The following is a 71,750-nucleotide window of genomic DNA, read 5'->3' as shown; positions in this document are numbered from 1 at the left end:
CAGACGGGGGTGAGATGGAGATGGGGGGAGTGGGGCGTGGGAGGGGAGGGAGTGGACTGGTTGGGGGGGGTGAGGGGATGGGTGGGAGGCGGGTGGGGGGTAGGGTGGGTTTAGAGCAGCTTTGGTGGGACCTTTTCTTTTGTCTTTCCCATTAAAAGCTCTTTCTCCAGAACCGCTCCGTGCCTGTGTGGGACGGGGAGGGAGCGCGGGGGGCACCGGGAAACAGCCCCCAAGAGGTGCAAAAGACCCGCCGAGCCCCAGATCCGAGCCAGCAAGCCCCGAGGGGAACCCAGCCACCCCCAGGCCTGAGTCACCACCAGCGCGGCAGGCGATGGTGGGGGGGGGACGGGAACGGGAACAACTCCCCTCTCCCCTTCTCCAGGGGAAGAAGCCCTTTGGTGGGGAAGCCAGGACAGACAGGTCCCTGCAGGACTCACGGACACGGCCCCACGCAGAAAGCAGCACAGAGCCCCTGCGACAATGACAGACCTTGGGGGCCGGGGGGGGAAACGGGCACACACGACAGCAAGGCCTGCAAGGCATTCGTCTTGAACACCACCAGCGTCCCCTCCAGCGGGAACAGGGCTCGCTGCAAAGCCCTTCAAAGCCTCAAGACCATCACAGCCTTCCTCGGGTCCCAGCGCACTCAGCCCCCGAGAGCCCAGCTCTGCCTCACTGACACAGCAAAATAACCCTAAATCACCCCAAGAATGGCAAGGGAGGGAGCTGCAGGCCAGGCATGGACCCTCCTCCGCTTGTCTGGCTGCACCTTGGGCAGCTGCAAGACCGGGAAATTTCGGGGGGGGCGGGAGGGGGGCGCGGAAATCAGAAGGAAAAAAACCCAACCAATCCCCAAAAAAATCCCAAATCACTGCACAGGCCAGAAAGTGCCTGGAAACTTTAGCCCTCTTTATTGCCCAGTTCCCATGCGAGCTCCACGACCTGGGAGCAACGCAGCCAACGGCACCTTCGAGAAGCAGCCTCACCTTTCCGTGTCTGGCTTTCAGAAGGTGCAGGGTGAGGTCCCTGTCGGGGCGGTCTCCCAGCAAGCCCCAAACTCAAACGTAAAGGAGCCTCAGCGCTGGAGGACGAGCTCTCCTCTCTCAAAGCAGCCTGGGGGAACCACGGGCAGAAGAGGCGAACCCAGCCCTGGGCTTGGGGTTTGAGGACTGCTCACCGCTTCCCCAGCCACCCTCCCTGGGTGGAGAACTGCTGCAGCACGTTGAAGGCAGAGAGCAGGACCCAGCTCTGCACCACCAGCGCTTTGCTGGGACACAGGCGGCCTGAGCAGAGCCTGGACCTCCCCGTACACCTCACCGCAGACAGCCAGAGCACACCCAGACACCCAGGCATCCTCCACGTGGAGGCCACTTCCCACCTCGGCTGGCCAACGCAACGCGCTGCCTACCTTCTTCAAGGACGGCAGCAGTTTGATGCTGACGAAGCCCATCTTGTTCTTCTGGACATGTTTCAGGACGAAAGCATCCTTGGCCAGGTTCTCGTCAGAGAGGTGGAATTCCACCTGGGACACAACCCTCCTGGCCAGCTGCCGGTCAGGGATGGAGTAGCTGCAGTCCAAGAGATCAGCCCCCAGAACATAGCTTGCATCGCAGAAGCTCCCGGCAAAGCAGCAGGGACACGGGTGTGACTTGGTGGCCTTTGGGATGAGCAGCACTGCCCGGTTCCAGCCACAGCGGTCGGTGCAGATGGCAGAGTCTTGAGGAGCAGGGTGGCTCAGCTGCGCTCTGAAATGAAACGGAGTTTTATGCTTTTAGAAGCACGCTTGCCTTCACGCCCCCAGCATCGGTCCCTGCCACAAGTTACGCAGCACATGGCCTTGCACAATCTTGCAGCCAGAGGTGCCTCACGAACAGAGCGCAATCTCTTTGATTACCAGGATACAGGCCAGGAGAGATCTTTGGCCTCCGGTTCACGGCAGTTGTCCCGACTCCCCCAGGCCACACACTGTTCACACAGCGGGAGCGAGAGGCCTGTGTCCTTGGTACCCTTGGGGTGTCCTTGCTAGCGCCGAATCCTCCAAGCACGAGGAGGGGATGTACTAACCCCATCCCTGGGATCCCGTAGAGCGCAAACAGCCCCAGCGCCCCGACACTGGACGTTGGGCAGAATCCAGTCCTTTTCTGGGAGCACGCGGCGGCGGGTACCGTCACCTCCGGGGTGTCACGCACCCAGGGAAAGGGTCGCCGCCTTCCAGGGGATCCAGAGCTGCTGCTTTTCCCAGCAGGAGATTTAAAGACCTGACAGCACTACTGGAGCGAGGGCTGGGGGAAAGCGTGCCACCGAGCGACACCGCGTGACCTTCCTTCGTGCCCTCGACGTCCTTTTTCCTATTTCTGCCTCGCTCCGGTCAACGCAACGAACAGAAGCGTGGGCAACGGTCACAAACGCATTTGCCATCTGGCGCAAGGAGGCTGCGGCTGCAGCTTGGTCCCCGCTTGGCTCGGCTGAATCAACTTGTTCTTCTTCCCCCACCGGAAAAATACTGTTGAAAGCCAAGAGCATTTGCACCCGCAGACCCCGAGAGCCGCCTGTAGGCCCCGGGGGCACCCCAGCCTTCCTTAACCCTTTCCCTCCCCAGGAGGAGCTGGGGAGGCTCTTGGGGGTGGGGTGGAACACAGGGAGCCCCCGCATTCCTTCTGGAGAGACGCCAAAGAGTCCTTGGCAGCCAACAGCCAGAAGGGACCATGGCGCGGCCACCAACGCAGCTCCCACTGCCTGGGCCCTGGGGCCCCCCGGCGCCCCAGCTTTTCCAGCCATTCGTGCTCCCCAAAACCTTCTACCCTCGAGGTAGGGACCAACCCCAACCCCTGCAGCCCAGGGACGCTCTTGGGGGGCAAGAGCAGAGGTGACCGCCAGCCATCGCTCCTGTCTCATTCTCTTAGGCTCAGCCAACCCGTGCCGCCTGCCCACGCGGGAGCAGCCCTTCCCTGCAGCCCGGGCACCCCGGGCCCCCCAGGCACCACCAGCAAGTATGGCATCCCAGTCTGCTCGGGCACCTTCGCCATCCCCATCACACCCGTTCCCCCGGCACTTTTCGCATGGGGGTTCAGCAAGCCCCGGTGAGCATCCTTGCCCTCGCCCGGGCGGCGCGTGCCCAGTAAAGCCCATCTGCAGAGAATTCCCCAAATATTTGGGGCCACCTCTCCCCTTTCACCTCCTAGATGTGAGTCTCCTCCCCGATTTGCAACCCCGTCCCACCAGCACAGCGGCTCACCCCGTGGGGATCACCCTGGCCACAAGCTCCCCACGCCCCTGGCCCAGAGCTGGGGGATGTCGGCCATCGGGGCCGGCTCAGCGGGTGCCCCTGGACAGTCCCCCCGGCCCAGCACGGCTCCCCCTCACCCACACAGGTCTGCAGAGGGCTCCATGTGGCTGCCTCTTCGACCCCCGGGTCTTCCGCATCCAGTGGACAACCACCGACCTGCCTCCACCGGCCACCGCCACGCTTGGCCAAGGCGCCACTTCTCTGCCGGGTGCTGCCCTGTGGGGTCCCGGGGGCTGCGGGGCCCCCCTGGCCTGGGCAGCCACAAGGACCCCCCAGGGCCAACCACGATACCTCGCACCCTACAAAAATCAGAGGAGTGGGGTGGCCCCAGCCCCTCCGTTGCTGCTGACAGCCATCCCCAGCTACCAGCACATCGAGGGGCACCTGGCGAAGATCAACATCTCCAGCGCGGCCACCCCTGCGGGGGCACCCCCAGGCAGCGACGTCCCCCCCAGCCAAGCCCTTGGAGATGCCCTTGCCGTGGCTGAGAAAGTGGCTCTCCAAGAGGCCCTAATGCTCTTTGATTGCTCCCTGGGCGGGCTGGCAATCAGCCAGCATGCTCCCAGCAGCAGCCCCAAGCCTGGGGACGCTGGTGGCACCGGCGCAGACAGCCCCGACTGCGACTTCAGCTCGCTCTTGCTGCCTGAGGAGATGCTCACCCCTGACTACTGCATCCCCGAGCTCAGCGACGCCATGCTGAGCCTCAAAATAGTCAACGGCGGCGGGATGGAGCCCCAGGAGCCGTGGCAGGATGCGGGGATGGACCTGCCACCGTCCCCACCTGCCACGGCAGGCAAGCTGAGGAAGAGGCAGGCGCAGAGCTCCTTGCCAATGGCACCCAGCAAGCGCAGGGCTCTTGCAGCCAACGTGAGGGTGTGAGGGGGGGGGTGGGGATTAGACAGGGGTGAGAGGGATGGAGATGGGGGGAGTGGGGGGTGGGAGTGGAGGGGGGGGTATTTGTCGAAGGGGGGGCCGGGAAGGGGGGTAGGGAGGGGTTAGACGAGCTTGGATGGGACCTTTTCTCTTGTCTTTTCAATTAAAAGCTCCTTCTCCAGAACCGCTCCGTGCCTGTGTGGGACGGGGAAGGAGAGCAGGGGGCACCAAGAAACAGCACCCAAGAGGTGCAAAAGCCCCGCTGAGCCTCAGATCCGAGCCGGGGAAAGCCCCGAGGGGAACCGAGCCACCCCCAGGGCCCAGTCACCACCAGCGCGGCAGGCGATGGTGGGGGGGGACGTGGACGACTCCCCTGTCCCCTTCCCCAGGGGAAGCAGCCCTTTGGTGGGGAAGCCAGGACAGACAGGTCCCTGCAGGACTCACGGACATGGCCCCACGCAGAAAGCAGCACAGAGCCCCTGCGACAACGACAGAACTTGGGGGCCGGGGGGGACACGGACACGCATGACAGCAAGGCCTGCAAGGCCTTCGTCTTGAACACCACCAGCGTCCCCTCCAGCGGGGACAGGGCTCAGTGCACAGCCCTTCAAAGCCTCAAGACCATCACGGCCTTCCTCGGGTCCCAGCGCACTCAGCCCCGGAGAGCCCAGCTTTGCCTCACTGACACAGCAAAATAACCCCAAATCACCCCAAGAATGGCGAGGGAGGGAGCTGCAGGCCAGGCATGGACCCTCCTCCACTTCTCTGGCTGCACCTTGGGCAGCTGTAAGACCAGCAAGGAGGGAGAAAAAATCAGAAAGAAAAAAAAAACAACAAATCACTGTACCAGCCAGAAAGTGCCTGGAAACTTTATCAAATGGTACATTTCAGCTTGGGGGCTTGAAGATTTACACCCATGTACCAGTAAAGCTCTCCATGCATGCTACAATTTGGTGGGAGCAAGATTTGTGGGTATGTCTGCATCCAAAACGCAGCAGTAAGTGGCATCCTTTAACTGCTGTTCTTCCCAAGCCCATTTACCTTTGCAGAAAAAGGGATTGTCATCCTGCACATGGCACAAAGCAAGACACATGCAGCCTATGGTGGCTGAGAGGGTTATTAGGGAATAAATGCATTGAGCTGGTAAATTCAGCCACCAGCACTTGAAATCAGACACTGAGTCCCAACTCAAGAAGCGCTCGCTCTCCTCCCTGCCATCACGCCTCACCATCGAGCTATTAAAGCCGTCCCATTGTACCAGCTGTCCCAAGGCTGGCCCACAGCATCTGCCCAGCTTCAGCAGGCACCAAGGCCAACCCTTACGCTTCCCCCTGCCTGACCCTCCGACTCAGCTCCAGCCCTTCTGGGGCAGCCCCTGCAATTTGCCATGAGCTGCTGTTAACACTCATGGGCCCAGTGACAGTACTGGATTTACTCCAGTTTATGTCAGGAACAGTGAGCTCAGCCAGGACATTCGGATTCTTCCCATCCTCCCACCAACCTTATTCATAAACAGGGGTTTGTTTGGGGTTTTTTTAAACGCCATATTTTAGGTAGATGTAATTACTGTGAAATGCAGCAAGAGGTCAGCAGACTACATCATCACACAGACGGTCCAGGAGATGAGACGCCATGAGCCGGGACGACAGTCAGCCCCTTCCACTGTTCAGCCCCTGGAAACATTTTGAGAAAACCAGAGGGTCGGGCTGCTCCAATACAGCTCTCACACTCCTGGCTCTGGAGCCTTCATCTCACATTCCCCACATCCCTTCGGCCTTTCTAATCACAGGCTTTAAGGTCACGACATACATCGGTGAGCAAATATTGATTTGCCTGCACTGCCTACAGATCATAATCTAACTCCACGCACCTTAAAGAAGCTCAGCACACACTCCACGTTCTTACAGCTGCTTTGACTGCAATTCAGTCTCTAGTGCATTACCCTTATTTATAATGCCAGGGCTTCAGCGTGGTGCCTCAGGCACTCTAAAATTATTACAGGGCCCTTTTGACTTTCAATTCCCTTCTATTCAATTCCATTTTTATTTGTCAGCAGAGACTCCCATTGACCAGCGGTGGAAGCCAACCGTGCGCAGGCAGACGGCACTACTGCATGTTAAGCCAATCCTATAGAAATTACTTGCACGTGGCTCAACACGACGGGTCATCTCAGTTTGAATGAGAAACGCCGCGTCTGGAAGAGCAGGTGGCAGAGCGCTCCTGGGTGCAGCTGCCTTGGAGAGATGAGTCATCCAGGCTTGGAGCAGCACCGGGGGTGCTCAGCTGCAGCCCCTCGACAGTGCCATCTGTCCGGCTGATGCAGCCATCATTTTAAAAAACGGCGAAGGAAAGCGACTTTAAGAATCAGAGCTCTGGTGAAATCAAACTTCAATTATTTACCAAATCTCCCTTTTACAGTCACCTAGCAGCAAACCAGTTTCCACAGCTGGTACAAAATATTAAAACCATCAAAATATTTAGACATACCATACAGAATGTATGGAAATATGCTATCAATTCCCCCCTTCCTGTTTGAGGCTACTAATTCTTTTAGTAGTCTCACCTGAACGTAGCTTGTGTCACAGTTGCGCACAGCATTCTTTATCTCCTTCCGTTCATTTATGCTAACATTAACAGGCTGTATTTAAGAGAAATGCTACTAACTTAGACAAATCTTTAAGTTGACAGCTTACTTAGCTGTATTTAGGAATACATGAACTAATCTACAACCATGCTCTTTTAGAAGAAGGTACCTTTCATATGCCTGGGTAAAAAAAAACATCACATATGAAGACATTCTATGTACATTTTATTTGATGGATATATCCTTTCAGCAGTTTTTTTTTAAATATAATTACACCATTTCTTCAGCTAGAGAAAACAGTGAATTGCAGAACTACAAGAAATGGATTCCTGAGGATGACAGGGAGGTAAGTATTTTGTTAGCGAGTTATTGATGGTTTTATTTGCTTCTTTCTTATTTAATCTAGTGATGACTTTCCCCTTTGCCTGTTCTCCGCCAGGATTCACTCTAACAGCTGGTGACCAGGCAATCACACTCACTCGGTAAGTTATCAAATACCAGAGGCCTTCGTTTGCATAGCCATGTTAATCTGGTGTTCACAGCACATCCTTTGGTTCACTTTTAATAAATAAATCCCATTTATTTAATAAAGAAAGAAAGAAAGAAAATAGCAGAGGGGAAGGAAGGTTGCTGTGCTGCTTTACAAAGCAAGCAGTAGCTCAAGCAGCCTCAGAAGGGACGGTTCTGCCCCCTCTACTGAACAGAACAGCATCCTCCTCCGTGAGCACTACTGCTGCTTTCACAAATAGGCCCTCTGAAATCAGGTGCTCAGTGTAAGGGTGAAGAAATCGAGCCCCACATCAGTTTACTGCTGGGCCAGTTCCTGGCTTTGCATTTCCCACGACAGTCAAAAGGAAAATGCATTCCTGCACTCCAGAGACAACATTTTTGATTTTCAGGCAAACTTTTTTCTCCTGTACCGCCAGACCCTGGAGCCTGATGCACGGTTAGACTTTTTCTAACCTTGACACATCACTGCTATTGCAAAAGTTCCAACAAATTCCTTTTGCTCTCTGTTCAAGGAAAGTTTCACCAATCTCCAGGAGAAAACAGCAGCCCCAGTTTAAATCCAGCCTGCGCTTTCTCTGTGCAGACAGTATGAAAGAAAAAACAAGAGGTGAAATGTAAGCTAAAGTACTGCCGGTTTCCTAACCGACTAAAGGCATGAAGACCCCATCCTTGAAACAACACCGTAAATGACCCTGTGACAACAAGCACAATCCCACAGAGGTCACCAGATGCAGAAACACATCCTTCTTTCTCCAGCACCTTTTCCCTTGGCCCCCTCCAAATGCTGCCCTTGCGGGCTCCAGCTGCCTCCTACCTCTGAAGCACCTCCTGCCACAGCAGCAATGTTCTTCTGCAGAGTTCGACACCTCTGTCACCCCAACCTCAATCACAGGATAAATAAAGGGCCTGACAAAGTCTACAATGGGTCCATCTTTCTCAGCCTTGTCCTCCTTTTTAAGCTGCAGGGCTCTTTTCTGAACGACATTTTTCTAAGTACAGCTGGGAGATGAGTGTTGGAAATCGGTGCCAGGAGCTGGGGCTGGAAGAGAAGACAGGAGTTTTGAGCTGGAAGGCGCGGGAGCCTGGGAGGGGGCAGAAGAGGGGCTCTGCAGCAGGGCGAGGGGCTCTGCAGTGAGGGGCTGCCAAACAGGGCGAGGAGCAAAGACGCCTGCGATGACGACTCACTGGGCAAGTCTGTATTAGCGACTATAGTCTCTGTTATCACTCCCCTTCCACCTTCTGGAAGGAGCGGGGCGGCAAGATTCTCCCTGTGGGAAGCAGTCTGGGACAGGACGTGGGGGACACGTGGGGTTTGCAGAAGGGCTCTGAGCGAGCAGCAGAGGCTGCCGGGGCAGTGGTGCATCAGGAGCTCGGGGCAACCAGGGCAAGGCCTTTCCCTCTGTGCTGTGCCCCGACACTTACATCTGGACACCTGTGGCCTGGGCTACACTTGGGGCTGGAGTACGCAGGCAGGAGCCCTGCTGCCAGCTCACCCCCTGCTTACACACCTACCCCACGCACAGCACTGCTGCCTCCTTCTCTTACCAAGGAAGCAACAGCCATAAGCTACCTCTCCAGCACGTGCAAGCAGGGCAGTACACTTTGAAACGCGTTTCCTCTAAAAACATCCCAGACAAAACAGATGCCAAGAGCGACAGTGTAGTTCTCTGCCTCCAAAGAAGCGGGGTACTGCTGAGACTGTCCACTGCACACACAGAGAGCGCTTTCCACCAGCCGTACCAACACACCCTCACCCAGGTATTACCTGTTCATTAATTACTTGCACTAGCAGATCTTCCCCACCTCGACTTTCGGAATGTTGGGCCATTATGGGACTTGGATTCCTCCCAGTACGAGGCAACAGCATCTTTTTAAAGAAATAAAAATAGCACTGCTACATGGGTACAACTACCTCTTATATTACTAGAGTTAACACAGAACACATCGTTGGTAGAATTCCACTCAGTCTGGTTGACTTACCCTCTCGATAATTTTTTCAGCCCTTACATCTTACCAGTTTACTGAAAAGGCACTTTTTTTTTTGGACAAAAGCCCAAATAAAATACTTCGCAGTCCATGTAATTCTCGGCCTTCCTATGTTCCTGTATGTCTCCTTCTCTAAAGCGGATAAATAAATCATGCATTTGGTTTTCAAGTAATGCAATCAAATGCCAGACAGACATCATCTAACCCAAGAACCCATTAACTGACCCAAGCTTTGCTCCCCACGAGACCAAATGTTCTAACAGACTCAAGATTTAAATGCATTTTATCAAAACTCTAACATACATACCTATGTATATATCTCATCCCTTCTGCTCTGAACAGGACCAGGGAAAAACTGAAAAAAGTTAATTCCAATAATTTACTCCAGAGCTGTCTTGTAGCTCAACAGGCTGATTCACAGGTCAAAGAAACTCGCAACAAAATAGCACCAGAGCTATTTTCATTCTCCGTTTCCCAAGAAAGAGTATTGCAGTTATGTTTGCCAATATTCACCGTTTACACCAATTAACCAAATTCCCTATTATTTATAACTTCTTGGGGTACAATTTCATCGCTTTTACACATATGCCCCTCTGCCTCGCACTAGAACCATGGATCCTACTTGAGGTTGCTCACCGAGTACAGTACGATTTCGCCTTGGTACACTTAGAAATATCTTTGTGAATGGTATTTCACAGCATGCTCTTGCACGTCCCCTTCAGTTAGCAAAACATCATTGATACGCGCTACGTATCTGTACTCCTAAAGTTGTCCTCTTCATGTAAAACTGATTTTAAGTCAAGCTGTTATGCAGCTGTTCCGTAATCAAATTGCATACCATAAAAGCTGATGTAGAAAGAATTACCACGTTGCAGAAGGTAAATAGTCATAGATTAAGCTTGTTCTCCTTAGCTTGAAAAACTAGGCAAGTTAGAGATCAGGACTTCTAAAATTAATCAAAACCTTGGCAGATGTATTAACAAAAACAAAGCTCAGTGTTTTAAAGAAAATAAAAGGAGTCTGCTTTCGTTCAAGCTCTGCTAAAATTACCTGATGGATAGGTGCCTAACGTGCATCCTGTGCCAGACGCTTTGTATGCAGAGACCTTTCTTATACACTTTCTTAATTACCTGCACTGCTTATCAGTATTCATTCCTTCATATACGCATACTCATTTCAAGCAACTTATCTTAGTAGGGCTATTTTCATCACAGCTTGCTTTGAATACCATCTCATTGGCAACATCAGCTGGTCAACCCTTAGGTATACATAGGATTCCCACAGGTACCCGCACCTACAGAATCTGGCATTTGTGAGACAATGCCTGTGCAAAGGCTAACGAGGTGGCTAAAACAGTCTCATTTGGTGCATCCAGGGTGGGTGCTGCATCCTCTATCCACAGCGCAGACAAACACAGGACTAAGATGCACGTGATACAGTGAATTTACTGGGTGAGAAGGGAGAAAGCGGAAGAGGATTTGCCTTCTGAAACGGGACAGTACTCTTCTCAAGAGCAAGAGCTGCTGCTTTTATTAACTGTTTTTCAAAAATCTGCAGCTAAGAGGACTCCTTTGAGCTGAGTACTTAACAGTCCTTCTCCACTTGTACATACTTGACAAATACAAGGGTATTGCCCCTTGGGGTGTGTTTTGGCTTGATGGGGGTTTTGTTTGGTTCTCCAGAAGAAATTGCCAGGAAGTAGTAAATGTCAGCAGCTCTTCAAATATGCTGGTGTGTTTCTGCATGGTTTGTAGCCCTGCCTCCAAAGGAAAAACACATGCACACAGTTTCGCATTGAAAATACTTCACACTGTACTGATGGCTTTTTTTCTTCTGAATCTCAGTTCGTAATTGTTGGAAGCAAGTTTTCTAGTGTCCTGGTTTCAGCTGGGATAGAGCTAACTGTCTTCCTAGTAGCTGGTACAGTGCTATGTTTTGAGTTCAGCATGCGAAGAATGTTGATAACACTGATGTTTTCAGTTGTTGCTCAGCATTGTTTAGACTATAGTCAAGGATTTTTCAGCTTCTCATGGCCAGCCAGGGCACAAGAAGTTGGCACAGGACACAACCAAGGCACCTGACTCAAACTGGCCAATGGTGTATTCCATACCATGTGACGCACCATTTAGTTTAGGAACTGGGAAGTGGGGGGAGGCAGGGAATCGCTGCTCGGGGACTGGCGGGGTGTCGGTCGGCGGCTGGTGAGCTATTGCCCTGTGCATCATTTGTACATTCCAATCCTTTTATTACTACTGTTGTCATTTTATTAGTGTTATCATTATAATTATAGTTTTTTGTTTTCTGCTCTATTAAACCGTTCTTATCTCAAACCAGAAGTTTTAACCTTTTTCCCGATTTCCTCCCCCATCCCACTGGATGGGGGAAGTGAGTGAGCGGCTGCGTGGTGCTTAGTTGCTGGCTGGAGTTAAACCACGACATCTAGTCATAAAGTTAACTGAGCTATTGGAAAAACCTGCTGTATATTATCTTTACACTGCTATCCACCAGCATGGAACTTCCTGTCCTGTAAATACATACCTCAGATTATAAAATACATATGCATGTGTTCATTTCAAATGATCAGTTATTCATTTCATAGCTGAAGAAACATATCTCAACATGAGAAAACAGGTATACACCTACTCACTTAACTGCAAGTTGTAAGCTTCACTGCAACACACCTTATAGTTTTAGTTTCTTTCCAGAGGTGAAGATGACAACAGAAAGGCTAGAGTCCAAGGCTGTTTTCACCTACCCTGAATGTTATTTCAAGTTATTGCTCTGTGATTAATACAAAGATTACACAGTGATATGGCTTGAAAGGCTGACCATCTTTCACACACTCTGCAGTGTGAGGTTTTGTACATGGATCATAGAGAAATGGGAATCAGCACAGGTAGATCAATGATTTGTCTGTCACACGTACAACAAAGTGTTAAGAGGTTAACTTGCAATTTGTTTCATTTTTATCCTTACATCTCCACCACTGGTAAGCCAGTTGGGTGAGACCCTTCATTTCTGTAATTCCAACTGGTTTACACTGTACTCAATATTTCCATCTCTAAACATGGGCCCACTCAAAACAAACAACTGATTTCAGGTTTTAAAAACACTTTTTGAGTTTTAAAACATCTCTAAGTTTTACAGCAGTCCAGTTGTATGTGCAACTCCAAAACATCCCTCGCCTGTAAATCCACCAGTCAGATGCTCATTTACATCATAGGTCTTTCACCGAGCGCAATGTTCCTGAGGCGGGCACAATGCGATATGTGCCAGTGTAGACTCTTTTCCATTACCAGGGAAGGTAAAAAGATGCTTTAATATCACTGAAAATTCAGGCTGGATGGAAAAACACACAAGTAGAAAAAGCTGATTTCAAAAATGCCAAGGCATATCCTTTCATTGCCCACACGGAAAAAAACATAGACCAGGTATGGCTATGGAGATCTCTTCCTCCACCCCACTACTGCCTAAAAGGACAACGGGCAGATTTTTCACACTGCTTGGGACCCACAAAGATCTATAATTTGCTATTATGTTTCTGCATGCAGCCCTCTGCATCATGCGGGAGCAAAGACATGCTCCTGCTGCCTTGCAGCCCTGCCACTCCACAACTCCCAGGACACCTCAGAGCTCTGCACATCCACATCGGTTCTCCTTGGGTGGACATTCCCAGAGGAATTATGCTGCTGTGAGCACGCAAAGCCGCGTAATCCAAGCCACCTGAAGGAGACACAAAACAATTGTACATTTTCTCCTTAATAAACAGTCCCTCTGGACACAGAAGTCACAGGCTGTCTCTGCTCGGCAGCACGTGGGCTAACGGCGCATCAGTCACATCCTACATGTTCTCCGTGTTGTTTCTTTCTTTTGCAGCACTTGCAGGTATCCACTGGGGAATATGGTAATCCCAAAACACTGCTGCCTCCATGCTACACGGTTTCACCATTCATCAACATTAGCTGTGTTCATGCATGATAAAGTACTGGCTTATTTGTACCGGAAGGAAAGACAAATTAGGAAGTTTGTGTACTAACATTTTATCTGCCCTGGCTTTGACACACCACACCCTGCCCTCTTCTAGAACCACGGTACCAAAAAAAAGCTATGCAAAAATGACACGTACTCTCTGCTTCTAGTCTGCTTTCTTTTCCCCACCATCAAATCCCTTCTCAGAGACATGAGAAGACAAGCAATGTAGAAAGCAGCTGGAAGGTTACCTTACTGCTTTTCCAGCAAATTATATGGCTGCCCGCCTCTGGAAAACGTTTGGGGAGCTGCATCAACATGCAAGGAACCTCAAAAGGAGGAGGGAATTTTTGACTGCTCTAATTGTCACTCTGTCCTGAAAGTGAGACCTCCAGCACAGCAAAGACCTCTGACACCAAACAGAATCAGCAATGAACAACAACCAAGATGGTTTCCCACACAAACCTCAGTCCTGCCCTTGGCAAACTGCAGGCAATTTGCTTAGAGAAGAAATTTTCTTAAGCTGTCAACTGGGCAACAAAATTGCCATCAAGGAAAAAACAAATGCAACAGTATCTCCATGCAGATGCCAAAAAGAGAGCACTAGGTTCTTCTTCCAGGAGAAGAACCAAGAGAGACGCTATAGACTAGGTTCATTCAGTAAAACCAGCTAACAGCATCTGAATTCTCCTTTATCACTCTGATACGCACCTACTTACTCCTAACTTACAATGGACAGAGTAAATATGGTTTAAGAATTACTTGTTCTCAAATTTCACTTATATTCTTAAAAGTACAGGACTTCGGGCATAAATCTGCCACACAGGACACGCCTGTTTCCCATCTATATTCAATCTAAAAGCAGCCGTTCTTGAAATGATCATAAATTACACATTGACACTTGGCAGCCTTTGTTAAAAACAGAAACCTACCACAGCCTCATCACAGCTCTCTATTGCCATCTCCCCACTTCTGTGGCTAAACACACCCAGTGTGACAAAGCAGCTGCGTCATTTACTGTTCATTAAGAGGTAGACATGATGCAGCAGGTGCATGTCAGGCTTTGCCCATTACTTCACAATTACTTGTTCTGAATATTTAATCCACATTTTGGGAGGTGGAATGAGAACCATTTATCTAAATCAGAATGATTCACCTGAGGAATATTTCCCCCCCCTGCACCTCTTTTATACCCCCCACCTCCCCCAACCTCATAAACTATTACATTCTCCTGGATCACCTTATTAGTACTCAGCTATTAATAGCAGACTCCACAAACTCCTCACTCCTCAATTAATGTTGCTCAGCCAAACAGCCCATGCTTGAAAGGGCTCAGGATGACTACGGAAACCTCTCTGTTGCAGGAACTAACAACCTTGAAAGATACCTTAACGAGGCCAAGAAGATCTCCTCAAGTTTATTAAAAAAAAAAAATATGCGCTAACTCGTCTCAATGCTTGCATGAATTTGGACCAGTTTCTGTCAAACTTCCCCTTGTTCTTGTTTGCCTAGGAGTCACTCTTAGATTTTAACCCAGCCACCTTTGCACACAGGATTTGTCCAGAATTGTAAGTTTCCATTAAAATGCAGAGAAACCTTGAAAGCTAGAGTTATTTCCATTTTCTATACAGAGTGGTACGCTTGGAGAAAAAGCTCCACTGTCCAGAAGGCTGTTGACCACAGCCTTCGTTTGCAGCTTGAACTACAGCCAATCCAGATCACTGAAGGTGAGGACAAACACTCTGAATTTGACTCACAACATCATAAGAAGTCAGGGTAGCAAGTCAAGCACATGCCAAATAATTTACTTTTTACATATATGACTTCATTCTCCACAAGGATGAAGCAGCTCAGCAGCAATCTCATACTAGTGGCAAAATACAAGACTAACACATAGCAGTAGGTATCTTGCAAGTGCCACCAAAATGTGAAACACAAATATAGGCAACTTGCTGTATACAACTGATCACAAACTCGGGCATCTGAATAACAGGAAGGTGAGCTGGAAGATCTATGTGTTACACCACCTGCACAATTCTCCCACCAACAGGGCTCCTCTCTTGCCTGAGAACAGTAAATTCACACTGGGCTACTGCAAAACTATTGCCAACAATTGAAATGAGAAAAGGTTGAGGTATTTAATTAGGAATTTTTAAAAATGCCATCCGTTAAATATAAACTGTCAGGACTTCATTCTTTCTGCCTCAGTGTTGTTCATTGAGCCCTTCTTTGCTTTCTTGAATAATAGCCATGAATTTTGGGAAGGGTGCAGAGAGGATTACTTGAAGTATAGCGAGGGCTGTGTCCCGTGCCGGAAGCTTTAAAAAAAAAAAGAAAGAAAAAGAAAAAGAAAAAAAGAAAAGAGAACTGTGGCAAATGGAAAGAATGACAACTTCAAATCCGCAAGCGCACAAGTGATCAACAAATGCTGGTTGATAGCCTAACGTGGTGAGTAAAGCAATCACAGTACGCCTGCTTCTGCCCTGACAAGGGCCAAATGAGAGAACAACCATCAGCCAGGGGTCATGGGCAAGCCATCACTTCTGCACAAAATTAAAGTACAATGGAAACAGGCTGAAGAAAGAGAAATACACAGAATGACAGTGTGGAAAGATGCCCCTCTGCCTTACTTCAGATGTTCATCTAGAGGAAGCGAAGGAAGAAAACAACAGCTATTCTATTCATCATTTCCTGCTGCTGCAGGAGTGCCTGAACTGGCATGATAACATCTTCTTCCACCCAGGTGTGCTAGAAAGGGAATGCTGCACACATCAGTTACTGAATTCAATGAAATAGATGCAAGTAATAAGTTCATAAACTGATCTCTAAATCACTGCTATTTTGTGGATAGACAAGGTCAGAGTCTCCATCCCTGTATTTCGTTTCATCTACAGGCTTGCACTCCATTTGACTCTCACTTAAAAGCTATTCCTGATTTCACTCTTGAACTGAACAGCAGGGAAATAAAAACGGACTTCTTGCATCCCTAGCCCCATGGTTACTTGCAACGAATCCTAAAAGGATGGTCACAGTGCACGTTTTTAGGGTTTTATCTGCCATTGGACAACACTTCCAGCTACCCACTGGTCAGATAAACACTAACATTAGACACTGTGTAGAGGTCTGGCTTACCAGAGCTATCGCTCCTCTGTCATTGGGTCTTCTTGTCCACAGCTTTTGTAGAGCCCCAGCAAAACAGCCCTCTTCTCTCCCGTTGCATATACATAATGGGCAGCTACACTCATCAGCTAGTCACAGACCTGTGGCACATGAAAGAGGAGCTGGGCATGACCTTCAGCATCAAAATCACCCGCCTCCACGCTCAGAGCAGTGTGGCAGCCTGTGTGCCCTCAGTGAGGAGCGAGGCTCTGCAAGCCAACACAGAGAGAGGGGAATGCGCTGCCTCCTATCATGGACGCTACCCTCACACCCTCATCAGTGTTAATTGTGATTCTCCTGTAGCAGCATGAACTACTCCTATCAAAGAGGTAATGACAACAACAAAACATTTGAAACCAACTTCCTGTATTCTACATGAGAGTGAAAAATACGTGCTTTCCTCCAAACGATGCTGCTTGGTCTTTTCTTCCTCCTCCTTTTTTCCCCCTTTCTGCTTAGTATTCAGCTGTGGGTTTTGCATCTCCTCAGAGATGAGCACAACATGGCCGGTTCCTCACTGGACCTGTTCATGACAAACTTCACTGCCAGTTTCTAATGCTTCTTCTAGCAGCTAAGTTTTGTCCCTCAGTATGGTTTCAGGCTTCCCTCCTGGCTGAGTTGTTGCAGTGTGTTCATAGGTCTCAACCTACGATATTGCCCTGGAAGGAGCAAAATTCCCACTTGCTGACACTAGAGAGGAAACTTGCAGTCTGAGACAGGCCACAAATCCTCCTCTCCTATCAGGGTAAAAAAAAAAGCAGGTACTTGGTACCACACGCCCTGCTTTTCCAACATATGCCACCTTTTTCAGGCTTCTCACAGACAGAGCACTTGAAGAACAAAGACAATCCGGGGCTGAGTTATCCTGCAGGACCACCAGCATCTCTCAGCAGGATCCTGGCCTGACATTCAGGAAATGGTCCAGGGCTCTCCCTACCTACCACATGCACACACACAGAAAACCATCCATCTCCTCTCATTCCTCATTTTCCTTTCCATGGCATTCCCATTTTTGCTGTCACAAACTAGGTATCCCAAGGAGAGTGTTGCAAGGAAGGTCCTTGGCAAAGCTGGTTCCTTACACGACTGTTTGGTAAGGACTAGGACAAACCACTAAACAAGCATGTAAAAACCACAAAGCACATGATTCTGAACATCATGCATTGCCATTTTTCTATGCATTTTTTTCATGCTGCTTTGCAGTGTACATTTTCATATTGTGTTTTAACAGTGAGATTGATTTAACTGGCAATTGTTTATCTAAGATTGCTAGTCTCCTACGTTATTACTATTTTTACAGGCATCAAAAAATTCTGATGAAAATGTTTTAAAGTTGAAAGAACACCCACAAGAGAAGAAAGTTCCAAAATCACCTGAGAAATTTCCAAGGTTTACTTTCTTCCTCAGAAATACAACAAAATAATAATGATTTGCATTGCAATTTCATTTAACTGAAGTCTGTCTTCTACCTTGTGAAATGGGAAATAAGTACCATTATTCTCTGTGTTAACATACTACTTCCAATTAGCTGTACCTTTACATTAAGTTTAGCTACGAGACATTTACTTGCATGCTTCTAAATATACTGTCGGGTTATTTCATTTTATAATCCATGCTGCCTGGAAACTACAGAGCCAGAAGTTTGGTTTTTTCCCTGTAAAGAAGAGTTTCATTTTAAGAATATATGACCAAGAAGAATAAAGCTGAGAAGAAGAAATTTCAGGAAACAGGTATAAAATGAACTCAGCGATCCTCTCTCAACTCTCCATTGCTTCTATTGAGACGATCTTCTCAAAGCCGCTTTGCAGGCTAAGTTGGCCATATGTCCACACTGCCTAGGCTGCAGCAAGGCACCAGCCTCTGTTCAACAAGCAGTAACGCTTTGAAAAACGCTTCCAGTAACGCTGGAAGGCTTTTTGATGCACTTTCCAGTTGGCACTCTCATGTAGTTTGGATGCATCTTCTGGACGCAAGCCACCTGAAGCACCACTAGTCAATGTACACCTGGAGAAGAGGCATAGCCCAAAACACTGTAGTTACATGGCCAGGTCAGCACGATGCTATAGCCAGTGTGACCCAGAAAACTAGATGCCACGATGCCTCACCGTAACCAGTCATGACATCATCTCAACACGGGCACAAAGCAAGGAGGTTGCTGGTCAGGTAACTGCCACTGGGCTTCACAAGACTAAACTAACACCTGGGTCTTGACTGCTTACAAGTTCGGGACAGACAAAAGCCCTAAAACACGCAGACTTGATCAGTGACACTAGCATAAATGGAATGCTTATGGCAGTCATCCCAGGAAAATGCTAAGTGCCACACAAATGGACACTATCCTCCAGTAGATGCTACACAACAGGGAACCCGTGGACAAGCCCAGCCCAGCCAAGGATGGCCTTCTGTCAGAAAGCGACTGTTAGTTTCATCGCTGAGTCGAGGACAAGCCAGAGGGCTGTAGTTTCACACACCTGCACGCTCCAATGCTGACATTGAACAGGCGGGTGCCGAGCAAGGAAGGCCACAGGGTAATGTGAGTTTGGTGCAGACAGAGGATGATGACCACAACCCTCTCCTCCTGGACTGGGCAGCTCATCCCAGACCTGGCACTACTCCAGACTTTCTGCCAGCTCATTTAGCCCACAGCCCAGTCCTGCAAATCCAGTCCTGCCAAGGGATGCTGGTGTCACTCTGCCAGAAACAGCCTGAGGTGACAGGCCTTGGTTCAGTAAGAATCACAAAAAAACCAAACCCAAAACCAATTTTTAAAAATATCACACAAAATCTCACAATGCAACAACATAAAACTGGCACAGGAGCTAGACCCCTGCATGTGAACCAGCTGGTTATCCATGACCATGAGGAGGTCACCGCAGGTCACCTCAGCTCTCTACCTGCAGCTCTGGCTGTCCCTCACAAAACAGCTGAACCCCTCCTGCCTTTCCTGTCCTGCTAGTAACATCCCACTGAAAAATAATCCCTCCGTGGTCACCAGAGAACAGCCAAGGAGGACACGGGGCAGAGCCACTGACAAAGGTAACAGTGAGGTGGCCCTGGGGTCCGCATGGTTACAGAGAAGTCAAGTATGGCACAAATGCTCTCCAAGACTAGGCAGACCGTAGTCAGGTGCTGTGGAATAGCAAGGATCCCTCGCAGCACTCAGCCTTTCTGTACTGGGGATGTCAAACAGCATGAACATGGGTGCAGTTGTCTAGCCAGAGCTACAGCCATGGGGACTTACTCTAAAAATTGCACATACTTGGCCCTCAAAAGCCAGCATTTTGTCTCAGAGTTCAACAAAGCCAGTGTTTAGCTCGATGTGGTCACATAGCAAACCTGTTTCTTTCACCTCCTCTCCAGAAAAGATCTCCTGTTCAGAAACAAAAAAACAAACCACAGATGGTCGCTGTTCATGCTACCCATCTGAAATTTTGAGTCAAGTTAGCTTTTGGTGCTTTGTTTCTATCACCAGAGTCCTTGAAATTCCCACAGAAGTATGAAGGCTCTCAGAAGAGAACAGAGAACTAGTTGATTGATTACCTTGCTCTCCATCTGAATTGCACTCCATTAGCTAATGCCATTCAGCTTGTGACATCTTAGTTGCCTTAGGCATATACTGGTACAGCCCTGCTAAAGGCAGGTACTCTGATAAAACTGCACGGATAAAACTGGCAGAGAATCTGGTCTCACATCTGAGGCCATGCCTGGGCCAACAAAACCAAACAAAACCAGAGAATTTTAGAAGCCAGCTACTGAAAGTATTTAACAGCTAGTTCCCAAGAAAGTGTCTGTGGACAGAGGAGTGTCATTAAGATGACTTCACCTTTGACAAGACAAAGGAAAAGTATAATCACATTTTGCACATCAACAGACACAGAAATTCAGCAATTGAAAGATTAATAAGAGAACAGGCTTATTTGCTTTCCTATCGCTTTGTCTTATCTCAGGGCTGGAGGAAATACACTGGAAAATTTCTCATGTAGTATTTTAGGCCAAGTTCTCTGTTGACATCAACATTAGTAGAGAGTACTGGTTAAAAATAGATGCCACCTTAGTCTAGTATCTCTGCAAAGATCAATATTTAAGCAGCATTTTTTAAGACCTAGAGAAAGCTCAGCAGGACCCCCAGAAATGCTTCTGCAGAAGCAACAAGCAGCAACCTCTGCGACCAGGCTTCGATTCAAAACAGATCAAAGCATTTGGCTGACCCTGGAAATGAACTAATGCTTGCTAAGGCTACAGATAATCTCACCAAGACCATTACCCAACTCACAATGAACTGATAAAAAAGTTTTCACTGCTTCTCTATGGAAGTTGTCTCTGTCATTTGCACCTCCCCTCCCTTCTTAGAGGAAACTTGTTCAGACAAAATTAAATTACATTTGCAGACCTGTATTAGTATCTTGTCACATGAGTTTCCTCTTTCCTAGCATCTGAGCTGTGAACTCAGTGCCACTTTTTTTCGAGGACTGGGAGATGAAGCTTGCCTTTTAATAAACTTCTCTATGGAACACTCAACTCACAAAACACTCCGTTTACAGAGGAAAAAAGTTAAAATGTTATCCTGGTTTGTCTCAAACACAGATGGGGAAATGCTCCAGAGAAAAATCCCAGCTGTCAATCTGCACTGCAGACCTCTACTTCATACTGATGTTGGAGGGAGTTCCACCCAGCAGATGCGTGCAGACAATGCAACAAAAATCTGCAATGCAGACAACAGATCCGCAATGCAGATCAGATGCTAGGATTTTACTCACAGGGTGATAATTCAGCTTCGCTGTTCCCACTACAGAATCACAGAAATGCTGAGGCTGGAGGGGGCCTCTGGAGATCATCTCGTCCAACCCCCTTGCTCAAAGCAGCGTCAGCTACAGCAGGTTGCCCAGGACTCCGTCTCATCATGTTCTGAATATCTCCAAGGATGGATGTCATAAATTGCGACCACAAGGGATCATAATCCAATTAAAATTTTATTAATTATAGCAAGTAGAATATGAGCAAATACAGCGCTGGACGGCAGGGGAGTCTGCGCTCCACCAACTGCCGTACTGAGCAGTTCAAACAGTCCCTTTTTATACACCTTTATTTCCGTGTTCGTGAAGTAGTGGAGATACTCTGCGCATGTTTCGGTTGTTGTTAGGGGGTCGCTGTCTGTCTCTTTGAGGCCGAAGTAAGAAGTCTTTCTCCTTTGTCTCATAGTTAATCCCTTACTCATATGTCCTTATATGGGGTTGTCTGTCCTGTTTCTGTCGGTTCCTGGATACCTGGCGGTTATCTTGCACAATGGTAAAGGATTGTGGTTATCTTACCTTATCTTACACAGGCGGTGTCTGGTAGCTGTTTGCATGAGCGATTTCCTGACCTTTACATAAATCCTAATAACAATACCCTAGTCCATAGTTTCTCACAATCCCCCCTTTTTCTTTTTATCCTATTATTGTTTATTAGACGCTTCTTTCATTTTGGGCACTGTAAGCAAATCTTTTTCCACAATCCCAACATTTATCATAACACTCACAAGGTAATACTTCACAATTACAATAGGCATAGTTTTCACGTGGTATAACGCATTCACAACAACTTTCATCTTCATTAATAGATACACTTTTATCTTTTACCTCAGACCTCGTAGTTAAAAATAAGCAATTTAGTTATGTCAAACCGTTTTTTAATAAAATGTAAAATATAGCTTAATATACAAGGCCCAAATATAAGTCCTAGAATTAACATAGTAAGCGGTCCTGCTAAAACAGACAACAAAGTGGTTAGCCAAGGTGAAACATTAAACCAGTTTTTATACTATGACCTGCCCGCTTCACGATTCTTTTTACGTTGATCTAATCTTTTCCGGAGTTCAGACATAGTGTTCTGGACTACTCCCGTACGGTCAGCAAAAGAACAATATTCTTCATTGAGAGTTATATATAACCCTCCTTCTTTTAAGAACAATAGGTTTAATCCTCTTCTATTTTGCAGCACTACTTCTGATAAAGACTTTACTGAAGTGGCTAAATTCTGGATAGATTGTTCTATTTTTGTTAAATCCTCATCTACAGCCATTTGCAAACTTTGTAATTCCTGACCTTTTACTAGGGAGGCTATGCCTGTACCTATTTCAACTTCGCCTGCTATCAGCAGTGTAGCTAGGGTTATCACTGTAATTGGTTCTCGTTTTTGTCTATTCAGGTCTCCTTCAAAGTGGCGTAGCACCTCCTCAGAGGTGTGATAGATCACCTGTACGCAAAACTGAGATTGATTAAACACGTTTAGGGATAGGCAAGGCGTTACTCCGATGTCTGAACAAACCCATTTAGCTCCCGGTGTCGGGATAGCCTATTTGTCATTTTGATTTTTGTGTTTTTCTATATCGGTGTTAGTGATTGTTCGGTTGCACAAAGGCTGATACTTTTCGGGCACTGTTTCTATACATTTTCCTTGACCCGTTACTAATTGAATAGTAATTCTTTGTGTATGATTCTTCTGGTCATTCCATGGACATTCTCGTGGGTTTGAACCATTAGACCATTGAATCTTACCTAGTTTTCCAATTGTCTCAAAATATGGTGGTCTAACATTATAACATAACCAGCATTCCTTAGTTAAATTTGGTTTGCTTTCATTAAGGGCACGATAAGAGGCTTGCATTAGATTCCATAAGGGGTCTTTGGATTCTGACAACTCTAGATCCCTGGATAAGGAGAATTCAGTCACAGTATCATTAGTTGTTTTTGAAAGAGAGTCTGGAGAAGGGATTACAACAATTACGGGGGCAACTTTTTCTTCAGAAGAAGTGGGTGGATTCAGGACCAGATTTGGTCCTATTGACAAAGGATCATGAGGAAGTTTTTCTTTAACTATTCTAAAATAACTTCCCCTATCCGTTCCGTGTTCCCAATATCTAATTCCCCAGATACGGCCAATTAACCATGTGTCATCTTGGGGTTTTTTTATGGTGATTTCAATTCTTTTACAGGACACTTCGACACAGGGTTTTATAGGGTCTTCACTAAAATCATGTGTTGAGGGAGTGTAGCCTGGGGGTCCTCAAGTTACATCTATATATTTATCTCCCTGCGTTTTTCAACTTGAAGCAATAGTTTCACAACCCCAATAGCCACAGTAAAAATGACCTGGATAATTACAATAACTTTTGCCAGGGTTACTTGCTGGACATATATAAAATGCCTTGCACTGGACTTGAAGCATTGCTGCATCTTGGGGGCCCCCCTTCTATAAGTATCAGGGAATATAGATGCACGGAGAAGTTCCACTTTCCTGGACCAATCTGAGTTTGAATTAATTTTGATTCTGGTAAATTATATAATTTCCAGGCCATAGGTTCATGAGGGTTTCCATTTGCTTGGGTTATTATTAATAACCAAGCTAATGGTATACCAGGAAAAAGGGTGTCTGTCAATTTTATCAATTTAAGTTTATTTTTACCAGTCCTGGGGAAGTTCGACCATTGTTGCTTTTGCGTCCCATTGTTTTGGTTCTTTTCTCCACAGTTTGTTCCTCCTCTGCCTCGCCCGTCGACTCGGTTGCTTCGAGCCACGGGGTATACCATCTTCTCGGCAGCAAGGGAATTCTTCAGGAGAACAGCTGTTTCGGGCTTTCTGCCTGTTTATATAGGCTTCCCACTTTGCAGCTTTAACTAATGGGGCAAAGCAAGACACAGTTAGTATTCCCCTTCTGTATTTTATAGCCAAGATTTTAGCTACAAAGGGGATTGGTTCGTTGGAATGGTAACAATAATATTGAAGGTTTATTCTTTTGGTAAAAATTTCCCACCATTCATGGGATTCTCAAATAATTTCTTGTTTAGACTCTAACTGTTTTAGTTTTCATTCAGTGAGAGTTCATTGGATTTTCCAACACTGTGTGCAAACTCCTATTGGAGGGTATCCATATTCACAGTGTGTCCACCATTTATTCTGGCATACCTTACACCTGAAACAAGCAAATGGATAACAATTGCAGTTCAAATTATTACACCTAATTTGTATATCTAGAATATTATTTACATTAGTACATTTTCTGTATTTAATATTGTGTGGTTTGCATAAATTTAGCAATTTCTTTTAGTACACTTTGTATGCTTCCATGTATAATAGATAAAAGAAGAAGTAATTATAGCAAATATAAACAGCAATATACACTTTATACTAAAAGGTAATGCAGCAAAATAATCAAATAAAGTCTCTATCATTACGTTATCTTTTCAAGGTTATCTTGGTGTCACCTGGAGTACTGATTACTTTCCAGTGGGGTCTTGTCACTGGGCCTTTAATGCGACTGGCATGAGTCCATCCACGTTTAGCAGTCCGGACAGCTGTTTCTGTTGTAAGCAAAACAAGATAAGGTCCCTCCCAATTGGGTTTTAGGGTTTCTTCTTTCCACGTTTTAACCAATATCCAGTCCCCAGGTTTAAAATTGTGAATTTTTAAGTCCAACGGAGGTCGTTGCACAATCAGTCCATGTTCCCAAAGCTTGTTATGATGTTCTGCTAATTGTGAAACATATTCATTAATTACACAATCTTGAATCAAAACATTTGTTTGTGGACTTTCAATTCTATAGGGCATCCCATACACCATTTTAAATGCTGATATTCTTAAATCTGTTCGGGGTCTGGTTCTTAGAATTAATAGTGTCATAGGTAGGCACTTAATCCATGATAATTTGGTTTCTATCATTAATTTAGTCAAAATACCTTTGATTTCTCCGTTTATTCTTTCAACTTTTCCCGAACTTTGTGGGTGCCATGGCGTATGGTATTCTCACTTAATATCCAAGCTTTCTGTTAGATTTTTAACAATTTTCGACACAAAGTATGTTCCTCTGAGTCGATTACCTCGATATTTCCATAAGTAACTCTTTAATACACACTGTTTCACATTCATTATTGACAAGTTAAGTAGTTTTGTGTATATATAAATTTTCATTTGTCTTAAGTTAATAAATTTAATGAAATATTTTTAAAATATGTATTACAACAACTATCAAAGTATTTGGAAAAAGATGCTGTTATAAATACCTGTGAGACAACCTATAACAGTCATATGAATTGGTTTTTACCTTAATCGCTTACAGTCCTTTTTCAAATCAAGTAAGAAGCAAGTAACTAGTTTAAAAGTTATACATTTTTAACAACTTGAAATTAGTATTACTTTTCAGATAGTTTAGTAAAGTCTTTGAATTTTGCCTATAAACACAATTAGGTATTAACACAGGACTGTGTAGTGTTTATATTCTTATTAACCTGCTAACAGGAATAGTTTATTGGCAACTTTAAATATTCAGAGGTAAAACACAATTCCTTGTCACAGAAGTTTTACAGCAGAGTAACATATTTTACTCTTAGAACTATTATATAGGAACATAAAGAAGATTACTATGTTACTTTTGGTGATCTGAGTCCTCAGGGCTGTTTTCTGGGTCTCTCTATTTGACAAATTATTTTCTCTGAGTCTTTTTTTTTTTTTTTTTTTGTGAGGCTTAATACAGGTGTCTGTATTAATGCCCTTTTTATTTTCTGTAATTTTTAATCATCTTTTGTAGACCATTTAAGTTGGTTATTAGTTAATTTCACCTTTTCACTGTAGTTTTTAAGTCATGGTTTACAATATCTTAGTAATCCCAATATTTGTCGAATTTTCTTTTTAGTTTGTGGGGGTTTTACAATTTCATAGTCTTTTTTTTTTTTTTTTGGTTCCTTTTTTTTTAGTTTCTCTTGTTATTAATAGATCATCCACATAATGTAATAACTTGACTTCTCTGGGTAGAAATGAATTCTTGTAAAATTTTCTCTAAAGTTTGTCCAAATAGATTTGGTGACTGTGAACCTTTGTGGTAGCACAGTCCATTTGAATTGTTGTTATCGATAGCGATACAGCAGTCGCACAGAAAGCCCCACTCTCTTTGGCTGTTTACAGAGTTGACTTTCATTACAGCCCCGCGGCGCGAGGAGAGGCGGCGGCCGTTGCCGGGGCGGGGGGGGAGGGGGGGGGGGGCTGCCTCTGCTGCTGTAACAAAGGACGTTGTCCGCTGCCACTGCAGCGCCGGCTCCACCGCGACCGCACGGAGCCGGACTCCGCTCCCTGACCTTAAACGCTCAAGTTCAGTTTCAAAACCAAACCCCTTCTTAACAAACCGTATTCCGCCCCAGGGAGCCAGAGTAAATCACCAAGGGCCTCAAGAGGTTTCCTTTTTGCACCTATAATATTCACGGTGTTCCCAGCAAGGGTGTAGCCGGAGGGCAGCCCTTGAACGGTGGATCCTTCGGCCCCTGCATCCACCAAACACTGCACTCCCTCCCGTTGGGGACTCAACTTCAATTCCACTCGGGGCTCCGTAGATGTTCCAGTCCCCAATAAGCAGAGCCCCTGACTCCCCCATTCACCTCCAAACATTTGTTCATCCTACTGTTTCCTTCCACAACTCTGCTTCAAGTGTCCTCTCTTCTCACAACAATAGCATTCAACTCCTGCTTCTTTACTTTCCAGTCCAATTGGCTTTCCTCATCTCTACGTACATACACCCTCTGAGTCTCTCTCAACAACTCATCTAACCCTTTGTCCTGCCAGTCTTCTAACTTTTCAATTTTCTTTCTGATATCTTCCCATGATTTTGCCACAAACTGAGTTTTGAGGAGCGCTTGCCCTAAAGGGTCGTCTGGATTTACCCCAGAGTATAGCTGAAGGGCTTTCCTCAGTCGTTCTAGCCACTCAGTAGGGCTCTCATCTTTCTTTTGCATTTCATTAAATGCTTTATTGATATTCTGGCCACGGGGTACTGCTTCTCTAATCCCCTGAATTACTATAGTTCTCAGGTCCTGCATATGAGTTCTATGCACCGGATCCTGATTATCCCAATTAGGTCTTTGGAGTGGCCATTTAATATCTGCTTGGGGTCCCTGGGCATGCTGAGCATCCCACAGTCTCATTCCTGCTCGTCTAATCATATCTCTTTCCTCGGTAGTAAATAATTGACCAAGGATAGATTGCATCTCATCCCAAGTATAAAGGTTTGGTCCCAAAAATTGATCTAATCTTTCTGCCACTCCGAGTGGGTCCTCAATTAAGTTTCCCATCTCGGTTCTTTTAAAATCTCGTAGATCAACCGAGCTTAGGGGTACAGAAATATATCCAATCACAGGTTGAGGTCCCCCCATGGGCATTTCCCTCAGAGGATACATCTGAGCTGCCCCTTTTTGACTTCTAGTCACGCGTTTAGGAGGAGGGGGGGGACCCTTGTTCCGACTCTGGTGGGGGAGTGGGCGCTCTGGGGACCTCTGGAGGGGCTGCGGGAGCAGGAGGAGGAATGTAAGGGGGGGGGGGGGTTAGAAGGGTTTCGTCTAACTCCTCCTTCTTTTTCTTTTGTTTAGTTTTTATTTCATTCAGTGGGTAAAGTCTAGCTCCCGGTCTTTCTAGCCACACTTCCGCATACTGACTTTCCTCCGGGTTAAGGGGTTTTTTATTATTAACCCAGAGGTTTAATTGCTGTTTTACCCAATCCTCTTCTGACCCATAGACTGGCCAAAAGACATTTTTAGAAATCTTCTTCCCTCCCCATATCTTAGTACAATATTCTATCATTTTCTGCTTATCTTTCCTTAGGGTTGCAGGGAAATATCTCCAATTGTCTAAGATATATGCCAGAGGGGTATTCCTAGGTACAGTGGCTACCCTTCCCATGGGAGTCGAAGGCTTGCTGCCCTTCGCCCCCATCTTCTGGATTATCCACACACACACACTCACTCGCTCCCCTTGTTCCTGGCCCAGTCCCTCGCGGGAGATGGGAAACGCAGTACTTAAGAGTCCACACTTGCTTGGTTCAGTATATCGAACCTCTCATTTGTTATAATCCAGGAAACCCAATCCCGCCCGAACGGCAAACCCGCGAACAAATTCGCAATATACTTACGCGTCCTGCGTCTTCGTCCGGACTCCCGTGCACAGAATTTTTATGGGATTTTACCGGTCTCTCCTTTGCTCACTATTCTAGAATTTAGGTTCGTCGGTAAGGTTGAGGTAGGCTGTCGGTCACGGGGCCGCGGATTGCCGCGGGGCGCCTCCCCGGAGGACAGAAGCCCACCGTTCCTTATCCGAGTCACGGCACCAAAATTGTCATAAATTGCGACCACAAGGGATCATAATCCAATTAAAATTTTATTAATTATAGCAAGTAGAATATGAGCAAATACAGCGCTGGACGGCAGGGGAGTCTGCGCTCCACCAACTGCCGTCCTGAGCAGTTCAAACAGTCCCTTTTTATACACCTTTATTTCCGTGTTCGGGAAGTAGTGGAGATACTCTGCCCATGTTTCGGTTGTTGTTAGGGGGTCGCTGTCTGTCTCTTTGAGGCCGAAGTAAGAAGTCTTTCTCCTTTGTCTCATAGTTAATCCCTTACTCATATGTCCTTATATGGGGTTGTCTGTCCTGTTTCTGTCGGTTCCTGGATACCTGGCGGTTATCTTGCACAATGGTAAACGATTGTGGTTATCTTATCTTATCTTACACAGGCGGTGTCTGGTAGCTGTTTGCATGAGCGATTTCCTGACCTTTACATTGAGCTTTACATAAATCCTAATAACAATACCCTAGTCCATAGTTTCTCACAGTTTTTTTTTTTCGTGTGTGTGTTTGTGGCGGGGTTTGAGGGGCCGCAGGGCCGGCTCCTGGGAGAAGCTGCTCGAAGCTCCCCCGGCTCGGAGCCGGCCCCGCCTCTGGCCCAGGCCGAGCCCCTCAGCGACGGCGGTAGCGCCTCTGGGAGAAGAGATTTCCGAAGGGGAACGCCCCGTGAGGGAGTCGGGGGAGTGGGACGTGAGAGGAACCCCTCTGCGGATCCCGAGGTCAGGGAAGGAGGAGGAGCGGGGGAGGAGGGGATGCCCCCGCAGCCCGCGGGGAGGCGGCAGGCTGTCCGCCCCCAGCCCGTGGAGGGGAGCGGGGGAGCGGATGTCCCCCAAAATGGCCGCGGCTCCCGCGCTGGAGCAGTCTGTGACGGAAGGACTGCACCCTGTCTGTGGAAGGGACCCGCGCTGGAGGAGTCTGTGAGGAACTGCAGCCCGCGGGAAGGACCCACGCTGGAGAAGTTGGGGAAGGGCTGTCTCCCGCGGGAGGAAGGGAGGGAGGGAGGGAGCCCAGGGCGGAGCAGGGGCCGAGCGCGGAGTCCTCCTCCCCCTGAGGAGGAAGGAGCGGCAGAGACAAGGGGTGAGGAACCGACCCCAGCCCCCGTCCCCGTCCCCTGTTCCCCTGCGCCGGCGAGGGGAGGAGGTGGAGAGAACGGGGAGTGGAGTTGAGGCGGGAAGGCGGGAGGGCTCCCCGGGGGGAAGCTGTTCTCAGGCTGGGTTTTGCTTCCTCGTAGCCTTGTTGTGACTTGATGGGTAGCAGATTACAGGGATTTGGTTTCTTCCCCAGGTTGAGCCTGTCTTAAGTGGGGAGTGACCCCTCCCTGTCCTTCAACTTGATGAGCTGTAAGGCAGGTATTCTGTTCTTGAGCGGTGGGGGGGGAGGAGATCTGACTGAAGGGTGCTAATTGTACTTTGTCAGTGGAGCTAGACTTGCAGATGAGGATGGGTTCTCTGAATGACATGCAAGAGGCGCCTGGCGACTCTTGGAAAGAAATGTACAAAGACCATCCCTAGAAATATTTTGGCATTTGAACGTCTGCTGGGAAAAGTTGACATTTCAGCAGAAATGAAGTATGTTTTTTGGATGCGAGTCCTTCAGTGATCTCTCAAGTCTGTAATTTAAGCACTGAGAAACTCAACGATTAATATTGTATGGATTTGGTACTTTGTTTTGTGGTTCGTTCTTTGGCTTGAAATACAGCCACGCCACTACATGCTAAGCTCTAAGTTAACGTGGAGAGGATGGTTTTTAGTGAGATGTGAAAACTCCCTGTTCTGTAACCAAATCTTTTTATGGGAAGCATTGTGGTCTTGGGCTTGGAATGAGCTGAAAGGTAGTGCTTATTTCCACTTGGAGCTTTCTTTTGGGTTTTCAGGCTTAATCCCAAACTGGTGGTGATGCAAAGGTGAAAAGTTCAGAGAGCATTTTTGTTTTGCAGACTGCTGAGAGGCTGGACAGTAGGCCTAGCAATGTGTTTTGCTGACTGTCTGGTTTTGCAGGGTCTAAATGACAGAACTGCTTGTGGAACACCGTTATCGGTGGGCTGACCGGCAACCTCAAGGAAAGGCCAAAGCCGAGCATCATCAGTGACCCTAGACCTCCTGAAGAAAGCTCAGCGGATGAACTACCAGCAGTGGACAGTCCTGAGGCATTGGTGAAACCATCTTTCAGGTCTGGCGGATATGAGCTTACTTTGTTTATCCTCGAGAGGATATGCTTTTAAGATTAAGTCTGCAGCGTGGGTTTGGTGGGAGAAATCAGTCCCGAAGGATTCTGCAGTGCTGCGTATCTGTACTTAACAAGAGTGAAAAAAGAGGTCCATGAATAATACTGGCTGGACTTGTCCTTTACTTCTCCGACCTCCTTAGCCTTCCTAAAAGGTGAAGAACTAGACAGATATAAAGTCTGTAAGTAGTCAAAATGGTCAGGAAAGACAGCTCATTCTAGGAAGATGTCTTTGAAGGTTGGCACTGTTTCTTCTGAAAGTGGTTTAGTGATGAAGACTTGCACTTGAGGTCAGATGATGCGCTTTATTGATGCGAGGGAGAGCTAATCCTTTTCCTGTTGATGTGATGTCTTGAGAACTGTCTAGCATTAAAATTTGTTTTGCCAAGGAGAAGGATTCTGGCCAGGGGCTTGCAAGCGAGCGATCGCTGCTGTTGTAAAGTGCGTGACAGATCCTACCTCTTATTTAATCATGTGGACGTACAGTTGTCCGATGTTTCTTGGAGGCATGTCTTCTGAAAATGATTTTCTCAAAGTGAGGTAAACTGGAGAAGCCGAGTGATCTTTGACCAAAATGTGAAAATCGGCGTGCCCAGCAAAAGCGGAGTGAGTGGCAGAATTTATTTTTTCCAAGTGTTTTTCGAGCCTTTTTTTGGTCGCTGTTGAAAACCTATGCTCTACTTTTATAGTAAACACACATGTGTGCAAGCATGAAATGGTTTTTGCTTTGGATAAATTTCTCTTGACTACAGTGATTTTGATTATACCTCAGTCTGTCAAACTGATTTCAGTCTTCGTATAAGTGTGATTTTGAAGGCGCTGAAGTTCAAGTCGTTGTATTAGGTGGTAATTTCAGATACCTTGTTTATACTGCTTGACATTTAAAAACACGTTACCACAAAGTGAGTTTGTCAGTCTATATAAATGAATCCTGTAATTCCCTGGGGCGTTTTCATCCTTTAATATTTCCATTGAAATGATTCAGGACAAGTGTTTCAGAACCTTTGATGGTTTTATGGTTTTCTGGTGAGGCGTGGTATTGAATGGCTTTTAAACACTTTGTGTCTCTGGTATTTAAAATGTGTAATTTCAAGAGCTCTAACTCTTTTTCAGCTTTCACTTCTCATACCAGATTCTGGGTACCTGCAGTCCTTAGGTTGCTGTCGTCACGATAATTTCAACCTTTTTATATGGCAAAATAATGTCGGAGCGTTTCAAGTGGCATGATTTGATCATGTGAGTAGGGGTGACTCTTGGAAGCAGTGAGCTTGTACATAGCATGAAGGGTTGGAAAATGTAATGAAGCAAAATAGTTTTGCTCATGCCGTTTAAATGTCTTTATAAACATTACCGAACCTTTGTATTTCACCGGTAGAGGAATTACTGTACAGTGTGGCATTTTTGGAGGCTTTTATAGATGGGAATCCAAACAAATTGTTGTTACAAAGTAGATTTTAATTGTCTAGTTTCATAAAGAAAGGAAGCCCCGTGTGCGCTTGAGCTGTGCAGGGGAGTGGAAGAGAAGAGGGTATGTTGCAATCACTGTCTAAAGACACGAGAAAATAAAAACACCGTGGTGTTTTTACTGAGTTTGGGATCTTGTTGGTATTATGGTGCAAACTGGGGCTTAGGAGGCAGTAGCATCTTTTGTATGATGGGCTGCATGTTTGATTCCTCAAGGTCTTCTGTGGGTGGTGCAAGTGCTTCCGTGACAGAGTTTGCCTGGTGTGTCTGAGGGTAAGTGATTGCCTGGCAAGCATGGGCTTTCCTTGTTTCTTGTTTACTAGACGCTAGTGGAAGATCTTGCTACCCTGTTGCCTTTTGGGTACTGAAATGTGCTTTCCAAGTTGTCCAGTTCAGCATGTCTTAATTGGGAATCTGTTGGCTGAATCTCAGGGGGTGCGTGGGGCCACGTTGGGCTTGCATGAACTGATTTTACAGAGAGAAAAACCAGGCCTTGCTTTCGAACGTGACTGCTACGAACTGTAAAATGCAGCGACTCCCTTACTAGTTCTGATTGACTGCTGTTGGAGCAGTGTATGGCAAAACTATGCCTTCCATGCACAGCTAGAGAGAGAATGCCTGTCCAGTGTCAAAGGAGTGACGCTTGCTTGTGATTGCATCTCTTTTTATGTGAATACATATAAGCAGCATGAAATCCCAGCTGCCACCTCTTGTATTAGATCTTGTTTTCTACTGTGTGGGACTTATTGTTCTGTAGCTTGGAAAATTCGGAGGAGATCTATGTGTGCTTTTGTTCCGCTTCCAGATCTGAGCTTGAAACGCATTTAAACATGGAAGGAGGAATGTGACTACTTCAATCATTTCGGTTGTACTTTTCCTGCGGTAATAATCCGTCTTTAAGATGTAAAGCAAAACCCAAATGAAACCAACCCCCTCTCTATACCTCTCTCTATATTGCAGTGAGCAAGCAGTTGTAAGTAATTTTGTGTCTTGACTAGTTCTACTACTCCAGTGCTTAAAATGTAGATTTAAAATCCATTCTCCCTGGCATTTAGTCTGTTTGCCTAATAAAGATAGGGGAGGCCCCAACTTGAATTGCATTTGAAAATACAGTGGAATATGGAGAATGGTGGATTATCCCCTTTTGACAAGGGAAAAAAAGTATCATGAGACACATAGAAGTGATTAGCTTCTTGGCCCACACTTTATGCAACAAACCCGATATATCCACTGTCTTTCTTTGCACCAGTATGCAAGTTCACAATTACAGGGGCTGTGATTCCTTTGTTTTTGAATAGCTGTGCGTGGATCAGCATCCGTGTACGTACAGTCGTTGGCAGTGGCTGTGGGCTGATGCCAGTGTGGAATATTAGGTGGTGGGCGTACAGCCTTGGGAGGGCTGCGTGATCTGGCTGTTGGCTGGAGATGTCAGCGGTTGCTGACACTGAAGCCTGTAACTCGGAAACTCTCTTCCCGGATCTGCTTTTTGATCTGCTTGGTCCCTCTAAAGAGTAGTGGTGCTATTGGTCTTGGTAAGAATTAACAGTGGTAATTACTGAGCTCTTTGGGAGACTGTGTAGTAACTTTACAGGCTGCTTTAGCTTCCGTGTGCTGCTGCCTGGCAGCGCTACCCAAGCAGGCATTTTGATAATGCTGGGCTGGCACCCAGCAGGGGGAGCAGAGAAACGGGAGACAGTTTGGGTGCTGTTCTCCCAGTACCACCTAGAAGTTTGTGGAAGTGCTTTCTATTGGAGGATAGGAGAGAAACTGCTGCGTTTGTCCCCAGACTGCTGCCTGGAGTGAACCAAGTCACCAGGGTGGCACTGTTTCAGCGGAAAACTCGACGTGTCCAAGATGTCATCATTTCTGCTAGACTTGTTTGGTTTTGATGTACGGGAGAGACGGGTTGTTCTTTTGCGTCCGAAGACCTGGGGCACTGGATTGGGGTGTATGACTGTGGTGGTGCTTATGGGATGTAATGGCTGTGCTGGCTCTTGTGGCAGGAGAGATCCCATGGTACAAGGTGACGGTGACATCCAGGGAGGAGTGGAGATGCTCGTCTGAGACAAAATGTTCAGTGCAACCTGCCATCCTGGTCCAGGGCCTGTGTGACAGCTGAAGTTGGTCCGGAATCGTGGAGTAGTCCAGCTGGCTCCATCTAGCACGTGGGGGCTTGGGGCAGCAGTGATTCCAAAGTGACGAGTCAGGGTAGCAGGCAGCTGAACAGTCAGCAGGTGAGGCAAAGACCCTCTGTCCTGAACCAGACAAGCCTTATGGGATACCTGTGTAGCTATACTGAACTAGGAAGTGATATAGATCATCTGTTACTGAGGCCATATGTCCTGGGAACCAGAAAGGCAGATTGAGTTCCTTCAAGGTCAGAGTGTTTTTAAGCTCAAGGCTTGCATGGGTTCTTAATTGCTGTCACCTTTCAAAATACTTTTAGCTTGAGACTGGTAACACCCCTGCTTACCTTAATAGCTGCTTTTCCTGTGTCAGCTGCAAAGTTCTTTATCTTTCCAAGGATGGTTTGCTTTGCTTTCCTTATCTGCTTCTGTTCTGCTTTGGGAGTCTTAAATAGCCCTGGCAGCTAATCTTCCTGTCTTTCAGGTTCAGTTGTGAGTGATGTAAACTGTTGCTCATGCCAGCTACTGGCCATTTGATCCACAGGATAGAGAGGATGCTGCAGTGCTCCAAGTGCGAAAACTTCAGTCACAGCACCGCGTGCTGGGAGTCAGCCCACGAGGCTCAGTCATGTGGGTCAAGGTGGCATCAGTGGGAATAAGGGGTATGAGCCAGCCTTCCCCCTACTTTGCCTGAGTCCTAGCAAGAGCCCATGTCTAGTGACCTGGTAGAGAGGGACCTACAGGACTCCTTTAGCACCTCTCACGTTTTGACACTCTCTGGGCAGCACCGAAGCTTGGCTGTAGCTACCTAAGCTAGTATGTGAGGTCTGAAAATCAGAGAGGGAGGTGATGCTATGCGGGAGAGCTGTGACCATGACCGCAGAAGAACAGGAGTTGAGGGCTAGTCGTGGGGTAGAATAAAGCCCGCCTTCCCTCCCGGGTCTCAGTATTTGTTTACTGCCTTTTTCATTTGGATTTTCTTCTTGTTTTTTTAAAGAACACACAAAAATGAGAGATGAATCTCACTTGCCCTAACTTGTTAAAATTAAAAAAAAAGACATTTTCTCCTTGTTTTTTGTACCCATCTACTGCAGATTCAGGTCTCGCTAAACATTAAAATGTAAGCAGTCTCTCTGAAAACCGCCCTTCTCAGCATCTTTTTCAATCCAGACTTGTTATAAGGCACTTTACTTGGATTAAACTTAAATTCATCGGTGTTGTATTCAAACCTGTTGCTTCTTCCTGTTCTTTATTGGTAGTCATTATGACGAATAAGAAGGGAAAAGTGTTCTGTTCATTAAGGAAATGGCTCCCATATCATTTGTCTCTCTTGTCTCTTGTTTTAATTGTGCCTCCCTTCTAGGTGCAAGTAATGCTTTGTGAGAGCTGTGCACTATTTTCCTGGTAGATTGAGATTTATGAGTCAGAGGGGGAATGATCAGAGGAGAAAGAGATTTATCCCAGTTACTGTTCAAAGGCTGCATTCTCTCTCTCTTTGCGTATATCCACAGGGGTCCAGGAGGAAGGTGTTTTTTCAGGCAGTTGAAAGAGAAATGGACTTCTCTGCCTTTTGGGTTGGGGTTTTTTTTGGTGTCCCAGTCTTCTTGTTCTTCAGAGGATAGATGTATTACTGATGACAAGCAAAGCCAGAGATTCTGTCCCTGTAAATATCGGACACATGAAAAGACCCAAGTTGAGAAATTCAGATGGACTGTGGGTGTCCTAACAGAGCTGTGCCTTTGAAAGGCAGGGAAGAAATCCACTTCCAAGATGGGGATGAGAGTTTGAGCTGAAGCTCCATGGCTAAAGAAAGTCCTGGTAGTAAAGAAGTCCTGCTTTGAGGACTGCCCAATGCCTGTCGTTGACCACCCTTCTCTGCCTGACGTACGTCACGTGAATCTGGTACCATAATAAACTCTGAGCGTTTGTTTTGCAGCTGTGCAAGGCTTCCAGGTCTGTCTTTGTAAGCATGCAGATCACTCCCAGTCCTTGACATGGACTACGGTACCTCCACCACGCACAGAGGACAATCATATTTTTAAATCCAGATGGTGGTATACCTCTCCAACCACGTGAGTCTCAAACGTCCGTGCGGCACTCCTGTGGGCATACAAGTCTGTTCCCGGGTCTGTGCTTAGTCGCTTGGCTTATACCGAAGTTGCTAGCCCAGTCTTCCTTGCAGGTTTTCAGAAGAAACTGTATACGGGCAGGGAGTTGTATATAGGAAAAGACACCAACTTAAGGATAGCCTTTATTGTGATGAGGAAGTGTTTAATAATGCACTATTTAGTTGTCTCCACCATGAGCGATTAAAAGCCTCTAGATACTAATATCAAACTGGGATGCCTTGCAATTCCTGTTGACATAATTTTTAGCCTGGTTTCCTAAGGAAAACTGGCTATCCTTTTCCAAAGGAAATTGCTGTATATCTCTCAGTCAGCCTTCCCGTCAAGTTCTTAAGCATAGCTGAACTTGATCAGTAGCTTAACAAAATGGTAGGCATCTCAAAGGTATTGTTGTGGTTTAACCCCAGGCAGCAACTAAGCACCACCCAGCCGCTCACTCATTTTCTAGTGTATTTCCTCCAGCCCTGAGATAAGACAAAGTGATAGGAAAGCAAATAAGCCCGTTCTCTCATTAATCTTTCAATTGCTGAATTTGTGTGTCTATTGACATGCAAAATGTGATTATACTTTTCCTTTGTCTTGTCAAAGGTGAAGTCATCTTAGTGACACTCCTCTGTCCACAGACACTTTCTTGGGAACTAGCTGTTAAATACTTTCAGTAGCTGGCTTCTAAAATTCTCTGGTTTGGTTTGGTTTTGTTGGCCCAGGCATGGCCTCAGATGTGAGACCAGATTCTCTGCCAGTTTTATCCCTGCAGTTTTATCAGAGTACCTGCCTTTAGCAGGGCTGTACCAGTATATGCCTAAGGCAACTAAGATGTCACAAGCTGAATGGCATTAGCTAATGGAGTGCAATTCAGATGGAGAGCAAGGTAATCAATCAACCAGTTCTCTGTTCTCTTCTGAGAGCCTTCATACTTCTGTGGGAATTTCAAGGACTCTGGTGATAGAAACAAAGCACCAAAAGCTAACTTGACTCAAAATTTCAGATGGGTAGCATGAACAGAAGAAACTGTATACGGGCAGGGAGTTGTATATAGGAAAAGACACTAACTTAAGGATAGCCTTTATTGGGATAAGGAAGTGTTTAATAATGCACTATTTAGTTGTCTCCACCATGAGCGACTAAAAGCCTCTAGATACTAATATCAAACTGGGATGCCTTGCAATTCCTGTTGACATAATTTTTAGCCTGGTTTCCTAAGGAAAACTGGCTATCCTTTTCCAAAGGAAATTGCTGTGTATCTCTCAGTCAGCCTTCCAGTTAAGTTGTTAAGCATAGCTGAACTTGATCAGTAGCTTAACAAAATGGTAGGCATCTCAAAGGTATTGTTGTGGTTTAACCCCAGCCAGCAACTAAGCACCACACAGCTGCTCACTCACTCCCCCTCCACCCAGTGGGATGGGGGAGAAAACTGGGAAAAGAAGTGAAACTCGTGGGTTGAGATAAGAACGGTTTAATAGAACAGAAAGGAAGAGACTAATAATGATAAGGATAACACTAATAAAATGACAACAGCAATAATAAAAGGATTGGAATGTACAAATGATGTGCAGTGCAATTGCTCACCACTCGCTGATCGACAGCCAGCTAGTCCCCGAGCAGCGGTTCCCCCGCCTCCAACTCCCCAGTTCCTATACTAGATGGGACGTCACATGGTATGGAATACCCTGTTGGCCGGTTTGGGTCAGGTGCCCTGGCTGTGTCCTGTGCCAAGTTCTTGTGCCCCTCCAGCTTTCTCACTGGCTGGGCATGAGAAGCTGAAAAATCCTTGACTTTAGTGTAAACACTACTTAGCAACAACTGCAAACATCAGTGTTATCAAGGTTCTTTGCATATTGAACTCGCAACATAGCACTGTACCAGCTACTAGGAAGACAGTTAACTCTATCCCAGCTGAAACCAGGACAGGTATTTGGTTCCTCTCTGCTTTGTGAAAACTGCTGGTAGGATAAGAAAGGGTCCCAGTGAAGGAATGGATAGGAGAGAGAGAAGCTGCCTTCCCAGAGTTGCTGTCTGGTTGAGCAGTGCTAACATTGTCTCTATGTAATCAGCACATCTGTAGCTGTGAACGAGGCGCCATATGTGACCACACAAGCAGGCAGGGCGCTATTTGGAGGAAAAGCCCAAGGAGAGCAGAGCAGCAGGAGACACAGCAGATCAGAGAATGTGTTGCTGTGGGGAAGGTAGGAAAGCTGTAAAGCACAAGTGCCTAAGAAGCACAAGTGTCACAGCTTGTGCTGCAGCTTTGAGTACTCGAAGTGCTGCTAATGAAAGGTACTCTTGTCACTACTGTTATGCTATAAATCGTGTCTAATCACCCTGGTGGAGTGGACCACATATCTTATTTGGGTAGATGAAGTGAATTCTATGCCATGACGCCCTGGCCTCTTGGCATGTGGTGACACCCAGCGTGGTCTTTCTGTGCACATGCAGAGGTCGAGGGTTTCCTGATGTGAACTGATTGTCCTGGCGTGTCACCTAACGGGGAGGAGCAGCTGGGTTTTCAGGCAGAATGGCACTGGAAAGGGGCTGGTGGCCACCTGGCCTATTCCTCCAGCCTGCTTGCCCTTGAAGGGCACTTGGGAGGAGGGGAATGCGGGCTCTTGTTCTGGCAGTCTGTGCATGTCCTGTGGCTCATCCTGTTATTGAATTAAGGCTGTCATGGTGTATATTTGATTCCCAATGAGAAAAGGGGATAGTGGCTTTCTTAGTCTTGGCAGTCAGAGAGAGTGTGATGAGCTGAGCTAAGTGTCTTTGATGAATTGCTGAAGCTTTGAGTTCTTTAATTTGCATAAGCAAGAAGCGTTAAGAAGGCACTCCAAAGGAAATTCCTATACAGTTTCATCTGCTTTTAAATGGCTGGCTGATGGCAATGAAGGTACGTGGTACGTTGTACTGTGATGCTTTCCTAAAGGATGTGGTAAAACATTCTCCAGATCCAATCCAATCAAGGACAGATTTGGTTTGGCTTTGAGACCACAAAACCTGCAAGTAAGAGTTCAGGAATAATTTGAAGGGAACAACAACAGTAGCAATCATGCAATGACCCAAAATAATCTTAAGGCTGATGGATAAGAGCTTAATCTTTGCTAAGGTCCTGCGTTTCTTCTTTGTGTGAAGAGCTTTGAAGGAGGAGGAAAAAGGGATACTTAGCTCCAGTTAATTGAGTATGACAATCAGATCTGGAGAGAAACCTGTGTTCCATCTTGGGAAAACACTAGCCATTTATGCATTGAAAGATCAAATTGAGATTTGTTTTTTTGATGAAACCCAAGAGAGAATCTGTTCTAAACATTTACCTGGGACACATTGGAAATCCCCATACCTGTTGCAGGTGTCATGCATCCAATGGATTGAATTGTTGATTCCCCCAGGAATGCTATGACTACCAGCTATGGGTTGCTTGGAGTCCCCTGTTTGCACTCCCTGCTCTGTGTATCTCTCTTTTGACCCTGTGCTTTCTGGTGAAGGTTTTGTCTGGTTTGCCTCCCCATGCAGAATGATTTTTTGTAACTGCTGTATTTTGCTGGAGATTCTTTTGCCAGCAATTCTAAAGCCCAGCCTATCAGTGCCTTTGCAGATAGATAGCAAGGTGTAGGTAAGCTGCCGTGAACTGTCAACACCCCTTACCCACCTAACTTGCTAGTGGCTGTTCTTTATCTGGTTTTTGCCTGCTAGGCTGCCAACTGGCAATTTCTAGAAACTCTTTTATGTAATAGAAGGGTCTAATTTGGAAATTACCACACTATCCATCTGAGTACTCAGCACATGCTGATGTCAGAGCCGCTGGGCCTGTAGTTTGCAGATTGGGACAATTATTTGTAGTTGTAATAATTTTTGGATCTGAATCTACTGAAGTGTTCACAGCGAGACTGCTAAAGCTATCATGTGTTAGCTGGTTTCCACGTGAACTTTAAAAATGGATCTAAACTTTATAAATTGACTCCGGTTGTTTTGAAACCAGACCTGTAGTTTAAATTTGCTGTCAGTGCAGCACCAGTACTCTGGCAAAGAGCAATCTTGTATCTTCTTTTGGTGGAAAGGCCTTTATTCTGAGGTGTGGCAATTGACCCAGGAATGGGGGCTTTGGGTCCCCATTTGTGCCCAGGGCTTCCTTCTGTTACGTATGTAGCTTTGATCTGTCTCTTCTTTCATGTGAGCTCTTGCAGTTCCTTGTCAGAGCAAATTTTCTCTCAGCTCAGCTGAGAAAGGGCTAGACCTGAAGTTGTGTTTCTTTTAAATGAGAGCTACTGAAGAGCATTTCCTGTGCAAAGGAAAACTCTCAGAAGCGTCTTTTGCTTCCTCTTAAATGATGTGCACAAGCAGCATTTAGATCCGTGTGAGCATCTGTAGTTGGAGTTTCTAAGAAGAAGGTAACATTTCTCTTTCCAGTACTTGGAACCTCAGGACTGATTTTTGTCATGTAATTGTCACCAATAGTATCTGCTCCTGAATCAAAAAGATGCTTGTTATCCTTCCGGCTGCTTGTAGCAGTTACAATTAAGTCTGCCCTAATTCCAAGCAGTATTACTCATAATAAAGTAATACTCAGATTCATTCTGAAGATGTTGAGAAAGTTGGATTCCTCTTCTGGCACTGTACCTCCTTGTGAGAGTTTCTTCGCTTCCTAAAGAGTTTTAAAGTTGCTTCTAATATAATTACCTGCAGTGTGTGCAGTACTTGAGTAAAAGAATGAGAGAGTGTAGTAGTGTAAATGGGGTGGGCCAAAATTGGTGTAAATTGGCATAAAACTCAGTTGACTTCTGTGGAGTTATACTGATTTACTGCAGGTGAGTGTGTGGCTTGGTATTTCAAAGCAGTGCTCATGCACTGAAACGTGCCTCTTTGTTGATTAATGTTGGAAGTCTGCTAAAGTTGTCAGAGTGTTTTTGCTGAATCATGAGCGATGCTGTTGAATGATGTGTTAGTCAAAGTGGCCTGGGCTAGATACAGCAAATTCCCGTCTGTGGAATGCCCACTGGCTTTCACAAAAACTCCGGGAAGCTCGCAGACTTGGAATGAGTATGGCCTTTAATTGGGCTTTGCGTGTTTGTTCATTGCATTAGTTCTCAGAAAAAACCCAAAAGTGCTTAGTGCTTTTCTGCTTTATAATTTGTTATATAATATAAATAATTGTGTTATCCTGATACATCAGCTCTTCTGCTAGCAAAACTGTCTTAATTTCTTACAAAAACTGCTGTTTGGTATCAACAGAATACAGGCTCCTTAGTTTTGTGTTGCAGCAGAATATCAACCGTATTACTCTCTTTTTTCCAAACTCATTTCATTTTTTTCTGAATTGAGGTTAAACTCAGATTTGTCATCTTCTAGATGTCATTCTTTTTGAAGCAGCAGTACAATAATGAGTGAAAATTTTATAATAGCAGAAATTGATTCAATCTATTTTACACAGATCAGTTTCCGCCCTGGTCGCCCGTGCCCCAGCATGGCTGTGTTATAGCCTATGCAACTGTGGTTTGTACTGTTTAACATTAATGACCTGGATGATGGGGCATAGCGCAAAAGAGGGGGTGTGTTTGGTAGACCTGGTGGGTGTGTTGCCATCCAGAGGGACCTCCACAGGCTGGAGAACTGGGCTGAGAGGAACCTTATGCAGTTCAGCAAGGGGAGGCACAAAGTCCTGCTCCGCGGCAGGGAAAAACCCCATGCCCCAGTATGTGCTGGGGGCTGACTGACTGGAAAGCAGCTTTGCTGAGAAGAAGCTTGGGGTCCTGGTGGACAACAACTTAGACCATGAGCCGGCAATGTGACCTTGCAGCAAAGGCGGTGGCCAACAGCATCCTGGGTGGCATTAGGAAGAGCGTCACCAGCAGGTCCATCTTCTGCTCTGCTCAGCACTGGTGAGGCCACGTGTGGAGTGCTGGGTCCAGTTCTGGATTCCGCAGTGCGAGAGAGACAGGGACATACTGGAAAGAGTCCAGCAAAGGATCATGAAGAGACTGGAGCATCTGACATGCAGCAGGAGGCCAGGAGAGCTGGGACTGCTCAGCCTGGAGGCAAGAAGGCTTGGGGGAAGCTTATCAATGTAAATACCTGACGGAAGGGAGCACACAAGATGGGGACAGGCTCTTTGCCATAGTGCCCAGTGACAGGACAAGAGGCAGAGGGCAAAAATGGAAATTCAGGAAATACCATTCAAACATAAGAAGAAGCTCTTTTTTTTTTCTTAAGTGGTTATTGGGTTGGATTTTTTTGTTGTTGTTTTGGGTTTTTTTTTTACTGTGAGGGGTAGCCAGACACTGGCAGAGGTTGTCCAGAGAAGTTGTGGAATCTCCATCCTTGGAGATATTCAGAACATGATGAGACGGAGTCCTGGGCAACCTGCTGTAGCTGACGCTGCTTTGAGCAAGGGGGTTGGACGAGATGATCTCCAGAGGCCCCCTCCAGCCTCAGCATTTCTGTGATTCTGTAGTGGGAACAGCGAAGCTGAATTATCACCCTGTGAGTAAAATCCTAGCATCTGATCTGCATTGCGGATCTGTTGTCTGCATTGCAGATTTTTGTTGCATTGTCTGCACGCATCTGCTGGGTGGAACTCCCTCCAACATCAGTATGAAGTAGAGGTCTGCAGTGCAGATTGACAGCTGGGATTTTTCTCTGGAGCATTTCCCCATCTGTGTTTGAGACAAACCAGGATAACATTTTAACTTTTTTCCTCTGTAAACGGAGTGTTTTGTGAGTTGAGTGTTCCATAGAGAAGTTTATTAAAAGGCAAGCTTCATCTCCCAGTCCTCGAAAAAAAGTGGCACTGAGTTCACAGCTCAGATGCTAGGAAAGAGGAAACTCATGTGACAAGATACTAATACAGGTCTGCAAATGTAATTTAATTTTGTCTGAACAAGTTTCCTCTAAGAAGGGAGGGGAGGTGCAAATGACAGAGACAACTTCCATAGAGAAGCAGTGAAAACTTTTTTATCAGTTCATTGTGAGTTGGGTAATGGTCTTGGTGAGATTATCTGTAGCCTTAGCAAGCATTAGTTCATTTCCAGGGTCAGCCAAATGCTTTGATCTGTTTTGAATCGAAGCCTGGTCGCAGAGGTTGCTGCTTGTTGCTTCTGCAGAAGCATTTCTGGGGGTCCTGCTGAGCTTTCTCTAGGTCTTAAAAAATGCTGCTTAAATATTGATCTTTGCAGAGATACTAGACTAAGGTGGCATCTATTTTTAACCAGTACTCTCTACTAATGTTGATGTCAACAGAGAACTTGGCCTAAAATACTACATGAGAAATTTTCCAGTGTATTTCCTCCAGCCCTGAGATAAGACAAAGCGATAGGAAAGCAAATAAGCCTGTTCTCTTATTAATCTTTCAATTGCTGAATTTCTGTGTCTGTTGATGTGCAAAATGTGATTATACTTTTCCTTTGTCTTGTCAAAGGTGAAGTCATCTTAATGACACTCCTCTGTCCACAGACACTTTCTTGGGAACTAGCTGTTAAATACTTTCAGTAGCTGGCTTCTAAAATTCTCTGGTTTGGTTTGGTTTTGTTGGCCCAGGCATGGCCTCAGATGTGAGACCAGATTCTCTGCCAGTTTTATCCGTGCAGTTTTATCAGAGTACCTGCCTTTAGCAGGGCTGTACCAGTATATGCCTAAGGCAACTAAGATGTCACAAGCTGAATGGCATTAGCTAATGGAGTGCAATTCAGATGGAGAGCAAGGTAATCGATCAACCAGTTCTCTGTTCTCTTCTGAGTGCCTTCATACTTCTGTGGGAATTTCAAGGACTCTGGTGATAGAAACAAAGCACCAAAAGCTAACTTGACTCAAAATTTCAGATGGGTAGCATGAACAGCGACCATCTGTGGTTTGTTTTTTTGTTTTTGAACAGGAGATCTTTTCTGGAGAGGAGGTGAAAGAAACAGGTTTGCTATGTGACCACATTGAGCTAAACACTGGCTTTGTTGAACTCTGAGACAAAATGCTGGCTTTTGAGGGCCAAGTATGTGCAATTTTTAGAGTAAGTCAGTCCCCATGGCTGTAGCTCTGGCTAGACAACTGCACCCATGTTCATGCTGTTCGACATCCCCAGTACAGAAAGGCTGAGTGCTGCGAGGGATCCTTGCTATTCCACAGCACCTGACTACGGTCTGCCTAGTCTTGGAGAGCATTTGTGCCATACTTGACTTCTCTGTAACCATGCGGACCCCAGGGCCACCTCACTGTTACCTTTGTAAGTGGCTCTGCCCCGTGTCCTCCTTGGCTGTTCTCTGGTGACCACGGAGGGATTATTTTTCAGTGGGATGTTACTAGCAGGACAGGAAAGGCAGGAGGGGTTCAGCTGTTTTGTGAGGGACAGCCAGAGCTGCAGGTAGAGAGCTGAGGTGACCTGCGGTGACCTCCTCGTGCTCCTGGATAACCAGCTGGTTCACATGCAGGGGTCTAGCTTCTGTGCCAGTTTTATGTTGTTGCATTGTGAGATTTTGTGTGATATTTTTAAAAATTGTTTTTGGGTTTTGTTTTTTTGTGATTCTTACTGAACCAAGGCCTGTCACCTCAGGCTGTTTCTGGCAGAGTGACACCAGCATCCCTTGGCAGGACTGGATTTGCAGGACTGGGCTGTGGGCTAAATGAGCTGGCACAAAGTCTGGAGTAGTGCCAGGTCTGGGATGAGCTGCCCAGTCCAGGAGGAGAGGGTTGTGGTCATCATCCTCTGTCTGCACCAAACTCACATTACCCTGTGGCCTTCCTTGCTCGGCACGCGCCTGTTCAATGTCAGCATTGGAGCGTGCAGGTGTGTGAAACTACAGCCCTCTGGCTTGTCCTCGACTCAGCGATGAAACTAACAGTCGCTTTCTGACAGAAGGCCATCCTTGGCTGGGCTGGGCTTGTCCACGGGTTCCCTGTTGTGTAGCATCTACTGGAGGATAGTGTCCATTTGTGTGGCACTTAGCATTTTCCTGGGATGACTGCCATAAGCATTCCATTTATGCTAGTGTCACTGATCAAGTCTGCGTGTTTTAGGGCTTTTGTCTGTCCCGAACTTGTAAGCAGTCAAGACCCAGGTGTTAGTTTAGTCTTGTGAAGCCCAGTGGCAGTTACCTGACCAGCAACCTCCTTGCTTGGTGCCCGTGTTGAGATGACGTCATGACTGGTTACGGTGAGGCATCGTGGCATCTAGTTTTCTGGGTCACACTGGCTATAGCATCGTGCTGACCTGGCCATGTAACTACAGTGTTTTGGGCTATGCCTCTTCTCCAGGTGTACATTGACTAGTGGTGCTTCAGGTGGCTTGCGTCCAGAAGATGCATCCAAACTACATGAGAGTGCCAACTGGAAAGTGCATCAAAAGCCCACTATTTTCAAAGCGTTACTGCTTGTTGAACAAAGGCTGGTGCCTTGCTGCAGCCTAGGCAGTGTGGACATATGGCCAACTTAGCCTGCAAAGCGGCTTTGAGAAGATCGTCTCAATAGAAGCAATGGAGAGTTGAGAGAGGATCGCTGAGTTCATTTTATACCTGTTTCCTGAAATTTCTTCTTCTCAGCTTTATTCTTCTTGGTCATATATTCTTAAAATGAAACTCTTCTTTACAGGGAAAAAACCAAACTTCTGGCTCTGTAGTTTCCAGGCAGCATGGATTATAAAATGAAATAACCCGACAGTATATTTAGAAGCATGCAAGTAAATGTCTCGTAGCTAAACTTAATGTAAAGGTACAGCTAATTGGAAGTAGTATGTTAACACAGAGAATAATGGTACTTATTTCCCATTTCACAAGGTAGAAGACAGACTTCAGTTAAATGAAATTGCAATGCAAATCATTATTATTTTGTTGTATTTCTGAGGAAGAAAGTAAACCTTGGAAATTTCTCAGGTGATTTTGGAACTTTCTTCTCTTGTGGGTGTTCTTTCAACTTTAAAACATTTTCATCAGAATTTTTTGATGCCTGTAAAAATAGTAATAACGTAGGAGACTAGCAATCTTAGATAAACAATTGCCAGTTAAATCAATCTCACTGTTAAAACACAATATGAAAATGTACACTGCAAAGCAGCATGAAAAAAATGCATAGAAAAATGGCAATGCATGATGTTCAGAATCATGTGCTTTGTGGTTTTTACATGCTTGTTTAGTGGTTTGTCCTAGTCCTTACCAAACAGTCGTGTAAGGAACCAGCTTTGCCAAGGACCTTCCTTGCAACACTCTCCTTGGGATACCTAGTTTGTGACAGCAAAAATGGGAATGCCATGGAAAGGAAAATGAGGAATGAGAGGAGATGGATGGTTTTCTGTGTGTGTGCATGTGGTAGGTAGGGAGAGCCCTGGACCATTTCCTGAATGTCAGGCCAGGATCCTGCTGAGAGATGCTGGTGGTCCTGCAGGATAACTCAGCCCCGGATTGTCTTTGTTCTTCAAGTGCTCTGTCTGTGAGAAGCCTGAAAAAGGTGGCATATGTTGGAAAAGCAGGGCGTGTGGTACCAAGTACCTGCTTTTTTTTTTACCCTGATAGGAGAGGAGGATTTGTGGCCTGTCACAGACTGCAAGTTTCCTCTCTAGTGTCAGCAAGTGGGAATTTTGCTCCTTCCAGGGCAATATCGTAGGTTGAGACCTATGAACACACTGCAACAACTCAGCCAGGAGGGAAGCCTGAAACCATACTGAGGGACAAAACTTAGCTGCTAGAAGAAGCATTAGAAACTGGCAGTGAAGTTTGTCATGAACAGGTCCAGTGAGGAACCGGCCATGTTGTGCTCATCTCTGAGGAGATGCAAAACCCACAGCTGAATACTAAGCAGAAAGGGGGAAAAAAGGAGGAGGAAGAAAAGACCAAGCAGCATCGTTTGGAGGAAAGCACGTATTTTTCACTCTCATGTAGAATACAGGAAGTTGGTTTCAAATGTTTTGTTGTTGTCATTACCTCTTTGATAGGAGTAGTTCATGCTGCTACAGGAGAATCACAATTAACACTGATGAGGGTATGAGGGTAGTGTCCATGATAGGAGGCAGCGCATTCCCCTCTCTCTGTGTTGGCTTGCAGAGCCTCGCTCCTCACTGAGGGCAGCGGGCTGCCACACTGCTCTGAGCGTGGAGGCGGGTGATTTTGATGCTGAAGGTCATGCCCAGCTCCTCTTTCATGTGCCACAGGTCTGTGACTAGCTGATGAGTGTAGCTGCCCATTATGTATATGCAACGGGAGAGAAGAGGGCTGTTTTGCTGGGGCTCTACAAAAGCTGTGGACAAGAAGACCCAATGACAGAGGAGCGATAGCTCTGGTAAGCCAGACCTCTACACAGTGTCTAATGTTAGTGTTTATCTGACCAGTGGGTAGCTGGAAGTGTTGTCCAATGGCAGATAAAACCCTAAAAACGTGCACTGTGACCATCCTTTTAGGATTCGTTGCAAGTAACCATGGGGCTAGGGATGCAAGAAGTCCGTTTTTATTTCCCTGCTGTTCAGTTCAAGAGTGAAATCAGGAATAGCTTTTAAGTGAGAGTCAAATAGAGTGCAAGCCTGTAGATGAAACGAAATACAGGGATGGAGACTCTGACCTTGTCTATCCACAAAATAGCAGTGATTTAGAGATCAGTTTATGAACTTATTACTTGCATCTATTTCATTGAATTCAGTAACTGATGTGTGCAGCATTCCCTTTCTAGCACACCTGGGTGGAAGAAGATGTTATCATGCCAGTTCAGGCACTCCTGCAGCAGCAGGAAATGATGAATAGAATAGCTGTTGTTTTCTTCCTTCGCTTCCTCTAGATGAATATCTGAAGTAAGGCAGAGGGGCATCTTTCCACACTGTCATTCTGTGTATTTCTCTTTCTTCAGCCTGTTTCCATTGTACTTTAATTTTGTGCAGAAGTGATGGCTTGCCCATGACCCCTGGCTGATGGTTGTTCTCTCATTTGGCCCTTGTCAGGGCAGAAGCAGGCGTACTGTGATTGCTTTACTCACCACGTTAGGCTATCAACCAGCATTTGTTGATCACTTGTGCGCTTGCAGATTTGAAGTTGTCATTCTTTCCATTTGCCACAGTTCTCTTTTCTTTTTTTCTTTTTCTTTTTCTTTCTTTTTTTTTTTTTTAAAGCTTCCGGCACGGGACACAGCCCTCGCTATACTTCAAGTAATCCTCTCTGCACCCTTCCCAAAATTCATGGCTATTATTCAAGAAAGCAAAGAAGGGCTCAATGAACAACACTGAGGCAGAAAGAATGAAGTCCTGACAGTTTATATTTAACGGATGGCATTTTTAAAAATTCCTAATTAAATACCTCAACCTTTTCTCATTTCAATTGTTGGCAATAGTTTTGCAGTAGCCCAGTGTGAATTTACTGTTCTCAGGCAAGAGAGGAGCCCTGTTGGTGGGAGAATTGTGCAGGTGGTGTAACACATAGATCTTCCAGCTCACCTTCCTGTTATTCAGATGCCCGAGTTTGTGATCAGTTGTATACAGCAAGTTGCCTATATTTGTGTTTCACATTTTGGTGGCACTTGCAAGATACCTACTGCTATGTGTTAGTCTTGTATTTTGCCACTAGTATGAGATTGCTGCTGAGCTGCTTCATCCTTGTGGAGAATGAAGTCATATATGTAAAAAGTAAATTATCTGGCATGTGCTTGACTTGCTACCCTGACTTCTTATGATGTTGTGAGTCAAATTCAGAGTGTTTGTCCTCACCTTCAGTGATCTGGATTGGCTGTAGTTCAAGCTGCAAACGAAGGCTGTGGTCAACAGCCTTCTGGACAGTGGAGCTTTTTCTCCAAGCGTACCACTCTGTATAGAAAATGGAAATAACTCTAGCTTTCAAGGTTTCTCTGCATTTTAATGGAAACTTACAATTCTGGACAAATCCTGTGTGCAAAGGTGGCTGGGTTAAAATCTAAGAGTGACTCCTAGGCAAACAAGAACAAGGGGAAGTTTGACAGAAACTGGTCCAAATTCATGCAAGCATTGACACAAGTTAGCGCATTTTTTTTTTTTTTAATAAACTTGAGGAGATCTTCTTGGCCTCGTTAAGGTATCTTTCAAGGTTGTTAGTTCCTGCAACAGAGAGGTTTCTGTAGTCATCCTGAGCCCTTTCAAGCATGGGCTGTTGGGCTGAGCAACATTAATTGAGGAGTGAGGAGTTTGTGGAGTCTGCTATTAATAGCTGAGTACTAATAAGGTGATCCAGGAGAATGTAATAGTTTATGAGGTTGGGGGGGGTGGGGGGTATAAAAGAGGTGCAGGGGGGGGGAAATATTCCTCAGGTGAATCATTCTGATTTAGATAAATGGTTCTCATTCCACCTCCCAAAATGTGGATTAAATATTCAGAACAAGTAATTGTGAAGTAATGGGCAAAGCCTGACATGCACCTGCTGCATCATGTCTACCTCTTAATGAACAGTAAATGACGCAGCTGCTTTGTCACACTGGGTGTGTTTAGCCACAGAAGTGGGGAGATGGCAATAGAGAGCTGTGATGAGGCTGTGGTAGGTTTCTGTTTTTAACAAAGGCTGCCAAGTGTCAATGTGTAATTTATGATCATTTCAAGAACGGCTGCTTTTAGATTGAATATAGATGGGAAACAGGCGTGTCCTGTGTGGCAGATTTATGCCCAAAGTCCTGTACTTTTAAGAATATAAGTGAAATTTGAGAACAAGTAATTCTTAAACCATATTTACTCTGTCCATTGTAAGTTAGGAGTAAGTAGGTGCGTATCAGAGTGATAAAGGAGAATTCAGATGCTGTTAGCTGGTTTTACTGAATGAACCTAGTCTATAGCGTCTCTCTTGGTTCTTCTCCTGGAAGAAGAACCTAGTGCTCTCTTTTTGGCATCTGCATGGAGATACTGTTGCATTTGTTTTTTCCTTGATGGCAATTTTGTTGCCCAGTTGACAGCTTAAGAAAATTTCTTCTCTAAGCAAATTGCCTGCAGTTTGCCAAGGGCAGGACTGAGGTTTGTGTGGGAAACCATCTTGGTTGTTGTTCATTGCTGATTCTGTTTGGTGTCAGAGGTCTTTGCTGTGCTGGAGGTCTCACTTTCAGGACAGAGTGACAATTAGAGCAGTCAAAAATTCCCTCCTCCTTTTGAGGTTCCTTGCATGTTGATGCAGCTCCCCAAACGTTTTCCAGAGGCGGGCAGCCATATAATTTGCTGGAAAAGCAGTAAGGTAACCTTCCAGCTGCTTTCTACATTGCTTGTCTTCTCATGTCTCTGAGAAGGGATTTGATGGTGGGGAAAAGAAAGCAGACTAGAAGCAGAGAGTACGTGTCATTTTTGCATAGCTTTTTTTTGGTACCGTGGTTCTAGAAGAGGGCAGGGTGTGGTGTGTCAAAGCCAGGGCAGATAAAATGTTAGTACACAAACTTCCTAATTTGTCTTTCCTTCCGGTACAAATAAGCCAGTACTTTATCATGCATGAACACAGCTAATGTTGATGAATGGTGAAACCGTGTAGCATGGAGGCAGCAGTGTTTTGGGATTACCATATTCCCCAGTGGATACCTGCAAGTGCTGCAAAAGAAAGAAACAACACGGAGAACATGTAGGATGTGACTGATGCGCCGTTAGCCCACGTGCTGCCGAGCAGAGACAGCCTGTGACTTCTGTGTCCAGAGGGACTGTTTATTAAGGAGAAAATGTACAATTGTTTTGTGTCTCCTTCAGGTGGCTTGGATTACGCGGCTTTGCGTGCTCACAGCAGCATAATTCCTCTGGGAATGTCCACCCAAGGAGAACCGATGTGGATGTGCAGAGCTCTGAGGTGTCCTGGGAGTTGTGGAGTGGCAGGGCTGCAAGGCAGCAGGAGCGTGTCTTTGCTCCCGCATGATGCAGAGGGCTGCATGCAGAAACATAATAGCAAATTATAGATCTTTGTGGGTCCCAAGCAGTGTGAAAAATCTGCCCGTTGTCCTTTTAGGCAGTAGTGGGGTGGAGGAAGAGATCTCCATAGCCATACCTGGTCTATGGTTTTTTTCCGTGTGGGCAATGAAAGGATATGCCTTGGCATTTTTGAAATCAGCATTTTCTACTTGTGTGTTTTTCCATCCAGCCTGAATTTTCAGTGATATTAAAGCATCTTTTTACCTTCCCTGGTAATGGAAAAGAGTCTACACTGGCACATATCGCATTGTGCCCGCCTCAGGAACATTGCGCTCGGTGAAAGACCTATGATGTAAATGAGCATCTGACTGGTGGATTTACAGGCGAGGGATGTTTTGGAGTTGCACATACAACTGGACTGCTGTAAAACTTAGAGATGTTTTAAAACTCAAAAAGTGTTTTTAAAACCTGAAATCGGTTGTTTGTTTTGAGTGGGCCCATGTTTAGAGATGGAAATATTGAGTACAGTGTAAACCAGTTGGAATTACAGAAATGAAGGGTCTCACCCAACTGGCTTACCAGTGGTGGAGATGTAAGGATAAAAATGAAACAAATTGCAAGTTAACCTCTTAACACTTTGTTGTACGTGTGACAGACAAATCACTGATCTGCCTGTGCTGATTCCCATTTCTCTATGATCCATGTACAAAACCTCACACTGCAGAGTGTGTGAAAGATGGTCAGCCTTTCAAGCCATATCACTGTGTAATCTTTGTATTAATCACAGAGCAATAACTTGAAATAACATTCAGGGTAGGTGAAAACAGCCTTGGACTCTAGCCTTTCTGTTGTCATCTTCACCTCTGGAAAGAAACTAAAACTATAAGGTGTGTTGCAGTGAAGCTTACAACTTGCAGTTAAGTGAGTAGGTGTATACCTGTTTTCTCATGTTGAGATATGTTTCTTCAGCTATGAAATGAATAACTGATCATTTGAAATGAACACATGCATATGTATTTTATAATCTGAGGTATGTATTTACAGGACAGGAAGTTCCATGCTGGTGGATAGCAGTGTAAAGATAATATACAGCAGGTTTTTCCAATAGCTCAGTTAACTTTATGACTAGATGTCGTGGTTTAACTCCAGCCAGCAACTAAGCACCACGCAGCCGCTCGCTCACTTCCCCCATCCAGTGGGATGGGGGAGGAAATCGGGAAAAAGGTTAAAACTTCTGGTTTGAGATAAGAACGGTTTAATAGAGCAGAAAACAAAAAACTATAATTATAATGATAACACTAATAAAATGACAACAGTAGTAATAAAAGGATTGGAATGTACAAATGATGCACAGGGCAATAGCTCACCACCCGCCGACCGACACCCCGCCAGTCCCCGAGCAGCGATTCCCTGCCTCCCCCCACTTCCCAGTTCCTAAACTAAATGGTGCGTCACATGGTATGGAATACACCATTGGCCAGTTTGAGTCAGGTGCCTTGGTTGTGTCCTGTGCCAACTTCTTGTGCCCTGGCTGGCCATGAGAAGCTGAAAAATCCTTGACTATAGTCTAAACAATGCTGAGCAACAACTGAAAACATCAGTGTTATCAACATTCTTCGCATGCTGAACTCAAAACATAGCACTGTACCAGCTACTAGGAAGACAGTTAGCTCTATCCCAGCTGAAACCAGGACACTAGAAAACTTGCTTCCAACAATTACGAACTGAGATTCAGAAGAAAAAAAGCCATCAGTACAGTGTGAAGTATTTTCAATGCGAAACTGTGTGCATGTGTTTTTCCTTTGGAGGCAGGGCTACAAACCATGCAGAAACACACCAGCATATTTGAAGAGCTGCTGACATTTACTACTTCCTGGCAATTTCTTCTGGAGAAACAAACAAAACCCCCATCAAGCCAAAACACACCCTAAGGGGCAATACCCTTGCATTTGTCAAGTATGTACAAGTGGAGAAGGACTGTTAAGTACTCAGCTCAAAGGAGTCCTCTTAGCTGCAGATTTTTGAAAACAGTTAATAAAAGCAGCAGCTCTTGCTCTTGAGAAGAGTACTGTCCCGTTTCAGAAGGCAAATCCTCTTCCGCTTTCTCCCTTCTCACCCAGTAAATTCACTGTATCACGTGCATCTTAGTCCTGTGTTTGTCTGCGCTGTGGATAGAGGATGCAGCACCCACCCTGGATGCACCAAATGAGACTGTTTTAGCCACCTCGTTAGCCTTTGCACAGGCATTGTCTCACAAATGCCAGATTCTGTAGGTGCGGGTACCTGTGGGAATCCTATGTATACCTAAGGGTTGACCAGCTGATGTTGCCAATGAGATGGTATTCAAAGCAAGCTGTGATGAAAATAGCCCTACTAAGATAAGTTGCTTGAAATGAGTATGCCTATATGAAGGAATGAATACTGATAAGCAGTGCAGGTAATTAAGAAAGTGTATAAGAAAGGTCTCTGCATACAAAGTGTCTGGCACAGGATGCACGTTAGGCACCTATCCATCAGGTAATTTTAGCAGAGCTTGAACGAAAGCAGACTCCTTTTATTTTCTTTAAAACACTGAGCTTTGTTTTTGTTAATACGTCTGCCAAGGTTTTGATTAATTTTAGAAGTCCTGATCTCTAACTTGCCTAGTTTTTCAAGCTAAGGAGAACAAGCTTAATCTATGACTATTTACCTTCTGCAACGTGGTAATACTTTCTACATCAGCTTTTATGGTATGCAATTTGATTATGGAACAGCTGCATAACAGCTTGACTTAAAATCAGTTTTACATGAAGAGGACAACTTTAGGAGTACAGATACGTAGAGCATATCCATGATGTTTTGCTAACTGAAGGGGACGTGCAAGAGCATGCTGTGAAATACCATTCACAAAGATATTTCTAAGTGTACCAAGGCGAAATCGTATTGTACTCGGTGAGCAACCTCAAGTAGGATCCATGGTTCTAGTGCGAGGCAGAGGGGCATATGTGTAAAAGCGATGAAATTGTACCCCAAGAAGTTATAAATAATAGGGAAGTTTGGTTAATTGGTGTAAACGGTGAATATTGGCAAACATAACTGCAATACTCTGTCTTGGGAAACGGAGAATGAAAATAGCTCTGGTGCTATTTTGTTGCGAGTTTCTTTGACCTGTGAATCAGCCTGTTGAGCTACAAGACAGCTCTGGAGTAAATTATTGGAATTAAGTTTTTTCAGTTTTTCCCTGGTCCTGTTCAGAGCAGAAGGGATGAGATATATACATAGGTATGTATGTTAGAGTTTTGATAAAATGCATTTAAATCTTGAGTCTGTTAGAACATTTGGTCTCGTGGGGAGCAAAGCTTGGGTCAGTTAATGGGTTCTTGGGTTAGATGATGTCTGTCTGGCATTTGATAGCATTACTTGAAAACCAAATGCATGATTTATTTATCCGCTTTAGAGAAGGAGACATACAGGAACATAGGAAGGCCGAGAATTACATGGACTGCGAAGTATTTTATTTGGGCTTTTGTCCAAAAAAAAAAGTGCCTTTTCAGTAAACTGGTAAGATGTAAGGGCTCAAAAAATCATTGAGAGGGTAAGTCGACCAGACTGAGTGGAATTCTACCAACGATGCGTTCTGTGTTAACTCTAGTAATATAAGAGGTAGTTGTACCCATGTAGCAGTGCTATTTTTATTTCTTTAAAAAGATGCTGTTGCCTCGTACTGGGAGGAATCCAAGTCCCATAATGGCCCAACATTCCGAAAGTCGAGGTGGGGAAGATCTGCTAGTGCAAGTAATTAATGAACAGGTAATACCTGGGTGAGGGTGTGTTGGTACGGCTGGTGGAAAGCGCTCTCTGTGTGTGCAGTGGACAGTCTCAGCAGTACCCCGCTTCTTTGGAGGCAGAGAACTACACTGTCGCTCTTGGCATCTGTTTTGTCTGGGATGTTTTTAGAGGAAACGCGTTTCAAAGTGTACTGCCCTGCTTGCACGTGCTGGAGAGGTAGCTTATGGCTGTTGCTTCCTTGGTAAGAGAAGGAGGCAGCAGTGCTGTGCGTGGGGTAGGTGTGTAAGCAGGGGGTGAGCTGGCAGCAGGGCTCCTGCCTGCGTACTCCAGCCCCAAGTGTAGCCCAGGCCACAGGTGTCCAGATGTAAGTGTCGGGGCACAGCACAGAGGGAAAGGCCTTGCCCTGGTTGCCCCGAGCTCCTGATGCACCACTGCCCCGGCAGCCTCTGCTGCTCGCTCAGAGCCCTTCTGCAAACCCCACGTGTCCCCCACGTCCTGTCCCAGACTGCTTCCCACAGGGAGAATCTTGCCGCCCCGCTCCTTCCAGAAGGTGGAAGGGGAGTGATAACGGAGACTATAGTCGCTAATACAGACTTGCCCTGTTTGGCAGCCCCTCACTGCAGAGCCCCTCGCCCTGCTGCAGAGCCCCTCTTCTGCCCCCTCCCAGGCTCCCGCGCCTTCCAGCTCAAAACTCCTGTCTTCTCTTCCAGCCCCAGCTCCTGGCACCGATTTCCAACACTCATCTCTCAGCTGTACTTAGAAAAATGTTGTTCAGAAAAGAGCCCCGCAGCTTAAAAAAGAGGACAAGGCTGAGAAAGATGGACCCATTGTAGACTTTGTCAGGCCCTTTATTTATCCTGTGATTAAGGTTGGGGTGACAGAGGTGTCGAACTCTGCAGAAGAACATTGCTGCTGTGGCAGAAGGTGCTTCAGAGGTAGGAGGCAGCTGGAGCCCGCACGGGCAGCATTTGGAGGGGGCCAAGGGAAAAGATGCTGGAGAAAGAAGGATGTGTTTCTGCATCTGGTGACCTCTGTGGGATTGTGCTTGTTGTCACAGGGTCATTTACGGTGTTGTTTCAAGGATGGGGTCTTCATGCCTTTAGTCGGTTAGGAAACCGGCAGTACTTTAGCTTACATTTCACCTCTTGTTTTTTCTTTCATACTGTCCGCGCAGAGAAAGCGCAGGCTGGATTTAAACTGGGGCTGCTGTTTTCTCCTGGAGATTGGTGAAACTTTCCTTGAACAGAGAGCAAAAGGAATTTGTTGGAACTTTTGCAATAGCAGTGATGTGTCAAGGTTAGAAAAAGTCTAACCATGCATCAGGCTCCAGGGTCTGGCGGTACAGGAGAAAAAAGTTTGCCTGAAAATCAAAAATGTTGTCTCTGGAGTGCAGGAATGCATTTTCCTTTTGACTGTCGTGGGAAATGCAAAGCCAGGAACTGGCCCAGCAGTAAACTGATGTGGGGCTCGATTTCTTCACCCTTACACTGAGCACCTGATTTCAGAGGGCCTATTCGTGAAAGCAGCAGTAGTGCTCACGGAGGAGGATGCTGTTCTGTTCAGTAGAGGGGGCAGAACCGTCCCTTCTGAGGCTGCTTGAGCTACTGCTTGCTTTGTAAAGCAGCACAGCAACCTTCCTTCCCCTCTGCTATTTTCTTTCTTTCTTTCTTTATTAAATAAATGGGATTTATTTATTAAAAGTGAACCGAAGGATGTGCTGTGAACACCAGATTAACATGGCTATGCAAACGAAGGCCTCTGGTATTTGATAACTTACCTAGTGAGTGTGATTGCCTGGTCACCAGCTGTTAGAGTGAATCCTGGTGGAGAACAGGCAAAGGGGAAAGTCATCACTAGATTAAATAAGAAAGAAGCAAATAAAACCATCAATAACTCGCTAACAAAATACTTACCTCCCTGTCATCCTCAGGAATCCATTTCTTGTAGTTCTGCAATTCACTGTTTTCTCTAGCTGAAGAAATGGTGTAATTATATTAAAAAAAAAACCTGCTGAAAGGATATATCCATCACATAAAATGTACATAGAATGTCTTCATATGTGATTTTTTTTTTTACCCAGGCATATGAAAGGTACCTTCTTCTAAAAGAGCATGGTTGTAGATTAGTTCATGTATTCCTAAATACAGCTAAGCAAGCTGTCAACTTAAAGATTTGTCTAAGTTAGTAGCATTTCTCTTAAATACAGCCTGTTAAAGTTAGCATAAATGAACGGAAGGAGATAAAGAATGCTGTGCGCAACTGTGACACAAGCTACGTTCAGGTGAGACTACTAAAAGAATTAGTAGCCTCAAACAGGAAGGGGGGAATTGATGGCATATTTCCATACATTCTGTATGGTATGTCTAAATATTTTGATGGTTTTAATATTTTGTACCAGCTGTGGAAACTGGTTTGCTGCTAGGTGACTGTAAAAGGGAGATTTGGTAAATAATTGAAGTTTGATTTCACCGGAGCTCTGATTCTTAAAGTCGCTTTCCTTCGCCGTTTTTTAAAATGATGGCTGCATCAGCCGGACAGATGGCACTGTCGAGGGGCTGCAGCTGAGCACCCCCGGTGCTGCTCCAAGCCTGGATGACTCATCTCTCCAAGGCAGCTGCACCCAGGAGCGCTCTGCCACCTGCTCTTCCAGACGCGGCGTTTCTCATTCAAACTGAGATGACGCGTCGTGTTGAGCCACGTGCAAGTAATTTCTATAGGATTGGCTTAACATGCAGTAGTGCCGTCTGCCTGCGCACGGTTGGCTTCCACCGCTGGTCAATGGGAGTCTCTGCTGACAAATAAAAATGGAATTGAATAGAAGGGAATTGAAAGTCAAAAGGGCCCTGTAATAATTTTAGAGTGCCTGAGGCACCACGCTGAAGCCCTGGCATTATAAATAAGGGTAATGCACTAGAGACTGAATTGCAGTCAAAGCAGCTGTAAGAACGTGGAGTGTGTGCTGAGCTTCTTTAAGGTGCGTGGAGTTAGATTATGATCTGTAGGCAGTGCAGGCAAATCAATATTTGCTCACCGATGTATGTCGTGACCTTAAAGCCTGTGATTAGAAAGGCCAAAGGGATGTGGGGAATGTGAGATGAAGGCTCCAGAGCCAGGAGTGTGAGAGCTGTATTGGAGCAGCCTGACCCTCTGGTTTTCTCAAAATGTTTCCAGGGGCTGAACAGTGGAAGGGGCTGACTGTCGTCCCGGCTCACAGCGTCTCATCTCCTGGACCGTCTGTGTGATGATGTAGTCTGCTGACCTCTTGCTGCATTTCACAGTAATTACATCTACCTAAAATACGGCGTTTAAAAAAACCCCAAACAAACCCCTGTTTATGAATAAGGTTGGTGGGAGGATGGGAAGAATCCAAATGTCCTGGCTGAGCTCACTGTTCCTGACATAAACTGGAGTAAATCCAGTACTGTCACTGGGCCCGTGAGTGTTAACAGCAGCTCATGGCAAATTGCAGGGGCTGCCCCAGAAGGGCTGGAGCTGAGTCGGAGGGTCAGGCAGGGGAAGCGTAAGGGTTGGCCTTGGTGCCTGCTGAAGCTGGGCAGATGCTGTGGGCCAGCCTTGGGACAGCTGGTACAATGGGACGGCTTTAATAGCTCGATGGTGAGGCGTGATGGCAGGGAGGAGAGCGAGCGCTTCTTGAGTTGGGACTCAGTGTCTGATTTCAAGTGCTGGTGGCTGAATTTACCAGCTCAATGCATTTATTCCCTAATAACCCTCTCAGCCACCATAGGCTGCATGTGTCTTGCTTTGTGCCATGTGCAGGATGACAGTCCCTTTTTCTGCAAAGGTAAATGGGCTTGGGAAGAACAGCAGTTAAAGGATGCCACTTACTGCTGCGTTTTGGGTGCAGACATACCCACAAATCTTGCTCCCACCAAATTGTAGCATGCATGGAGAGCTTTACTGGTACATGGGTGTAAATCTTCACGCCCCCAAGCTGAAATGTACCATTTGATAAAGTTTCCAGGCACTTTCTGCCTGGTACAGTGATTTGTTGTTTTTTTTTTTCTTTCTGATTTTTTCTCCCTCCTTGCTGGTCTTACAGCTGCCCAAGGTGCAGCCAGAGAAGTGGAGGAGGGTCCCTGCCTGGCCTGCAGCTCCCTCCCTCGCCATTCTTGGGGTGATTTGGGGTTATCTTGCTGTGTCAGTGAGGCAAAGCTGGGCTCTCCGGGGCTGAGTGCGCTGGGACCCGAGGAAGGCCGTGATGGTCTTGAGGCTTTGAAGGGCTGTGCACCGAGCCCTGTCCCCGCTGGAGGGGACGCTGGTGGTGTTCAAGACGAAGGCCTTGCAGGCCTTGCTGTCATGCGTGTCCGTGTCCCCCCCGGCCCCCAAGTTCTGTCGTTGTCGCAGGGGCTCTGTGCTGCTTTCTGCGTGGGGCCGTGTCCGTGAGTCCTGCAGGGACCTGTCTGTCCTGGCTTCCCCACCAAAGGGCTGCTTCCCCTGGGGAAGGGGACAGGGGAGTCGTCCACGTCCCGCCCCACCATCGCCTGCCGCGCTGGTGGTGACTGGGCCCTGGGGGTGGCTCGGTTCCCCTCGGGGCTTTCCCCGGCTCGGATCTGAGGCTCAGCGGGGCTTTTGCACCTCTTGGGTGCTGTTTCTTGGTGCCCCCTGCTCTCCTTCCCCGTCCCACACAGGCACGGAGCGGTTCTGGAGAAACAGCTTTTAATTGAAAAGACAAGAGAAAAGGTCCCATCCAAGCTCGTCTAACCCCTCCCTACCCCCCTTCCCGGCCCCCCCTTCGACAAATACACCCCCCCTCCACTCCCACCCCCCACTCCCCCCCATCTCCATCCCTCTCACCCCTGTCTAATCCCCACCCCCCCCCTCACACCCTCACGTTGGCTGCAAGAGCCCTGCGCTTGCTGGGTGGCATTGGCAAGGAGCTCTGCGCCTGCCTCTTCCTCAGCTTGCCTGCCGTGGCAGGTGGGTACGGTGGCAGGTCCATCCCCGCATCCTGCCACGGCTCCTGGGGCTCCATCCCGCCGCCGTTGACTATTTTGAGGCTCAACATGGCGTTGCTGAGCTCGGGGATGCAGTAGTCAGGGGTGAGCATCTCCTCAGGCAGCGAGAGCGAGCTGAAGTCACAGTCGGGGCTGTCTGCGCCGGTGCCACCAGCGTCCCCAGGCTTGGGGCTGCTGCTGGGAGCATGCTGGCTGATTGCCAGCCCACCCAGGGAGCAATCAAAGAGCATTAGGGCCTCTTGGAGAGCCACTTTCTCAGCCACGGCAAGGGCATCTCCAAGGGCTTGGCTGGGGGGGACGTCGCTGCCTGGGGGTGCCCCCGCAAGGGTGGCCGCGCTGGAGATGTTGATCTTCGCCAGGTGCCCCTCGATGTGCTGGTAGCTGGGGATGGCTCTCAGCAGCAACGGAGGGGCTGGGGCCACCCCACTCCTCTAATTTTTGTAGGGTGCGAGGTATCGTGGTTGGCCCTGGGGGGTCCTTGTGGCTGCCCAGGGCAGGGGGGCTCCGCAGCCCGCGGGACCCCACAGGGCAGCACCCGGCAGAGAAGTGGCGCCTTGGCCAAGCGTGGCGGTGGCCGGTGGAGGCAGGTCGGTGGTTGTCCACTGGATGCGGAAGACCCGGGGGTCGAAGAGGCAGCCACATGGAGCCCTCTGCAGACCTGTGTGGGTGAGGGGGAGCCGTGCTGGGCCAGGGGGACTGTCCAGGGGCACCCGCTGAGCCGGCCCCGATGGCCGACATCCCCCAGCTCTGGGCCAGGGGCGTGGGGAGCTTGTGGCCAGGGCGATCCCCACGGGGTGAGCCGCTGTGCTGGTGGGACGGGGTTGCAAATCGGGGTGGAGACTCACATCTAGGAGGTGAAAGGGGAGAGGTGGCCCCAAATATTTGGGGAATTCTCTGCAGATGGGCTTTACTGGGCACGCGCCGCCCGGGCGAGGGCAAGGATGCTCGCCGGGGCTTGCTGAACCCCCATGCGAAAAGTGCCGGGGGAACGGGTGTGATGGGGATGGCGAAGGTGCCCGAGCAGACTGGGATGCCATACCTGCTGGTGGTGCCTGGGGTCCCGGGGTGCCCGGGCTGCAGGGAAGGGCTGCTCCCGCGTGGGCAGGCGGCACGGGTTGGCTGAGCCTAAGAGAATGAGACAGGAGCGATGGCTGGCGGTCACCTCTGCTCTTGCCCCCCAAGAGCGTCCCTGGGCTGCAGGGGTTTGGGTTGGTCCCTACCTCGAGGGTAGAAGGTTTTGGGGAGCACGAATGGCTGGAAAAGCTGGGGCGCCGGGGGGCCCCAGGGCCCAGGCAGTGGGAGCTGCGTTGGTGGCCGCGCCATGGTCCCTTCTGGCTGTTGGCTGCCAAGGACTCTTTGGCGTCTCCCGGGAAGGAATGCGGGGGCTCCCTGTGTTCCACCCCACCCCCAAGAGCCTCCCCAGCTCCTCCTGGGGAGGGAAAGGGTTAAGGGAGGCTGGGGTGCCCCCGGGGCCTACAGGCGGCTCTCGGGGTCTGCAGGTGCAAATGCTCTTGGCTTTCAACAGTATTTTTCCGGTGGGGGAAGAAGAACAAGTTGATTCAGCCGAGCCAAGCGGGGACCAAGCTGCAGCCGCAGCCTCCTTGCGCCAGATGGCAAATGCGTTTGTGACCGTTGCCCACGCTTCTGTTCGCTGCATTGACCGGAGCGAGGCAGAAATAGGAAAAAGGACCTCGAGGGCGCGAAGGAAGGTCACGCGGTGTCGCTCGGTGGCACGCTTTCCCCCAGCCCTCGCTCCAGTAGTGCTGTCAGGTCTTTAAATCTCCTGCTGGGAAAAGCAGCAGCTCTGGATCCCCTGGAAGGCGGCGACCCTTTCCCTGGGTGCGTGACACCCCGGAGGTGACGGTACCCGCCGCCGCGTGCTCCCAGAAAAGGACTGGATTCTGCCCAACGTCCGGTGTCGGGGCGCTGGGGCTGTTTGCGCTCTACGGGATCCCAGGGATGGGGTTAGTACATCCCCTCCTCGTGCTTGGAGGATTCGGCGCTAGCAAGGACACCCCAAGGGTACCAAGGACACAGGCCTCTCGCTCCCTCTGTGTGAACAGTGTGTGGCCTGGGGGAGTCGGGACAACTGCCGTGAACCGGAGGCCAAAGATCTCTCCTGGCCTGTATCCTGGTAATCAAAGAGATTGCGCTCTGTTCGTGAGGCACCTCTGGCTGCAAGATTGTGCAAGGCCATGTGCTGCGTAACTTGTGGCAGGGACCGATGCTGGGGGCGTGAAGGCAAGCGCGCTTCTAAAAGCATAAAACTCCGTTTCATTTCAGAGCGCAGCTGAGCCACCCCGCTCCTCAAGACTCTGCCATCTGCACCGACCGCTGTGGCTGGGACCGGGCAGTGCTGCACATCCCAAAGGCCACCAAGTCACACCCGTGTCCCTGCTGCTTTGCCGGGAGCTTCTGCGATGCAAGCTATGTTCTGGGGGCTGATCTCTTGGACTGCAGCTACTCCGTCCCTGACCGGCAGCTGGCCAGGAGGGTTGTGTCCCAGGTGGAATTCCACCTCTCTGACGAGAACCTGGCCAAGGATGCTTTCGTCCTGAAACATGTCCAGAAGAACAAGATGGGCTTCGTCAGCATCAAACTGCTGCCATCCTTGAAGAAGGTAGGCAGCGCGTTGCGTTGGCCAGCCGAGGTGGGAAGTGGCCTCCACGTGGAGGATGCCTGGGTGTCTGGGTGTGCTCTGGCTGTCTGCGGTGAGGTGTACGGGGAGGTCCAGGCTCTGCTCAGGCCGCCTGTGTCCCGGCAAAGCGCTGGTGGTGCAGAGCTGGGTCCTGCTCTCTGCCTTCAACGTGCTGCAGCAGTTCTCCACCCAGGGAGGGTGGCTGGGGAAGCGGTGAGCAGTCCTCAAACCCCAAGCCCAGGGCTGGGTTCGCCTCTTCTGCCCGTGGTTCCCCCAGGCTGCTTTGAGAGAGGAGAGCTCGTCCTCCAGCGCTGAGGCTCCTTTACGTTTGGGTTTGGGGCTTGCTGGGAGACCGCCCCGACAGGGACCTCACCCTGCACCTTCTGAAAGCCAGACACGGAAAGGTGAGGCTGCTTCTCGAAGGTGCCGTTGGCTGCGTTGCTCCCAGGTCGTGGAGCTCGCATGGGAAATGGGCAATAAAGAGGGCTAAAGTTTCCAGGCACTTTCTGGCCTGTGCAGTGATTTGGGATTTTTTTGAGGATTGGTTGGGTTTTTTCCTTCTGATTTCCGCGCCCCGCTCCCGCCCCCCCGAAATTTCCCGGTCTTGCAGCTGCCCAAGGTGCAGCCAGACAAGCGGAGGAGGGTCCATGCCTGGCCTGCAGCTCCCTCCCTTGCCATTCTTGGGGTGATTTAGGGTTATTTTGCTGTGTCAGTGAGGCAGAGCTGGGCTCTCGGGGGCTGAGTGCGCTGGGACCCGAGGAAGGCCGTGATGGTCTTGAGGCTTTGAAGGGCTTTGCAGCGAGCCCTGTTCCCGCTGGAGGGGACGCTGATGGTGTTCAAGACGAATGCCTTGCAGGTCTTGCTGTCGTGTGTGCCCGTGTGTCCCCCCGGCCCCCAAGGTCTGTCATTGTCGCAGGGGCTCTGTGCTGCTTTCTGCGTGGGGCCGTGTCCGTGAGTCCTGCAGGGACCTGTCTGTCCTGGCTTCCCCACCAAAGGGCTGCTTCCCCTGGGGAAGGGGACAGGGGAGTTGTTCCCGTTCCCGTCCCCCCCCCACCATTGCCTGCCGCGCTGGTCGTAACTCAGGCCTGGGGGTGGCTGGGTTCCCCTCGGGGCTTGCTGGCTCGGATCTGGGGCTCGGCGGGTCTTTTGCACCTCTTGGGGGCTGTTTCCCGGTGCCCCCCGCGCTCCCTCCCCGTCCCACACAGGCACGGAGCGGTTCTGGAGAAAGAGCTTTTAATGGGAAAGACAAAAGAAAAGGTCCCACCAAAGCTGCTCTAAACCCACCCTACCCCCCCCCGCCTCCCACCCACCCCCTCACCCCCCCCCCAACCAGTCCACTCCCTCCCCTCCCACCCCCCACTCCCCCCATCTCCATCTCACCCCTGTCTGATCCCCCCCTCCCACGCCCCACTCCCCCCGTCTCCATCTCACCCCCATCTGATCCCCCCTCACACCCCCATGTCGTCTGCCAGAGCCCTGCGCTTGCTGGGTGGCATTGGCAAGGAGCTCTGCGCCTGCCTCTTCCTCGGCTGCTCTGCCGTGGCAGACGGGGATGGTGGCAGGTCCATCCCCGCATCCTTCCGCGGCTCCTGGGGCTCCATCCCGACGATGTTAAATATGTCGAGGCTCAGCGTGGTGTCGCTGAGCTCGGGGATGCAGGAGTCGAGGGTGAGCAGCTCGTCCGGCAGCGACAAGGGGCTGAAGTCCCAGTCGGGGGTGGCTGCGCCGGTGCCCTCGGTGTCCCCAGGCACGGGGCTGCTGCTGGGACCATCCTGGCTGGCCCCCACCGTGTCCAGGGAGCACCCAAGGAGCCTGAGGGCCTCTTCAAGAAGCTCCTGGTCAGGCACTGCAAGGAGCTCTGCGATGTCCCCCAGGGCTTGTGTGTGAGGGGCAGCGCAGGGGCTGGGGGGGACGTCGCTGCCCGAGGGGACGTCGCTGCCCAGTGAGATGTCGCTGCCCAGGGGTGCCCCCGCAGGGGTGGCCGTGCCGGAGGTGTCGATCTCTACCAGCTGCCCGTCGATGTACTGGTAGCCGGGGATGGATATCGGCATCACTGGGCAGGCTGGAGCCACCCCTGTCCCCTCTCCGCTGGTGCCCCCAGGGTGGCCAGGCACGGGGCTGCTGCTAGGACAGCCCTGGCTGGCCCCCACCGCATCCGTGGAGCACTCAAATAATGTGAGGGCCTCTTCAAGAAGCATGTCCTCGGACGCGGCAAGATCACCTGCAGTGTCCCCCAGGGCTTGACTCTGGTGGGCAGCGGATGGGCTGGGGGGGACATCGCTGCCTGGGGGGATGTCACTGCCCGGGGGTGCCCCTGCAGGGGTGGCCATGCCGGAGGTGTTGATCTCTGCCGACTGCCCCTCGATGTGCTGGTAGCTGGGGCTGCATGTCGGCAGCACTGGGCAGGCTGGGGCCACCAGTCTTGCCTGACGTTGGTAGGGGGCGAGGTACTGTGGCTGGCCCTGGGGGGTCCCCGGGGCTGCCCAGGCCAGGGGGGCCCCGCAGCCCCAGGGCCCCCACAGGGCAGCCCCTGGCAGAGAAGCAGCGCCTTGGCCGAGCGTGGCGCTGGCCGGTGGAGGCATGTTGGTGGCTATCCACTGGATGTGGTAGAGCCGGGGGTCGAAGGGGCAGCCCCACGGAGCCATCTGCAGACCTGTGTGGGTGAGAGGGAGCCGTGCTGGGCCGGGGGGACTCTCTGGGGGCACCCACCAAGCCATCCCCCACGGCCGACATGCCCCAGCTCTGCGCCAGGCGCGTGGGGAGCTGCTGTGCCGGTGGGACGCGGTTGCACGTCGGGGAGGGGACTCCCTTCTAGGAGGTGAAATGGGAGAGGTGGCCCCAGATATTTGGGAAGTTCTCCGCAGATTGGCTTGAGTGGGCACGCGTCACCCAGGCGAGGGCAAGGGTGCTCCCGCGGGCTTGCTGAACGCCCGTGCGAAAACCGCCGGGGGGACGGGTGTGACAGGGATGCCAAAGGTGCCAGAACAGACTGGGGTGCCATAGCTGCTGGTGGTGCCTGGGGGGCCTGGAGTGGCCCCCATGGCAGGGGTGCCCAGGCTGCAGGGAAGGGCTGCTCCTGCCCAGGCAGATGGTACAGGTTGGCTGGGCCTAAGAGAGAGAGAGAGGAGCCGTGGCCGGCGGTGAGCTCTGCTCTTGCCCCCACGAGCGTCCCTGGGCTGCGGGGCTTGGGACCGGTCCCTACCTCCAGGGTAGAAGGTTTCGGGGAGCACAAAAGTCTGAAAACGCTGGGACGCCGGGGGGCCCCAGGGCCCACGCGGCGGGAGCTGCCGTGGTGGCTGCACCATGGTCCCTTCTGGCTGTTGGCTGCTAAGGACTCTTTGGCGTCTCCCAGGAAGGAATGCGGGGGCTCGCTGTGTTCCGCACCCCCCCCCGCCCTCCCCCCAAGAGCCTCCCCAGCTCCTCCTGGGGAGGGAAAGGGTTAAGGGAGGCTGGGGGGCCCCTGGGGCCTAGAGGCGGCTCTCAGGGGCTGTGGGTGCCAATACTCTTGGCTTTCAACAGTATTTTTCCGGTGGGGGAAAAAGAACAAGTTGATTCGGCCGAGCCGAGAGGGGACCAAGCCGAGGCCACAGCCTCCTTGTGGCAGGTGGCCAACGCATTTGTGACTATTGGCCGTGCTTCTGTTCGCTGCCTTGGCTGGAGTGACGCAGAAATAGGAGAAAGGGCTTTGAGGGCGCGAAGGAGGGTCCCGCGGTGTCACTCGGTGGCGTGCTTTCCCCCAGCTCAAGGAGTGCTGTCAGGGCTTTTAGTCACCCGGTCGTAAAAGCAGCAGCTCTGGATCCCCGTCGGAGGGGGCTGCGCTTGCCCTGGGTGCGTGACACCCAGGAGGAGACAGTACCCGCCGCCGCGTGCTCCCAGAAAAGGCCTGGGTTCTGCACAACGTCCCATGAGGAGAGGCTGGGGCTGTTTGTGCTCCACAGGGATGGGGTTAGTACATCCCGTCCTGGTACTTGGAGGATTTGGCGCTCCCAAGGACACCCTCAGTAGGAACGCAGGCCTCTCGCTCCCGCTGTGGGAACGGTGTGTGGCCTGGGGGAGTGGGGACAACCGCCGTGAACCGGAGGCCCAAGATCTCTCCCGGCCTGTATCCTGTTACTGAAAGAGATTGCTCTCTGTTGGCGAGGCACCTCTGGCTGCCAATTTGTAAGTCGTGGCAGGGACCGATGCCGGGGGCGTGAAGGCAACCGCGCTCGTGAAAACATAAAACTGGATTTCATTTCAGAGCGCAGCTGAGCAACCCCGCTCCTCAACACTCCGCCATCTGCACGGCCCGCTGTGGCTGGGACTGGGCAGTGCTGCTCATCCCAAAGGCCACCAGCTCACACCTGTGTCCCTGCTGCTTTGCCAGGAGCTTCTGCGCTGCGAGCCATGTTTTGGGGGCTGATGTCCTGGACTGCGAGAAGTGCGTCCCCGACCCGCAGCTGGCCAGGAGGATTGTGTCCCAGGTGGAATTCCCCCTCTCTGACGAGAACCTGGCCAAGGATGCTTTCCTCCTGAAACACATCCCGAAGAACAAGATGGGCTTCGTCAGCATCAAACTGCTGCCGTCCTTCAAGAAGGTAGGCAGTGCGCTGCGTTGGCCAGCCGGGATGGGAAGTGGCCTTCACGTGGAGGATGCCTGGGTGTTGTGAGAGACTGCAAGAGTTACCGTCTCAAACGTTGTGGTGGGGCAAGTTCTGCTTGAAGACAAAGCCTGCACAGCAAGGAACCAAGGGGAAAAGCCCATCAGCTCAGACCTCAGCAACAGGAGGGGGAGGGCGTGCTGGAGGCTGCCCAGCTCCCTGTTCTGATCAGCTGTTCTGATACAAAGATAAACAATGGCCATGTCTGCAGGCAAGGAGAAGTTACTCCCCAAATGACCCCCAAGCCCAAAGGCTCACAAGCTGCTCATTAACCTGAGGAGTTTGGGTGCCCGCCCGAAAGAGGGGCAAGGATGATAAAAGGACACAAACTGAAGCCCCGGGCGTGCGAGAACACCGGGACTGGACCCCTAGGCTGACTGGACACCTTGGCTGACTGAACCAACGCTGGAGCAGGACTGGTGAAATCTTTCTCTTTTCCTTTCTCTCTCTCTGTCTTCTTCTCTCTTGCCTTTTCCACAATCCCTAGACCTCATCCGTTTCAAGATATAAACGGTTGACCAAGTCTGAGACTAAGAGTGGATCCAGCCGCCCCTGGGCCCTTCTCTGAGGAGGAGTCTAGAAAGCCAGGGGGTCTGCTCGGAACCTCGTGACTCAGCGGGAGGGATCTCCTTAGGATACCGAAAAGCCGGTCGAAGAAACTCTCTGAGACTCGTTTTGGAGTTTTAGAAAGCAGGCATTCTTTATTGCAGCGCTGGATGCACGGGGGATAGTTCTACCTCGCGTGCATGCCACAGCTTCAGCACTAACAGGTTAGTTAGAATAACGAATTGCATATGAATCAGATTAGTATACACGTACGTAAAAATGATTGTAACTGATTATCTTAGTACTGCCTACACCTGCTCACGCACAAGGAAGGATCCATTTGAGTCGAAGGGCTGCTTTTGCGACCACCGACCCATTTGAAGTTCTTGCTTGCTATCCTTGAAGTCTTGATTCTTGTCCTTTGCTCTTGAAGCTTAACGCAGCTTCAATCACATGTGGCCACTTTCAACGCTGTTCTCATCGAGCGTACAGGAACATCTAGTCCTAGGAGCAAAGAACTGCAAAACTTCTGAGTAACTACCTCTACTAGTTAATGGCTTGGCTATACTTTTGTCTTCAATCATAGCCTTAGGATAAGAAATCTAACAATTCTTTACCAAAGCTCACTTTTACAGTCACCTAGCAGCCAACCAGTTTCCACGGCTGGTCCAAAACACTAAAACCATCAAAATATTTAGACGTGCCGTACAGAATGTATGGGAATATGCTATCACTGCTTCCCTGAATTGATGTCTGTGGTTACAGCGTTTAGAGAAGTAGTCTTATGCCAATTCCTGTGGTGAGAAACCCTGCCCCCTGCTTCCACGCCTCCCCAGTTCCGTTCGCTTCTGTCCTAACTCCAATCTTTAACCGGTCGTTTGGTGTCGTTTCACCCGAATTTAGCGCGAGGGAATTTCGCCTTAAAGACGACTCCCTGGTCTGTCCAGTCTGGGTGGTGAGCGGTGTCTGGGTGTGCTCTGGCTGTCTGCGGTGAGGTGGACGGGGAGGTCCAGGCTCTGCTCAGGCTGTCTGTGTCCCTGCAAAGCAAAGCACTCGCTGGTGGTGCAGAGCTGGGCCCTGCTCTCTGCCTTCCGTGGGCTGCGGCAGTCCTCCAACCAGGGAGGGTGAACAGCTGGGGAAGCGGTGAACAGTTGGTTGCCTCAAAGCCAGCCCAGGGCTGGCTTCAGCTCTTCTGGCCACGGTTTCCCCAGGCTGCTTTGGGAGAGGAGAGCTCTTCCTCCGGCGCTGAGGCTCCTTGATGTTTGGGTTTGGGGCTTTTCCTTTTCTGTTCTCTCCTTTTTCCTCCTCCTCTCGAGCAGAAGAAGGGCTCTCGGTGGTCCCCGAGAGCTGCGGGCGGTGGTGTGGCAGCGGCTCCAGGGGCCAGTTTTGGGGCAAGGCCAGTTCTTGGGGCGAGTCGGCGTGCGGGGCGAGACGCTGAGCAGCAGCGGCACCGGGAGCTGCGCCGTGCTGACGCCGACGGGACTGCGCCTGCCCAGGGTCCGGAGCATCTCCCGCTGCCCAAGCGGCACCCCTGGGACTGCCCGAAGGAAGGGGCTCAGCACCCCCAACCCCCGGTGCTGGGGGACCTCACCCTGCAGGTGAGGCTGCTTCTCGAAGGTGCCGTGGGTTGCCTTGCTCCTGGGTTGTGGAGCTGGGATGGGAAATGGGCAATAAGGAGAGGTGAGCTTTCCAGGCACTTGCTGGCTGGTGCTGAGATTTGAGAGATTCATTTTTTCCCCCCTTCCCGGTCTTGCGGCTGCCCAAGGTGCAGCCAGAGAAGGGGAGGAGGGCCCCTGGCTGGCCCGCAGCTCCCTCCCTCGCCATTCTTGGGGTGATTGGGGGTTATTTTGCTGTGTCGGTGAGGCAGAGCTGGGCTGCGGGGCTGAGCGCGGTGGGACCCGAGGAAGGGCGTGATCGTCTTGAGGCTTTGAAGGGCTTTGCAGCGAGCCCTGTCCCCGCCGGTCGGGTTCAAGACGAATGCCTTGCAGGTCTTGCTGTCGTGTGTGCCCGTGTGTCCCCCCGGCCCCCAAGGTCTGTCATTGTCGCAGGGGCTCTGTGCTGCTTTCTGCGTGGGGCCGTGTCCGTGAGTCCTGCAGGGACCTGTCTGTCCTGGCTTCCCCACCAAAGGGCTGCTTCCCCTGGGGAAGGGGACAGGGGAGTTGTTCCCGTTCCCGTCCCCCCCCCACCATTGCCTGCCGCGCTGGTCGTAACTCAGGCCTGGGGGTGGCTGGGTTCCCCTCGGGGCTTGCTGGCTCGGATCTGGGGCTCGGCGGGTCTTTTGCACCTCTTGGGGGCTGTTTCCCGGTGCCCCCCGCGCTCCCTCCCCGTCCCACACAGGCACGGAGCGGTTCTGGAGAAAGAGCTTTTAATGGGAAAGACAAAAGAAAAGGTCCCACCAAAGCTGCTCTAAACCCACCCTACCCCCCACCCGCCTCCCACCCACCCCCTCACCCCCCCCAACCAGTCCACTCCCTCCACTCCCACCCCCCACTCCCCCCATCTCCATCTCACCCCTGTCTGATCCCCCCCTCCCACGCTCCACTCCCCCCGTCTCCATCTCACCCCCGTCTGATCCCCCCTCACACCCCCATGTCGTCTGCCAGAGCCCTGCGCTTGCTGGGTGGCATTGGCAAGGAGCTCTGCGCCTGCCTCTTCCTCGGCTGCTCTGCCGTGGCAGACGGGGATGGTGGCAGGTCCATCCCCGCATCCTTCCGCGGCTCCTGGGGCTCCATCCCGACGATGTTAAATATGTCGAGGCTCAGCGTGGTGTCGCTGAGCTCGGGGATGCAGGAGTCGAGGGTGAGCAGCTCGTCCGGCAGCGACAAGGGGCTGAAGTCCCAGTCGGGGGTGGCTGCGCCGGTGCCCTCGGTGTCCCCAGGCACGGGGCTGCTGCTGGGACCATCCTGGCTGGCCCCCACCGTGTCCAGGGAGCACCCAAGGAGCCTGAGGGCCTCTTCAAGAAGCTCCTGGTCAGGCACTGCAAGGAGCTCTGCGGTGTCCCCCAGGGCTTGTGTGTGAGGGGCAGCGCAGGGGCTGGGGGGGACGTCGCTGCCCGAGGGGACGTCGCTGCCCAGTGAGATGTCGCTGCCCAGGGGTGCCCCCGCAGGGGTGGCCGTGCCGGAGGTGTCGATCTCTACCAGCTGCCCGTCGATGTACTGGTAGCCGGGGATGGATATCGGCATCACTGGGCAGGCTGGAGCCACCCCTGTCCCCTCTCCGCTGGTGCCCCCAGGGTGGCCAGGCACGGGGCTGCTGCTAGGACAGCCCTGGCTGGCCCCCACCGCATCCGTGGAGCACTCAAATAATGTGAGGGCCTCTTCAAGAAGCATGTCCTCGGACGCGGCAAGATCACCTGCAGTGTCCCCCAGGGCTTGACTCTGGTGGGCAGCGGATGGGCTGGGGGGGACATCGCTGCCTGGGGGGATGTCACTGCCCGGGGGTGCCCCTGCAGGGGTGGCCATGCCGGAGGTGTTGATCTCTGCCGACTGCCCCTCGATGTGCTGGTAGCTGGGGCTGCATGTCGGCAGCACTGGGCAGGCTGGGGCCACCAGTCTTGCCTGACGTTGGTAGGGGGCGAGGTACTGTGGCTGGCCCTGGGGGGTCCCCGGGGCTGCCCAGGCCAGGGGGGGGCCCCGCAGCCCCAGGGCCCCCACAGGGCAGCCCCTGGCAGAGAAGCAGCGCCTTGGCCGAGCGTGGCGCTGGTCAGTGGAGGCAGGTTGGTGGCTGTCCACTGGATGTGGTAGAGCCGGGGGTCGAAGGGGCAGCCCCACGGAGCCATCTTCAGACCTGTGTGGGTGAGAGGGAGCCGTGCTGGGCCGGGGGGACTCTCTGGGGGCACCCACCAAGCCATCCCCCACGGCCGACATGCCCCAGCTCTGCGCCAGGCGCGTGGGGAGCTGCTGTGCCGGTGGGACGCGGTTGCACGTCAGGGAGGGGACTCCCTTCTAGGAGGTGAAATGGGAGAGGTGG

The sequence above is a fragment of the Accipiter gentilis genome, unplaced genomic scaffold (assembly GCF_929443795.1).
Source record: "Accipiter gentilis unplaced genomic scaffold, bAccGen1.1, whole genome shotgun sequence".
Classification (NCBI taxonomy): domain Eukaryota; kingdom Metazoa; phylum Chordata; class Aves; order Accipitriformes; family Accipitridae; genus Astur; species Astur gentilis.
Note: the sequence above shows the minus strand (reverse complement) of the source record.